The following is a 72,089-nucleotide window of genomic DNA, read 5'->3' on the forward strand; positions in this document are numbered from 1 at the left end:
AAATGCCCAGCTGAACTAGTGCTGGATCCTGGAAGAATGGACCAGACACTACCCAAGAGGAAGAGCAGTAGGGGTAAGGCTGAGCCTTCCCCCCTGCCTCAGGTTGAGGATCAGCCCTCACAGGAGGCTGACCCCAAGACCCCAGAAGTAACTGTCCTAGAAGAGCAAGACTACCCGACGGACCTATGACGCCGCCACTCTCAACGCACTTAATGCCGGCCGGAACCCTGCCTGCTACCGAGCCACCCCGAGACGCACCCACGGACCCTTCGCCTGCCAAGCCTGCCGATTCACCTACTACCGAACCTGCACCACTAAGTCGAGCACCAGCAACAACCACTTGAAGTGCATCCTGCTCAACACCCGCTCCGTCCACAAGCACGCCGTGGAACTCTGGGACCTGCTCGACGCAACAGCACCTGACGTCGCCTTCCTCACCGAAACCTGGATGAACGCTTCCTCAGCGCCCGACATCGCCACAGCCATCCCGGACGGATACAAGATCACTCGGAAGGACCGCGTCAACCAGACGGGAGGAGGCATCGCCATCGTACACAAGAACACCATCCGCATCTCCACTAACTCCGACGAAACCTTCACCGCTGCCGAAAACCTGCACTTCCAGATACACACTGACCCCAAGACCACCCTCCGAGGCACCCTCATCTACAGACCCCCGGGACCACGCACACAATTCAGCGAAGACATCGCAGACTTCATCAGCCCGCACGCCCTTCCCTCCGCCGACTACATCCTCCTAGGGGACCTCAACTTCCCCCTGGAGAACAACAATGACAGAAACACCACCGCCCTGCTGGACAACCTCGCCAACCTTGGACTCAAGCAACTGGTGAACACCCCCACCCACTATGCCGGCCACACACTTGACCCCGTCTTCTGATCCAGCAAGCACATCTCCTTCATCCACGCCACCGGACTCCACTGGACCGACCACAGCTGCGTCCACTTCAGCTTCAGAAGAACTACAACCCTCCACCACCCGCAACAGGCCCCCCGCCGGAGCTGGAGCAAGATCACCGCCGAGCAGCTCACCGCCTCCCTCAGCCAGAACACTCCCACCAGCACAATGGACCCCAACGAAGCAGCCAGCAACCTCACCAAGTGGCTGACCACCTGCGCCGATGACCTCACACCACTAAAGAACCCTCCCAGCAGACTCGGCAGCAAGAAAACCCCCTGGTTTACCGACGAACTCAAGGAATCCAAGAAGAACTGCCGCACCCTTGAGAAAGCCTGGCGGCTCGACCAGACCACAGACAACAGGACCGCCCTCAAGCACGCCACCCGCAAACACCATCAGCTGATCCGCGCCACCAAGAAGGCGGCACTCAAAGAACATCTGGACAACAATGCCCACGACAGCAAGGAACTCTTCAGCATCGTCAAAGAGTTCTCCAACCCCAGCGCCGGAAACAACAACATCACCCCCTCGCAAGACCTCTGCAACTCACTCACCTCGTTCTTCCACCGCAAGATCTCCGACATACACAACAGCTTAGACGCACAGACAACGCACCCTACCACCGAACCAACGCCCGCCACCACCACCCTTTGCAACTGGACCCCGATCAGCACCGAAGACACCACCCGCATGATGAACTCCATCCACTCCCGATCTCCAACCGACCCCTGCCCACACCACGTCTTCAACAAAGCCAAGGCCATCATCGCACCCCATCTCCGAGACATCATCAACTCCTCCTTCCACACCGCCACCTTCCCGGAAAGCTGGAAGCATGCCGAGCTGACCGCCCTCCTGAAGAAACCAACGGCGGACCCCACCGACCTCAAGAACTACCGTCCCATCTCGCTCCTTCCTTTTCCGGCCAAAGTCATCAAGAAGACCGTCAACAGACAGCTTCCCGCCGTCCTCGAGACAAACGGATCCCTCGACCCCTCGCAGTCCGGGTTTCGGGCCAACCACAGCACCGAGACCGCCCTAATCGCAGCCACCGACGACATCAGAACCATGATCAACAACGGGGAAACAGCGGCCCTCATCCTCCTGGACCTCTCCGCGGCGTTCGACACTGTCTGCCACCGCACCCTAGTGAAGCGCCTCAGCAACATCGGAGTCCGAGAGAAAGCACTGGAGTGGATCATCTCGTTCCTCGCCGGAAGAACCCAGAGAGTCCGCCTCCCCCCGTTCAGATCCGAGGCCACCGAAGTCATCTGCGGCGTACCACAAGGATCTTCACTCAGTCCAACCCTCTTCAACATCTACATGAGCCCCCTCGCAGCCATCGCACGCCAACATAACCTCAACATCATCTCCTACGCCGACGACACCCAGCTAATCCTCTCCCTCACCAACGACCCCACCACCGCCAGAGCCAACCTACACGAAGGGATGAAAGACGTCGCCGACTGGATGAGGAACAGCCGCCTTAAACTGAACTCAGACAAGACGGAAGTCATCATCCTGGGATCATCACCCTCCGCCTGGGACGACTCCTGGTGGCCCCCGGCCCTGGGCACCGCCCCCAAACCAACGGACCACGCACGCAACCTGGGCTTCATCCTGGACTCCTCCCTGTCAATGACCAGACAAGTCAACGCCGTCTCATCTTCGTGCTTCAACACCCTGCGCATGCTCCGCAAGATCTTCAGATGGATCCCCACTGAAACAAGGAAGACCGTCACCCAAGCACTCGTCACCAGCCGACTGAACTACGGGAACACCCTCTACGCCGGAACCACAGCCAAACTTCAAAAAAGACTCCAACGCATCCAGAACGCCTCCGCACGACTCATCCTGGACATCCCCCGACACAGCCACATCTCTGCCCACCTGAAAGACCTGCACTGGCTCCCCGTCAGCAAGAGAATCACGTTGAGACTCCTTACCCACGCACACAAGGCTCTCCACGACCTGGGACCCAAGTACCTCAACGACCGCATGACCTTCTACACGCCCACCCGCCAGCTACGATCGACCAACCACGCCCTCGCCACCGTACCACACATCCGCAGAGCCACCGTCGGAGGAAGATCCTTCTCCTACCTGGCATCCAAGACTTGGAACTCCGTCCCCACCCACCTTTGGCGAACCCAAGACCATCTCTCCTTCAGGAAGCAGCTCAAGACCTGGCTGTTCGAGCAGTAACATACCCCTCTATCCCAGCGCCTTGAGACCCACCGGGGTGAGTAGCGCGCTTTACAAATGCCATGATTGATTGATTGATCGATCAAAAGGGTTGTAGTTAGTTCAGACCTCCCAGTAGATTGTCTTTTGGGCAATGATTTGGAATCCTCACTGTGGTCAGATGTGGAGTACAGGACTCATGTAGAAATGCTAGGTCTCTCCTCACATGTCCTTGCTGTGACCAGGTCACAGGCCAAGAAATGCCCAGCTGAACTAGTGCTGGATCCTGGAAGAATGGACCAGACACTACCCAAGAGGAAGAGCAGTAGGGGTAAGGCTGAGCCTTCCCCCCTGCCTCAGGTTGAGGATCAGCCCTCACAGGAGACTTACCCCAAGACCCCAGAAGGAACTGTCCTAGAAGAGCTTGAACCTGAACAGGTTGAGTTTCTTGGGCCAGGGGGACCTTCCAGGGCAGACTTGAGGCAGGCACAGTTAGACTGTTCCTCCCTTGAACCCCTCAGACAGCAGGCTGCTGCTGAGGCTGCAGGGAATGCTACAGGTACCCATAAGGTATATTGGGATGAAGGACTCCTATACTCTGAGGCAAGAGACCCCAAGCCTGGTGCTACCAGGAGGCTGATCATCCCCTTGTCTCTTAGAGGTTTCCTTCTCACCTTAGCCCATGAGATTCCCCTTGCAGGTCACTTAGGCCAGAACAAGACTTGGGACAGGCTTGCCCCACACTTTCACTGGCCTCATATGTCTGAGGACACTAAAGAGTTTTGACGCTCATGTGTCACCTGACAAGCCAGTGGCAAATCAGGTGGCACAACAAAGGCCCCCTTCATACCACTACCTGTGGTGGGGGTGCCCTTTGAGAGAGTGGGGATAGACATTGTTGGACCAATGGACCTGTAGAATGGTAGGGCCGAATTCGACCAAGAACCCTTCAGTATTTGCCCGGCGTTAGCCTCTCATACCATTCGAGATTACCAAACAAAGAGGCAGGCGCTGGAGACAGAAGGCAGGAAACTGGAGTTTATTCCGACGGACCAGAACACGTCAAATCAGACAACAGGGTATCTTCTCGAGGTGCTCTAAACGCATCCTTGAGGCCTGGCCTCTTATACACAGGTTTATTGCTTTATTACATAGAACACATTCTTGTTAATACTTTGATGTACGGAAAGGCATCCTCGGAATCTCAGCTCCAAACCCGTTCCCACACATATTTACAGTAAAAGTCCCCACCCCGATCTCAGTAGGTGATGACTATCGCGCAGCTGGATATCCCGCCGGCTCCCGGAATGTGTGCAGCTGATCGGATCTCATGGGGTGGGGGCTTTTATTAGTCATAGATTCTTTGAAGAGGGACAGCTTCCTACTGTAGGGGGCAATAAACTGTATCCGCAGGGCTAGTTGATGGCCTGGGATCGGGCGGGACAATCGGGCACAGAGGAAGGGGGTTCATCAAAGGATGCATGATCATTAAAGGGACGGAGGGAGGTGTTAGTCGGGTACGGGATGTGGCTCCGAGGCAGGGCCGCGCTGAAGGGGTGGTTTATGGCCCAAGCATGTGAGAACGTGGGCTGTCAGCGCGCGGGGGATGCTGGCGGGGTCAGAGAGGGAGAGAGAGAGACTCGCTGGCTATCGGCAGTGGGCAGAGAGGCCATGGCGTTCAAAATGGCTGCTACTTACGTGCACATTTGAGCTAAAAAGGGACAAGATGGCGCCGATAATGTTTACGTCGCAATCTAGATTTTAACAGTCCTCCCTTTTCAACATATCTAGCCAGCTTGTCAATTTATGTCGATCCCCATCATATTACGGATTTCTACATCATACAAAGCTTTCATGCGTTCAGCTTCAAAGTTCGGAGTCTTAGGGCAAACACAGTCAGCAAATAGTGAACACAGAGGTGGCAAGCATTGAATACCCAGGCAGAGTCCGCATATTACGACGATTGGTATCAGTACAATCATGAGCAACCTCCATCCCCAGTCCTTTATAGTACTCCAGAACCAACTCCCGAGCGACCATCCTTCTTGTTCCAGATGAACTTCTGAGGAGAGTCTGTGGAGGTGTTCGATGGCCTTGTAAACGGAGGGTGAATTGTCTGGTATGTAGGTACAACAGCTGGACCCGATGATACGACATGCTCCTCCACGGTCCGCCAGAACCACATCCAGAACAAGGCGGTTTTGAAGAGCCACCAGACGGACCGCCTGAAGCTCGGCTGTATTTTTTGTGAGGATACCAGCTGTAATGTTCATCGTTGTCTCGACTGCCTGGGATAAATGTCGAATGGCACGACTGTTCGCCATCGGACCCCAAAGTGGAACAAGTCCTTTCATTGCATCCAAGAATTGTGCTTCAGTGGAGTCGGCCCGCTCGATGTCCTTTGCTCGTCTCTGTCGGTGATGGTTTGCCGGAGCCACATAGGTTGGAGGAAGGATGAAGGCTTTGTAGCAGGTACCTCCCCAGCCCTTTGGGAGCCAGGTGTAGGCTTTTGTACCACAGACGAATTACATGTTTGGAGAGGTGACAAAAGAGGGTGGGTCGGTTGAGTACAAAGTTCTGGTGATGCGGCAAGTGCTGTGGCCCACCATTTTTGTCCCATGGCCTGTGATGCATACGAGGCCCGAGACATTGACGACAGATAGGGCCACAGTCAGGGTGGCAGCTGTTCGTTTCCGGAGGTAGGAGAAGGTGGGTCTGGCTAGATTGTTGAATATTTGCATCTCCACCATTTCTTTAGCGGGGATGTCCATGTGAACAGAGGCATTGGAGGATAGAGGGCAAAAAGGAGCAGCAGCTCTCCGGGTTTTGTTCAGCCAGACTCCATGATAAAAGTGTGACATAGTGGCGTTGTCTCTGTAGCTCTCTTGCAAGAGGATCAGCCAGGCAAGGCAGGAGCCATGAACAGAGAAAGGTGAAGGGATGAAGGGGATGGAATGTCCGGTGGCATGTGGTATCAACCCACAGATCCAGCAATTCGTGGCATTTGCAGCAAGGTTGTGTTGGTGCAGCAACTGTACGAAGGAGTTGTTCCAGAACTCCTTACGCCTTTCTTGGATTTGAGGTGAAAGAGAGACCAGGTAGTGTTCTTTCATGGTGGTAGGCTGTGCAGTCGTTAAAAATGTCTTATGAGCCGGTGCGTTCTCTTCCACGATCCAGAAGGTAGTCATGAGGAGGAGTCAAAAGAGTAGAGTGATAAGAAGAGCAATAGTCTTTGAGCTGTGCAAACTGTCAGTTTTTGGGTTCCTGTAGCGGGTCTTCGGATGTCCGGTTGCTTCCACCATCTTCGTATCGGGCGCTTCCATCATCTTCAAGGTGCTCGGTAGTGGGCAGAACCACAGACTTCGTTTGGTTTCTCTCCTGGCAGCCTTTGTAGTGTTAGGCCGCTGCTCTGAGAATGATAACTTAGTCAGTGGTCTACTTAGCCGAAGCTCCCCCCTTTCGTCGCAGGTTATACCCTTCTCTGGATGGCACAGTGGGATCAGGGAATTTCGCCAATTCGAGTGTCTCTGTTTCAGGGTAGCAGCTCAGGGGCTCTTCCTGGGTGCTCACGTCTTCGGTCGACGTCAGGGCCGGAGAGATTTTCTTGCAATGATGTGCATGCAGCCAATTTCGCTTCCCCTCCACTCCAAGAGCTGTTCGGGTGGTGATCAAGACTTGCCAGGGGCCCGTCCAGCGGGGTTCCAGACTCTTCTCCCGCTGGAAGTTCCGAATCAGGACGAAATCTCCAGGCTGGATGGTATGTCCGGGGCCCCTGGAAGCATCGGGGATGGCCTGCAGCACCTGATGATGAATAACAGACAGTGTTTTAGTTAGGTTATACAGGTAGTCAGACATTAGGACGTCCGGGACGTCGTGAATAGATGTCGGTTTGGGTGCGGACCAGATGCTCATGGGCCGGCCGAAAACGACCTCGTAAGGGGTCAAGTGGTGTTTGGTGGGGGTGGAACGCATTGACAGCAATGCTAGGGGGAGAGCGTCTGGCCATTTTAGTCCTGTGGTAGCCACTATTTTCGCCAGTTTTAGTTTCAATGTGGCATTGTGCCGCTCGACCAGTCCAGCAGATTGGGGGTGGAAAACTGCGTGGAATTTCTGTCGTACCCCCAGTCCTTTCAGGATGAGCTGGATAACCTCGGCTACAAAATGGGGGCCATTGTCACTCCATAAAATACGGCAAAGGCCGTAGCGAGGGAAGAACTCTTTCAGTAGTACTTTTGCAGTGGCAATAGCAGTGTTGTCACGCGTCGGGTAGGCTTCCACCCATTTGCTAAAAGCGCACACAACAACAAGTACATACTTCAGTCCTTGACATCTCTCTAACTGGATATAGTCCATCTGTAGGACTACAAATGGATGGTTGGGAACCCCAAACCCTCCCCGGGGTACGACAGTTCCTTTCCCAGGGTTGTGTTGCAGGCAGACTAGACATTGTTGGACTAATCGTTTGGCTGAGTCTGTAATTCTATCGTTATGCCAAACTCGGGAGACAAGATCGGCCATAGGGGCAGATCCTATGTGTGCAGGGGAATGGGCCATCGTCAGTATGGGGATCAGGTACGAGTTGGGTAGCAACCATTTGTTCGTGTCTTTTGTCCGCCAGCAGCCTTCATCATCCTTTAATCCCACCCGTGCCTATCCAGTCAATTCTTGTGGTGAGCTGGCCATTTGGATGTCCCTAATAGTTTCCCTAGCGTCTGTCCATTTTTCTGCTTGTGACCTAGTCACGTACATGCGAGTCGTCGTCCTGTTCTCAGCTGTGGTTCGGGCAGTGATGTCGGCCAGTGCATTTCCCTGTCCAATGATGTCTGTCACCTTTTTGTGTGCTTGGCATTTGATTACGGCAAGTTGTTTGGGGAGGAGAACCGCTTCAGTCAGAGCGGAGACTAGATCTCCGTGCAGGATGGGCGTGCCATGAGATGTCAGAAATCCCCTCTCCTTCCATAAGAGCCCAAAATGATGAACCACCCCGAAGGCATACTGGCTGTCCGTGTAAATGTTTGCTGTCGTCCCCTTTGCTAGGATACATGCTCGTGTGAGGGCAATCAGTTCTGCTGCCTGGGCGGATCGTTGCGCGATGCGGGCGGTTTCAATTACAGTTCGGGCTGTGGTAACTGCATAGGCAGCTGAGGTGGTGCCGTCGGGGAGTTTAATGCAAGAGCCGTCTACCCATAGCTCTCTGTCAGGGTTTGGGAAGGCAGTGTCTCGGAGGTCAACTCTACTCCTAGTCTGTTCGTCCGTGAGGGTCACACAGTCATGTATTGGGGGCACATCGGGATCGTTTTCAGGCAGAGGCAGCAAGGTGGCTGGGTTCAGTGTGGTGCATCGTTTCAGCGTGATGTGAGGTGCGAGCAGTGACAGTTCGTACCCAGTCAGTCGTGCGCTGGTCAGGTGTTGTGTCTTGGTCTGGTTTAGGAGGGTGTCAACAGCATGAGGCACTAGTACCGTGGGGGAATTCGAGAGTTAGATTCCCTCACTTTGTCGGATAGAGACAGCAGCAGCGGCTACTGCTCGAAGGCAGGCAGGCAAAGCTCTTGCTACAGGGTCAAGAGTGGCAGAGAAATAGGCACATGGTCGTTGTTTGGGGCCAATGGACTGAGTCAGGACAGACAAAGCGCATCCCTCCCTTTCGTGAGTGTAGAGAGAGAAGGGCTTTGTATAATCAGGGGTTCCTAGGACGGGCGCTGAACAAAGGGCGTCTCGTAGTTCCTTGAAGGAGGATTGACATTCAGGGGTCCAAGGGAGCGGGAAGGGGACATCTTTAGCCAGTAGGGAAAGTAGTGGTTTCACAATGAGGCTGAAATTCGGCAACCATTGTCGGCAGAAGGAGGTGAGGCCTACCAAAGAGCGGACTTGCTTCGGGGTTTTAGGGATAGGGGTCTCTAGAATAGCCTGTATTCGATCTGGTGTGAGCAATCTCCCGTCTTTGGACAAGAGGTGGCCTAGGTAAGTGACTTGAGGTTGGCAGAATTGCAACTTCTTCTTGGAGAACTTGTGGCCATTTTCCGCGAGGAAGTGCAGGAGTTGGATGGTGGCCTCTGGTTTCAGTTCTGTGAGGTGGCGGAAAACTTCAAGCGTACGCATGAAGAGGTTCGTCACATCACACCCGTCTCCATCTCCGATATCAATTTTCCTATACAGAGTCGTTAGGTTCTCAGGGCCTTTTCCTTGGTATCGGTCCTCGTAGGCTTTAAGGGTGTGGTAACAAAGGCGTACAACAAAGTGTCGTCTGTGGTAAGCATGGGCGGATTTTACGAATTGGCAATCCGCGAACCTGCGTATTTACGGATTCGCAATCCGCAAAATCCGCGAACTCTCGCGAATTTGCGGATATTTTTTTTTTTTATGTTCGCAAGGATTTCTGCCAGTTCGCGAGGGTTCTGTACCAGTTCGCAATTGCGAACTTATTTGTCGGCTCGCAACAGCCGCGACTATGTTGTTTCTACATCTGGTTCATCATCACAGGTTCACAGCACCCTCTGTTTCACCACTGCTACCCTCTGGTACACCCATGCCACCCTCTGGTACATCACTGCCACCCTCTGGTTGGTTTATCACTGTAGATTATGGGGGTGAAAAAAAGCAAGCACACCTGCCCTGCTTCAACTGACATGAATTAATTTGGGGTTGATTAATGTGTCACTGAATTTAAACTTCCAGTCTGGCTGGCACCTGCTTCCTTATCTGTAATTTGCTGAACTCTGAAGGGGCCCCTCAGGAAGCACTACAGGGAATGGTTACTAATGATAATATTGAACTTTTGTACCTGCTGAGTGCTTTCAGTTTTGTCTGTAATTGCTTTCTGTTGCAGTGTAATTTTTTTAACAGGACCTTTGTTGTATACTTGTAGCTATTCTCTGAGCCTGCTGTGAGGGTCAGAGCAGGGTCATAGAATAATTGCAAGTAGGCAAATGAACTCTGAAGCGGCCCCTCAGGAAGCACTACAGGGAATGGTTACTAATGATAAGATTGAACTTTTGCACCTGCTGAGTGCTTTCAGTATTGCAAAAATCCAAATATCCAGCAGCATCCACAAAAGTAATCCTTCCAGGTCAAGATCCAAATCAAAGTGACCAGCACATGAAGAAAGCACTGGGAGGTGCCTGGTGGACAGGAACAGGAAGTTGGAGACTGTGGGGCACTTCCTTCCTCCCACCCCCACCCCCCAAAATGGACTCCTTGCAAAGAAAAAGTGCAGGCAAATGTCAACCTGAGGAGGTATTCTGATAAAAATCATAATTTTCAAGGTTTATGCTGCCTGCTGGTGGATTTCTTGTGCGAAATTGCAAATTTTGCAATCTCGCAATTGCGAGATTGTCGCTGCCCGCCGCATCTACGTGTTCGCAGGTATTTACTCCCGCGAAATTGTATAGTATTCTAGTTGGCAAGCAAAAAATCCGCTTCGCATGGATTTTACGAATTTTCGGCAAGTTCGCTAGAGTTCGCGGATTGCGAATTTACCGAAAATACGCAAAATCCGCGAGCGGAACGGATTTTACGCCCATGCTTAGTCTGTGGCTATTGGCATATGTATTGTACATATCCGTTACATAATCCTCACTTTCCTTTCGCACCACCAGTGTCTTTACAATCTTATCGATCCCAGCTCGTTCGTCCTTGCTTAATCTATTCGATCTCGCGGGGTCTTTCCTCCCCGCTTCGGGATCACCTGAAGTTGCTGCTTGTGCTGCGCTGAGTGCAGGGGATTCAGTCGGCGCAGAGGCCATGAGGACCGAGGCTCCGGCACTACTCTCGCCTGTCGTTGGGGGTTGCGGGTGCTGCGCTAAGGGTTGGGAAGGGGCGTATGGAGGGGGCATGTAGATGATCGGGGGACCTAATAGTAAATCATCGTTCGTTCGCTGTTTCGAAGGTAGCTCGGGGTAAAGTGTAGAGGGTGTCCTGACGGGACACTGGCCTGATGATTCGGAATCTTGTTTTAGCTTGGTTTCCTCTCTTTCTTTTATTTCTTCCTTTAATTTGTTAGCGGCCAGGTGAGCTGCCTTGCGTAATTCCTTTTCTAACCTGACCTAATTTCTCTTCTTTCGCTGTTCTGTTTCTTTGCGCCACTTGCCGAAGCTATCGAGCATAGTGGGTGTTGTCTTATTGTTATAAAGGGCTGTTTCCAGCGCGTTTATTTTGTCGTTATCAAAGGATCCTATCAGTGGCCACTGACTTCCCCGATCCTTTCTCGTGTATTTATGCCACAGCTTACTATAAGCCACTGTGACTAGTCCATATTTAGTAAACATGTCCTTATTAGGGGTGCCCTCCAGTGGAGCCGGATGGTTCACCTCTAATAAGCGGTCCGGGCTGAACCAACTACCAACAAACGGGGCAAAGACAGGCATGACGGGTTACAAAGGGGACAAAAGTCTGCACTACCTATCCTTCACTATCCGCAAAGACTAAACAGAGTATTGCGACCCTGTGCTTATTTGTGAATAGAGAATAACCCAAAGAGAACCAATTCCGAACGATCAATGTTCGGTCAAACAATCAATCAAATGAGGGATAAAAATAGGCACGACGGATTACAACGGGGGCAAAAGCCTGCGTTACCTATCCTTCACTATTCACAAGGACTAGACAGAGTATTGCGACTCTGTGCTTTTTTGTAAATAGAGAATGATCCAAAGAGAACCAATTCCAAAACAGTAAATGCTTGGATAACAATCAAGCAAATGGAGAGGGAAGTAGGCACGAAGGATTACAAAGGGGGCAAAGGCCTGCGTTACCTACCCTTCACTATCTGCAAAGACTAAACAGAGTATGGCGACTCTGTGCTTGTTTGCAAATAGAGAATCTCTCAGAAACAATCAAACGAGTAATACTAGTATTTTCAAACAATCAAACAATCAATTTGCAATTCGTCGTGTTTACACGACCTTACCCGGACCGCATGGACAGTTTCTCGTCTTCCGCTTCCAGCGCCTGATCGTCCTCTATTCTCCGTAATTGCTGTGGCACTCCTGATGGTTCCCAGTCAGGACCGTAGATCACTCGAGAGAGGTCTGCTCGGAACCGGTGAAGTTCGGATGATCGGCTGCCAGACGAGGGTCTATCGGGCAGGTGCACTTCCCGATCGTTGCAGTCATTCACTCTGTCGTTGGGACCTCTCTCACTGGATCCACGCGTCGCTGATGGGCCCCACGTTTGGGACGCCAATTGTAGAATGGTAGGGCCGAATTCGACCAAGAACCCTTCAGTATTTGCCCGGCGTTAGCCGCCTCTCATACCATTCGAGATTACCAAACAAAGAGGCAGGCGCTGGAGACAGAAGGCAGGAAACAGGAGTTTATTCCGACGGAGCAGAACACGTCAAATCAGACAACAGGGTATCTTCTCGAGGTGCTCTAAACGCATCCTTGAGGCCTGGCCTCTTATACACAGGTTTATTGCTTTATTACATAGAACACATTCTTGTTAATACTTTGATGTACGGAAAGGCATCCTCGGAATCTCCGCTCCAAACCCGTTCCCACACATATTTACAAAAAAAGTCCCCACCCCGATCTCAGTAGGTGATGACTATCGCGCAGCTGGATATCCCGCCGGCTCCCGGAATGTGTACGGCTGATCGGATCTCATGGGGTGGGGGCTTTTATCGGTCATAGATTCTTTGAAGAGGGACAGCTTCCTACTGTAGGGGGCAATAAACTGTATCCGCAGGGCTAGGTGATGGCCTGGGATCGGGCGGGACAATCGGGCACAGAGGAAGGGGGTTCATCAAAGGATGCGTGATCATTAAAGGGATGGAGGGAGGTGTTAGTCGGGTACGGGATGTGGCTCCGAGGCAGGGCCGCGCTGAAGGGGTGGTTTGTGGCCCAAGCATGTGAGAACGTGGGCTGTCAGCGCACGGGGGATGCTGGCGGGGTCAGAGAGGGAGAGAGAGAGAGACGCGCTGGCTATCGGCAGTGGGCAGAGAGGCCATGGCGTTCAAAATGGCAGCTACTTACGCGCACTTTTGAGCTAAAAAGGGACAAGATGGCGCCGATAATGTTTACGTCGCAATCTAGATTTTAACAGACCCCCCAACAGCATCTGGGCACAGATTTATACTGGTGGTAGTGGATCATGCCACCAGGTATCCAGAAGCTATTCCCCTTAGGACCACTACAGCTCCTGTTGTGGCCAGGGCCCTACTTGGAGTTTTCTCCAGAGTGGGGTTTCCTAAGGAGGTTGTCTCTGACAGAGGTGCAAACTTCATGTCAGGATACTTGACTGCCATGTGGAAGGAGTGTGGAGTAAATTACAAATTTACCACACCCTATCACCCACAGTGCAATGGGCTTGTTGAGAGATTCAACAAGACCCTCAAAGGGATGATAAAAGGGTTACCTGAAAAGCTCAGGCGAAGATGGAACATCCTTTTACCCTGCCTCCTGTTTGCTTACAGAGAGGTCCCACAGAAGGGGGTTGGTTACAGCCCATTTGAGCTTCTGTTTGGGCATCCTGTAAGAGGACCCCTATGTCTTGTGAAGGAAGGATGGGAGTTACCTCTCAAAAAGCCTAAGCTTGACATAGTGGACTATGTACTTGGTCTCCGCTCCAGGATGGCAGAGTACATGGAGAAGGCATCCAAAAACCTTGAGGCCAGCCAAGAACTTCAAAAAGCTTGGCATGACCAAAAGGCTGTCCTAACTGTTTACCATGCAGGACAGAAGGTGTGGGTGTTGGAGCCAGTGGCCCCAGCAGCTCTCCAAGACAAATGGTCTGGACTCCATACCATCATTGAGCAAAAGGGAGAAGTCACCTACCTGGTGGACATGGGAACTCCCAGGAGCCCCCACAGGGTGCTTCATGTGAACAGGCTCAAGGCATTTGTCAACAGGGAGGACATGGGCTTGCTCATGGCCACAGATGAGGGGCAGGAGGAAGAGAGTGACCCTCTCCCAGACCTGCTCACTCAGAACCCTGATGATGGGTCAGTAGATGGTGTAGTCTTTTCTGACAGCCTCTCTGAACATCAACAAGAGGATTATAAACAGGTTCTTCAATCCTTTAGATAAATGTTCTCACTGACCCCCAGTCAGACAAACTGGTGCACCCATGAGGTGGACACTGGTGACAGTCTGCCTGTCAAGAGTAAAATCTACAGGCAACCTGACCACGTCAGGGACTGCATTAAGAAAGAAGTCCAAAATATGTTGGAATTGGGAGTCATTGAACCCTCAGAAAGCCCTTGGGCTAGTCCTGTAGTTCTAGTGCCAAAACCTCACACCCAGGATGGTAAGAGAGAGATGAGGTTTTGTGTAGACTACAGGGGTCTCAATGCTGTCACTAAGACAGATGCCCATCCAATACTTAGGGCAGATGCACTGATAGACAAGTTGGCTTCTGCAACTTTCTTAAGTACATTTGACCTAACAGCTGGTTATTGGCAGATCAGGTTAGCTGAGGATGCCAAGGCCAAAACAGCATTTTCTACCCCAGGAGGTCATTACCAATTTGTGGTGATGCCCTTTGGTTTGAAAAATGCACCTGCCACTTTTCAAAGGTTGGTGAACCAAGTCCTCACTGGGTTGGATGACTTCTGTGCAGCATATCTAGATGATATTGCTGTCTTTAGCTCCACCTGGGAGGATCACCTGATCCACCTGAGAAAAGTTTTGGAGGCCCTGCAAAAGGCAGGCCTCACTATCAAGGCCACTAAGTGCCAGATAGGGCAGAGTCAGGTTGTGTACCTGGGCCACCTTGTGGGTGGAGGCCAGGTTCAACCATTGGAGAGCAAGAAACAGGCCATTAAGGACTGGGCTCCTCCAACCACCCAGACACAGGTCAGAGCTTTCTTGGGCCTGTCTGGTTACTATAGGAAGTTTTTTCAAGAATTATGGGTCCATTGTGACACCACTTAATGACCTGACAAGCATGAAAATGCCAAAGAAAGTTCAGTGGACAGTTAGCTGTCAGAAGGCATTTGATGACCTAAAGCAGGCCATGTGTACTGCACCTATTCTCAAGAGTCCTGATTACTCCAAAACCTTCATTGTCCAAACAGATGCATCTGAGTTGGGTGTGGGAGCTGTTCTATCTCAACTGAATATTGATGGTCATGACCAGCCCATTGCTTTTATAAGCAGAAGGCTGACCCCTAGAGAGAAACGTTGGTCAGCTATAGAGAGGGAGCCCTTTGCTGTGGTTTGGGCCCTGAAGAAGTTGAGGCCATACTTGTTAGGAACTCACTTCAAGATTCAGACCGACCATAAGCCCCTCCTATGGCTAAATCAGATGAAGGGTGAAAACCCCAAACTTCTTAGGTGGTCCATTTCCCTACAGGGGATGGACTTTACAGTGGAGCACAGACCAGGGACTGACCATGGCAATGCAGATGGTCTCTCCAGGTATTTCCACTTAGAACAGGAAGACTCACCTGGTCAAGGTTAGTTTAATGTCCCTAAGTTTGGGGGGCGGGTGTTATGTAGGAGAGTGGGGTCTGCAATCCTATGGTCACCCAGATTTTTGCTTTTTGCTTCACTGGTTTACGACTTTCCCTGTCTGTGGGCCTGCTAATCAAACCCACAGCCTAGCTGTTCTCTCTCTAAATTGACAACCATGTACTTTAGGTGCATTTACCAATTGGTACTGGGCCACCTTATCAGTCCCTGTACAGTGTACCTTAGGTATCCAGGGGATAGGTGTACCCAGGGCCTACCAGTGGCTGAAGCATGTATTATGCCACCCCTGGCTGGCCATCTAAAAGTGACACAACTGGCTGCAAGACAGCTGGGGCAAGGTGGTGTACACACCCTTTGCTGTAGATATAGTATACCTATATCTAACCCCAAAATGGACACATATACTCCTATCAGTCACTCCTATGGCAGGCCTTATCAATCCTGAAGGCAGAGTGCTTGGAATTATGTGAGATGGTGCTCTGGCATGAGCTGAGCCCGTCTGCAGCTTGCGGAACCAAGTCCTAATAGCTGTTCCATGATAACGCTATACCATATACTCTTAAGTGCATTATCAACCTCGCGGTTAAATGCTAACTCTGGTATAACATTATCAAAACATGTCGAGTGGGGCGTGGCTACGATGGCGGCCTGAACGGACGTGCTTCGTGTGGCTCCCCGGCCCTGTACCCCATAGCACATCCCCCCAAAGATTGCTCGAACTTGAATTGCTGGGTTGTACCCCATTGCGACACACTCCTGGCCGCGTCTCAGCTAAGCGGCGAATACCTACACCCCACTGCGACCACCGCCTGCGAGATCAGCGCAATGGCGGCGCGGAGCTGAAGCTGCCCGGCGGAGCCTGCGGCGAAGGAGCAAACCGCGGACTTGCGACACTGACCTGCCGGAGGCGGTGAGAGGTGGCCGAACCCCTGCGGTGGTGGCGCAATCGGCGCTGAGCAATCTGTGAATCCAGGGACCGCGTGTGGCTCAAGCGGGTCCCCGCTACTTTATGCCCCGGCTTCGGGCCTGGACTGAGCGCGGACGGGACCCCTTCCCTCGGAGGCGGGTCTGAGCGGAGCTGCCACACCTCACCTCTCGAGCGCCCACAATCCGCACACTGCTCCGACCCTTCCACCTGTGGCCGTGCACCAACGGAGGAGTCTGTTCCGGGGCCGGAACGCCGCCCACCGCTGCCGGCTCTCCCGCTGGGTCGGCGCCATAATTGAGGCCCCGGCGCCGGGCCTGCTTCTGCGGCGGCGGGCCACAGCAGACCGAGAGGTTCCGGACGACTTCTGCAGGCACTGACAGGCCTGCCTGAGCGGCGTTTTCACCCGAGGTCTCCCACACCACCTCGCAAGCCCACAACTTCCAGCTTGCCTCGAACTCGGAGCCACGTGTGCCCGTTGCTGGGGTTCGAGCCTAATGTAATCCTGCTCTGCAATTGATGCCCCTCAGCTCCGATCAGCGAGAATACACCCATGTGTGCCCCAGCGCTGCCCTGCCCAGCCGCGACGCACACGGTAAGAGCGCCTACCCTCGGAGGCTTTGGATGGCCCGACTGTGACCCTGAGAGCGGTGCGCGGTGAGCGGCCGACCTGCTACCCGACTCCCTGGCTTTGGGCCTGCTTGTAAGCAACTGGGGGGGACTGGCATCCTTGGCGCCCGTGAATGCTGCATTGCGCTGAGCATCCCCACTGGCGGTGCCCCCCGCCTCCGGACAGACATATGCGCCCCACTATTCGAGGACTGGCACTACCCACTCCGGTCCTGCTGTGCTAGCGGCGGGGGTCTGGCCCTGACGCCCGAGGAAGCCTGCACGTCTCCTCCAGTATGCCAACCCCGGGTGCCCAGCAAGAACCCCCCCACGGACATCACACTAGGCCTCGACCTACTACCTAAAAACTTCTAGGCACCCCGATAACGGAGAGCCGAATTCCGCCCCCGGCGCTTTCCATACAACGGCACAAGAGGACCCGCCAGATCCGACGGACTCTGCACCTCATATCGACGGAACGCCATCTGCATCCCTATTGCTCTCTCGAACCGGATCTGTGGGGGCCCCTGCTTCGACGATATGGCTCACTCCAGTCGCAAAGGGACTCGGAATATCGTGGATCTTCTACACAAAAATGCACCGAAAGGGGAGAAGGCCCTTCACAGTGGTATCCCCGAAGCCTCCGGCAAGCCCCCAGGGACAAGAGGATGAAACCGCCCCCATCACCAAGGCCTTCCTGGCCTCCCTCTTCAACACCCTGAGGGAGGACTTTCAAACCCTGAAACAGGAACTGGCGGGGGAACAGCGGGAACTACGCCGAGACCTGGACAGCCTGGGCGAGCGAGTGGCGTCTGTGGAGGAGGCAGACCAATCCCGCAGCATGGAGGTGGAGAGGCTGCAGCAAGAGATTCTTCGGCTTCATGACCAACAAGTGGACTTACAATCGCACTCAGAAGACCTTGAGAACCGTTCCCGGCGGAACAACATACGGGTCCGAGGAGTCCCGTTGAAATCTGGTCGAGTATTTGCAAGATCTATTCCGGGAAATCCTAGGTGAGCCTAAGGAATTTGTGATACGAATCGACAGAGCACATAGAGTTGGCTTGGCACGAAGAGCGCCAGCTCCACCACCGGCCATATTGGCCTTCCTCCCGGACTTTCCCCTAAAAGAACGCATTTTACGAGAGGCCCGAAGGAAACAGCCTATCCTTTTCCGGGACGAACCCGTAGCTCTCTTCCAAGACCTCTCTGCCATCACTCTGCAGAAACGTAAATCCTTCCGGATAGCAACAAACTTTTTGAGAGACAATGGTATACCCTACTCCTGGGGTCACCCGTTCCGCTTGATCTTTAAATGGAAAAGCTCGCTTCATCAACTCAAGTCCCTCCGTGACGCTTGTGCTCTACTGAACATTGAAATGCCGGAAGGGCCCGGATCTAGAGAAACATCCCCAAACAGATCGCAAGATGACCCCTCACGGCGAACAGGGGATGGCTGGCAGACAGTGCGACGGAGGCAATCCCCGAGATCCATCCCGAAACCGGATCCGGCCACAGTCGCCCAAGAACGAGAGGCAGCTGTGCAAGAAGTGGCGGACAACACTGCAACCGATCTGTAAGGCAATGTTACCCTGGGGGTTTTCTTTCACACTGTAATTACCTGGGGCAACGGGTCGGGGGGCCGCCGATTCGGCCGCTACCATGGTACCCTTTCCACTGACTTTCTACGGACCTGTGTCATACACGAATAGGCCCGAGACTATGTATAGTTCTAATGTTGGGGTTTGTTCTGGGGAGGTTGGGGGGTGGACGAGGGGGTGGAGGGGGCCATGTTGGGACCGGGGAGGTTCACTCTGTTGGGGTTGGGGAGGTTCCTCGGGGATGGTTGGGAAGGGGGGACGGGGGGGAACAGTGTTACAGGCAGGGCGGGGTGGGGAACGAGGGCGGGGACCAGTATGCCGTGGGACTTCTACAGGTTTCAGATGTTACCTATTGCTTACTATACGCAACAGCGACCTACGCTGCTGCACTCAGATATCTTCGTATTCTCCCATGCTGACTGATACACTCAAGATATTGTCTCTCAATGTAAATGGCCTCAACAATCCGATTAAAAGAAGAGCTGTCATCTCCTTTCTGGAGCACTCAGAGGCTGACATCTGCTTATTGCAGGAAACCCACCTCCTAACTAAAGATTGGCACAGGATGCGCTCCCGGGCGTTTCCTCAGCAATACTTCTCTTCTCTTCCATCTAAGAAAGCAGGGGTGGCCGTTCTCCGGGGCCTGGTGGGGCCAGAGTAGGTGAAATTAAAGGACGCCTCCTGGCCTACACCTTCCTTGTAGGGCATAGAACACTGACGATCGGCTCCATCTACACTCCCAACACAGGTCAGGAACCATTCCTGAAAACTGCACTCTCCGAAACACTACAGTCACCTCACTCTCAGCTGCTCATTGGGGGGACCTCAATTTAGTCATGGACACGAATAAGGATAGGTGTGGGCACCGCTATGGCGACACCGGCGCGCTATCGGAGGCAGGCGGGTCCTGGCTGCAGGAGAAGGGTCTTCTAGATCTCTGGAGGACGGCGCACCCCAACACAGCGCGCTTCACCTTTTATTCCCATGTACACCACACATACGCGCGCCTAGATCACTTCTTGGGCTCTTCAGAACTGGTCCCCCACGTCACTGAGGTTTCCATTGTCCCAGCGGCCCTCTCAGACCATGATGCGGTTGAACTGACGCTCAGCATGCCCAAGACACCAAGCACCCCTGGTTCGTGGAGGCTCAACGAACCCCTTTTGCAGCGGCCGGCCGTTATTAAACAAATCCATAAATGCATTTCGGACTACCTCGCCACTAATGATAACTCTGCAGTCTCGGTGTCGACCCTTTGGGGAGCCTTAAAAGCTGTAATCAGGGGGGAACTGACCGCCATCGCGGCTGCTGACGCCAAGATCCGCAAAGACAAGAGGGCCGACCTCACAGCACAAGTAGCTGAACTAGAAAGGGTTCACAGTCGCACCTGCTCTCCGAGAATTTGGCGCCAGCTGAAAGCCGCTAGGGCTCAATTGGCCGGCCTCGATACTGACAGAGCGGAATTTGCCGCCCTTCGTCTCCGCTATACATACAACGTAGGAGGCAACCCCGCACCGGGCGCCTTCTAGCCAGCGCCCTAAAAGCCAAAACTCAACGCTCAAAAATCACCACTCTCCTGGATGACTCCGGTGAGACCCTTACCGATGACGCACAGGTTGCTGCCACCTTCCGCTCCTTTTACGCCTCCCTGTATAGCGAGGATAAAGTATCGCCAGCCGCCGTCGACGCGTATTTGCAATCGGCGGAAATCACACCGCTGTGTCCGGCGAAAGTAGAGGCCTTAGACGCTCCTATCCGCCCTGACGAAGTCCTAGCCGCCATCTCACGCCTCCGCCCGCTCAAATCGCCAGGACCTGATGGCTTTTCATCAGGCTTCTACAAACTCTTCGGCCAGGTGCTAGCTCCAATACTCGCGAGGTTGTTTAATTCTTTCGAGGGCCCGAGCCCCATACCACGGGACATGCTGGCGGCTGACATAGTGGTGCTGCCCAACCCGGGCAAACCCCCGACACATTGTTCCGCATTCCGCCCCATCTCCTTACTTAATTTCGATTTGAAACTATTCACGGGGGTATTAGCGGCCCGTTTGGGCCCTTGCCTACCGGGTATCCTCGAACCGGATCAATCGGGCTTTGTCCCAAACCGCCAATGCAGCGATAATACTAAACGGCTAATGCACCTCGTGGATAAAACTCACTTTCAAAACTCAGACTCGGTGCTGCTTGCTATCGATGCGGAAAAGGCATTCGACCGAGTCGATTGGACCTATTTGCAGAAGGTCCTGCAACGATACCAGCTGGGCGACCGCTTTCAAGCCTGGATCGTAAGCTGCTACCACCACCCTATGGCCCGGGTCAGATTGGGCGGCCTTAAATCGGACCCCTTCGAGATACAACGAGGCACGCGCCAGGGGTGCCCTCTTTCGCCCCTTCTGTTCACCTTGTACGTGGAACCCCTGGCGCAGAAAATCCGAGACAACCCTCGCATTAGCGGAGTCTCCTTCGGCCATGAGCCTCACGTAGTGGGGCTTTATGCCGATGATATCATCGCTGCGCTAGACCGACCGTCCTGCTCTATACCTGCTTTCCTGGAGGAACTGGAGAGCTTTGGAGCGGTGTCTGGCTTCAAAATCAACCGGGGGAAATCCCTGATTTTACCCCTGGGCAGCAATTCCCACCCTCACACCCCAACGCCTGACTTTGGTTGCGACCTACAAACTTCTTCGCAGCTCCCATACCTGGGGATCACTCTTACTTCCTCTACAGACTCGACGGTAACCCTTAACTATAAAACACTTGCTTCCCAAATCCGAGCCGACCTCACGCGATGGTCGAAACAACCCCTCTCCTTGCTAGGCCGCATAGCAGCAGTAAAAATATCAGCCTTACCTAAGATCTTATATATCTTCCAGACCCTCCCAGTATTGCCACCGCCGGGCGCGCTTGCTGATCTACAAACCGCTCTCCATCAGTTCATCTGGGAAAAGAAACGTGCAAGGCTGCATAAGCAAGCGGCGCACAGAGGTGTTGATGAGGGGGGCCTCGGAATCCCTAATCTCCTGCAATATTTTCAAGCCTCACAACTCCGCTACTTGGTGGAGTGGTACAGACCTGAGTCCGAAAAAAGGTGGCTATTTCAGGACAGGGCGATGGCTCAGACGTCACTGTGGAAGGTCCCATTCCTTGCCCGCCAGCATAGACCACGATATCTCCTCCGCTCCCCCATCACACGCACCATCATGAAGACCTGGGACATGGTGGCGGTCAAGAGAGGCCTGATGACTTTTCCCTCCCCGCTCACTCCGCTCTTCGACAATCCAGAATTTCCGCCAGGCACTGACCCTCGTGCCTTTCCACAATGGCGTGGTACGGACTGCCGTTCAGCTGGCCATCTCTTTGACTTGGAGGGTTTTCTCCCCCTCGCCGACATCACGCGAGGCTACGGAGTGACCAAACCCCACATGTTCCAATACTTCCAACTCCGCCACTGGCTCTTGAACCCGGAGTGCGCTCCCCTAGTTGCTCGGCACATGACAACATTCGAGAAGTGGCTGGTGACGAGGGACTCGGATAGGCACCTTATTTCAGATCTTTACAAGATGTTATCCCCCGTGGCCGGCCCAGGTAAGACAGCGGGACAGAAACGCTGGGAATCAGAACTCGGCAGGACATTATCACCCAAGGAGTGGGGATTTATACACTACAGAGCTGCACACACCACTCGTAATACTAGTGCCAGGGAATCGGCGGTGAAACTGGCCATCTACTGGCATCTTACCCCGGCAAGACTCAATCAAAGCAATCCTCTTCGAAGCGCGCTGTGTTGGAGGGGCTGCGGTGAAAAGGGCACTCTGACCCACCTTCTGTGGGACTGCCGCGCTCTGCAAGGGTACTGGAAAGCGGTTTTAGGTGATATCGACTCCACATTTGAAACTGAAATCCCGCGCTTTCCTGCATGCACAATCCTAGGGCTGCCCAACGCACTCACATTTCCCTTGAGGTCTCCTCGTGGCAAACAGATGGGCATTGCCGTGCAGGCAGCGTCACAACATATTCTGTCACTCTGGGGATCCACCACCATACCCACCCACAATGGCTGGCTGCATAAACTGTGGTTCACGTTGGGCATGGAACGTATCCAGGCCACACTCACACACACGGCTGACTCATTTCAGAAGGTCTGGCAACCGCTCCTGTCCCTCTTATCCAGAGAATTTCACGAAATCACATGCCCGAAATACCTCCGCATTCTGCGGCTCACGGAACCACCACGCGATCCCCACAAACTTGAACACCTTGAAACACACCACTCTGAACGTGCTATGACAAAGGCTCCAGACGAATGGCATATTGGTCGGGGCGGGGGGAGGGGGGAAATGTTGGGTAAAGGGTGGGGGGCTAGGTTCTTCTTATCGTGTTGTTCGGTTGACTCTCTTACATGGCGCTTTCACCAAAGTGTCGGCAGAGCATTCCTACGTGGGCATGGTTTGTCTGCTTCCTTGAAGACTCTTAGAGAAGACGTGCCTGTCTGTCTCGCTCGCTATATATGCCTACAGCATACCTATTGCTTTGCATTGCCTGTCATTCTTGCCCTTAAAACCAATAAAACGAATTTGAAATTAAAACATGTCGAGTAAGGTGTCATACGAATTGGAATACTACCCCCTCGCCAATTCTGGCGACGGGGGTAGCATTCCACCCTTCTAGAGGGACACGACATGTATGTAACTGTGAACCCCGGTTAAAGTTAACTCGAGCCTTGGCATCACAAAATGGATGCTGCCACCACAGACACAAGTCTGACCTCCTGCTGCTAGGAGTCCTTCCAGCGAGGGAGGCTTGGACAAAGGGTTTCCTGCCTTGGTAGGTGCTAGCACCACCCCAGACAGGATTTTGTGTATTGGGTAGGACAGGCCTGAAAGGAATGAGACATGCCTGGGGCACACAAGGTGCCCTGTGCATACACCGGTTCAAACCAGTTACTGGGGCACTCCAGCCCCAGCTCTGGTGGGAAACCGGACAAAGGATAGGGGGTGTAACCACCCCCTTCCTGGTCCCACCCAGGGGAGGGACCTAGTCAGTAGTGCAGCCCCCTTTGTGATGTATTTCCTATGGGTACCCTATCAATCCCCCTATTTCTGACCCTTGTCTGGTTAATAATTAACTAGCAGCCATTCAACTGCACAGAAACCCGTTATCTGATTAGCCAAACAACGGCACAGAAGCCCGTTATCTGATTAGGTCATACTGCATGCCATCTCATTAGGCAAGCACTATTTCTCCAGCCCCCTAATAGACATACAGTGTTCTCAAAACAAATCAAACCTACCACGACCTGGGAAATCCCCACAGCCATTGTTTTGATTTAGCCGAGAACTTCAGTAAAGAATGTGCGAACGACCAGTTCGTATGACATCCTTATTGATGTATTTATGTCCATCCTTACGTCAATCTCGGCACCTTTCAGGTATAAATAATACCGACATTGCCTTAAGCAAACACACGAGGTGGTGACAAGATTGGAGCAGCAAGACTTGCCGAGGAGCCCAGCTGACAGCAAAGCCCACAGACGCTGCCCCTCCTTTCTGACGCGCTGAGAGAGAGACGCTGCCTTTTCTCCTGCCGAGAAATCCAGCTCCGGCGCTTCCAAGCCGCCCTCGCAGGCAGCTGGAATATCAAGCCCTGAGATAGAGATACCAGCCCTCCAGCCTTCTAAATCCCAGGTACTGAACTGAATAACCCTTTGTAGAGAATTCTTGAAGCAGACTCTTGGCAAAGCAAACTTAACTTAAACTGCTACTTATCTACTCCCGCCCACGTATTAGGCTTAGGTCAGGTACATTGGGGTAGGCGTAGTTAGAAGCACCAGTTGAGTACGATTAGTCAATGTATATATGTATGTATCTATTTTATCCATTTTAAGTATCATATGGCTAAGAAACCATATCAATGCTTTTACAGTATTATTTTATAATTCTGTTATTACTGTATGCACTTTACATAACAATAAGTATTGCAATAATAGCGATTCATTTCTCTTGTATGAGAAAAGAGACTGATCAATAAATAACATCTTTTTATTGAACACGCCCGTCTCTTCCTTTTCTCTACAATCTGGTGAAACTAAGAATGCACTGAACTGACTGAGTAAAATAAGTTGTCTTTTGTTTTCACACGACTCTAGAGATATACTCTTGATTAGGGGAGAGCAAAGTTGTCATGTTCTATGGTTGTCAGAAACTAAATCCCTTCTTGTCTATCCAGGGAGGTTAAACTCCTCCTCGTCTATTCGAGAAAGTTTCTAGTGAACTCTGAGCTAGCTGGCAAACACTAAACTTTAAGTCTAATATCGTCAGTAGAAGACCTAGTTAACCTCTGTCCTACGTCTATACTATTGAAGATATTATTCCAATGCGCAGAGCCTATTGGGATAATAGGAACTACACTACATGGCGCCCAACTGTTTGGATAGGCGATAAATCTAACGTAAGACATTAGAGTAACTCAGTCGTGCTTTTTCACACAGACCCCTTTTCCCCATAATACTCCAAAGATGTCTGGAGTGGGTGAAAGGTTAAATCCGCCAAACTTAGTAGGAGGAGACTCCTATGTATGGTTCTTGGTTTATTCAACGTTGAAGGATACACTGTTCCAAAATATTGTACATCTAATCTTTGTTTCCATAGAAACCTGGTCTGCAAATAAATAAAATAACTTTCTTGACATTAGAATGTCACAAGCTGAAGAAGAAAGGGAGACAGCTAGAATAGCAGCTCAACTCCTAGCGGCTGACAATAGTCTCCTACAGCAAGACCCGGAGGTAATACTCATCCCGGTCAACATAAGGAAATCTATAACTTTAAAACTTATAGAAAATGGGCTGACACCGAGAGGTGGTACAGTCATATTCGTAATTGAGGCACACGAATATCGGCAGACAGAGGTATTCTATTCATGGATAAACTTTCCAGCAGCAAACGCTGTAACAAAGGACTTCCACTATTACAAAATAGAGGAACCTCCTAATGAGTACACTCCTTTCGAGGAAGTGGAAATACCACTCAAATACCAAGAGCACCTGCTCTGGTTTAGTGGCGCCCTAAAACATAATAATCACATCACCAGGCTCGGTCCACTAGGTAGACCAGGAGCAACGTGGCCGGTCCTAGCCGGATACACACCACATCCAGACATTGAAGAAATGTCTGCACCAGAACTTTTAGCACAGCTAAAACAATTAATTAAAATACATAGACAATTAGTCCAATATGTAATGCGGACTTCAACAGTCCAACCAGCTATTAAAATTCCACAGCTGATCCCTCACCAGGGGAACACAAATAAAATTACACCACAGAACATACAGTCCTGTCTAGGTAAAGTACCCGCAAAACGGGAACAAATTCCATTCTGGTTAGCACAAAAAATCACTCAAATAGAGGTGGTATTTCCAGATACCACCCCGATTGAGAAACACAGGATTCTGACTATCTGTCTTCAAATGGGAATCGCACCACATGTGGAGGACTGTGACACTTGGGGTACAGTCTTTGCTTCAATTTACACAAAAACACATGGTGTTCCATCCATGTCAGTAATACCAGATGTGCTAAAACAAATTCAAGATGAATACGGTCCAGAACCTGCTTTAACTCTTGGTATGAAACTACTAAAAGACTTCAAACAGGTCTCGGCAATATTATTAGCCAATATAAAGGGAGAAGCAGCAAATGTGGCGATCCGCCAGAGGTTGAAAGAGACAGATATAGCAGACCAACCATTTGAAATTGCCAGAATCATAGAAAAATCCTATGAAGAACTAGGAAGAGATAGTTTGGGTGGAAAACCGGTGAAACCCCAACTTATTGAAAAACCTGAAAAAGTATTTATTAAAAATAATCTAAACACTCAAAAAAAGAGCTGGGATGGAAATAAACAATCCACTCCTAAAGAAAAAAGATTCCAGTCCAGAGGAAGGTCTCCTCGGCGGAGAGAAAGATCTCCGGACCAAGAACACAAGTCTCCCCAGAGGCAGCCCTCTGAGAAAAAATACAACCTTAGAAATAGGGATAATCTGAAGAAACCTGATAGATATCAAGATATTGATACACGTCCCTCTCAATCTTTTCAGACTTCCTTGCAGAAATCGGAAAGAAGAGGACGTTCAGAACACAGGGAAGAGCACGTCAAGTCCAAAGACAAGGAACCTGCTCATTAAAATAAAAAATTACAGTTTCCAAAAAAGAAGGTAGCCAGTATTAAAGTAATCAACCATGCCGAGAATACTGAGGACACAGCTGAAAAACGGAGAATGGGCTCAGACAATGCTAGACAGCGCAGCAGAAGTGAGCATAGCTTGCAAGATCCTTATGAATCATCTGGAGACAGTGGACACGAATGAATACATTCAGGTGGAAACTGCAGATACCAGGGTTAGCAAACCTCATAAAATATATGAAATACCATTGCGTATAGAGGGGGATAAGACTAGGAAAATAAGGGGTCTCTTTTGGGATAATCTCTCCAAGGGCTATGACATCCTTCTAGCTGAAAGAGACTGGCCACCAGAGTTTGTCAGGGAGTGCCCTCATGGCGAAGAAATAATTATGCCTGCCTTCTCAAATCATATTCCAATTCATAAAAAATATACACTTGCAAGAAAGTGGGCAGTAGCCCAAGCTCCTGCATTATATAAAAACCATGTGGAATGGGATGAGGACTCTCCTCCTCACAAAATCCAGTTAAAATCACAACCAACTGCTCAGAGGCAGTACCCAATTAAGCAAGAAGCAAAAAAACGGGTAAAAGAGATCCTAGATCAACTTGAATACCAGGGGGTGATTGAAACTTGCACCTCACAAATGAATAATCCTTTGTTTCCTGTCTCCAAACCAGACAATTCATATCGTCTTGTTTTGGACTACAGACACCTTAACTCATGTTGCAAAACCTTTGCAGTACAAAACTTGCATAGTGCTGCACTAATGAATAACATAGTGCGCAAAAAATACAAAACAACATTAGACATCTCTAATGGATTCTTCTGTCAAAATATAGCACCAGAGAGCAGATATTTGACGGCGTTCTCAATAAATGGCGCGCAAAAAAAATTCTGTTGTTTGCCCCAGGGGTTTAAAAACAGCCCAGGATTATTCTCAGCAAGAGTAACAGAGTTACTACAAATATATGATGATGAGGCATTATCTTATGTCGATGACATCTATCTAACAGATGATGACTTGGATACTCACTTGAAGAGAGTGAACACCATAATACTTGGGTTCGCAGCAGAGGGTTACAAATTTAACTTTAAAAAGTCAAGAATTGCCCATCTAACTGTCCTGTTTTTAGGATATGAACTATCAAGTGAAGGCAAAAGCCTGGCTGACAATTTCCTAGAGAAATGTGCTGTAATCCAAGCACCTAGAACACTAAAAAACTTACAATCAATTCTAGGTTTCCTGAATTTCGGAAGAACATACATTATAAATTATGCAGAGAGAGTAAAACCTCTCTATGATCTTATAAAACCAGATTTTAAAAGAATCAATTGGACTCAAAAACACACAGACATTTTTAGATCTTTACAAACAGATATGTTAGTTAAAACAAAATTACAAACACGTGACAACACACGCAACCTTGTGATACGAGTCATCCCAGGAAGATGCGGATTCACATACCTGACCTCTAATGAGGGAGAGAAGGTACCAATAGCATACAAATCACACTTGTACACAAAAGCTGAAATGAAATTTAGCCCAACGGAAAAAATTCTAACCGCGGTACAGACTGCTGTAGCAAAAGAACGAGCCCTAGCACAAGGTAAACGAATAATCATCGTGACACCGATACCCGCCCTGGAGGTGGTAACAAAGGCAAGCATTCCGAATGCTAAAGCACTCCATCCGAGATGGATACAATGGGCTAATTCTCTTGCTGCAACAGACGTGGCATACGAATTTGATCCCAACTTAAAAACACAAGAGTTTCTCCAATATGAATTCGAATGTCCTCCACCGACCGAAATTCTGCCTCTAGAACATTACGGCTGTATAATATATACAGACGGATCAGCACAACCCGCAGTAGGGGGTAAGCAAGCTTACAGTGCTGTGTGCGCGAATGTTAAAGGTCGCTGGCACGAAGGTAAATTCAGACCTATGGTCACTAAAACGCAATCTCTAGGAGACTGTACAGCTCAAAGAGCAGAACTACTAGCATTTAAGATGGCGCTTGAAAATACCGATCGAGAATTCCCCACACTTATTGTGTGCGATTCATATTACTGCGTCCAATCTTACAATGAATACTTGCAGATCTGGGTTCAGAACGGTTTTAAAGATGCAAAAGGTGGCACAATCAAGCATAAAATGCTTTGGGAACAAGTAGTTCTTTTGCAAAAGGAACTACAAAAGACTCACGTGATACATACACTGAGTCATCAACGTGATGGCGTTCACGTTGAAGGGAATTCATTGGCTGATGAGGCCGCGAAGGCAGCTGTGCAAACGGCTTCCGTAGCTGCCATCACTCGGTCAAATACAAAAATAGACAGCGAAATATTACAGGCTGTCATTGCTACAGTAAAAGATGCGATAGAAACACTCCCGAAAGGCTTTCCAGTAAAGTACTCATACATAACTGATGCAAATAATGTTCCGTTTGCTTGAATCCCTGGAGTGGGGGATAGGGCAATTCCAAACATGGAACATAGGTTAGGACTCATCATAGCGGCACACGAAGGGCTTGCTTCTGTACATGCTGGTGTTTCAGCCACAGTATCATTATTAAAACAGAGATACTGGTGGCCACAAATGCGACGACAAACAAGGAACTATGTTCTAGAATGTGAAATATGTCAAAGAATGATAGTATCAACAGTGAAACGACCAGCACAGACGCCCCTTCTAATCTCAGATAAACCATTAGCCTGTTTTTACCTGGACCACTGTGGTCCCTTACAAAGGGATGGTAATTATAAATATATCTTGGTCGCAGTGGATTCATGCACGAGATTCATATGGATGTGGCCCCAGCGATCGGCTGACGCCAGAACTGTTATAAAAGATTTGCGAGTCTTTATCGGCACATACGCAATTGGCATGCTACATTCTGACCAGGGTCCTGCTTTTAGCTCCCGGGCTTATAAGGAGGCCATGACCAGCATGGGCATTGCATTGCGGTACTCTTGTCCATTTCATCCCGAGGGAAACGGAATTGTAGAAAGAAAAAACCGTGACATAAAGCAATCTATAACAGCAAAGGTATTAGGTTCAGGAGCTGGGTGGGTCAAACATCTAATAAGTGTCCAACGTAGTCTAAATAACCTGCCAAGAAATTCTCTGAAAGGACTCAGTCCGTACGAACTATTGTTTGGGACTAGAATGTTAATCCAGGACTTAGATAGTCAGACTTCAGTGGTTAAAAAAAAATGCTTTGATATCAAAGATCGCTTGGCTATTTTACAGGACTTAAATGAAACAAGAAAAGACCTGAGCAACATAAAGTTGAACCAGCAGCCAGCAACCACTGAAGAAATACCACCTGTCCCAGCAAGGCCTGTCTGGATTCCAAAAGTCGGGGATCTGGTCAGAGAGAAGATCGCGGTAAAGAAGGAATTTGGGCCTTCTTACAGAAAAGCAGTTCCTGTCCTGTCTATCAACGGGACAAGATCAGTAGTACTACCGCCCCTTGCTGGTAAAAAGGAGAACCGAGTCATATCCATCGACCTGGTTAAACCACAATCATGTGGCCGATAACAAATAGTAGGCCAAGTGGACTCCCAAGAAGTAGCAGAACACCAAAGTTTGCTACATCCACAGAGGTTCAAACTGAAAGACTGATCACATTTGGAAAATCTACAGTGAAACAACAAGGACTATGCAATAAAGCAATGGAACTTGAACCTCTTAAAACCCAAATAAAAGCTTTTCATCAAGGAACAACAACCTACGATGATGTAAATACAGACTTTGCTAATGAAATAAAGCAAAATCCAAAACCAATTGACAGAACGGCATCCGGCTACTTCATCAACTTCGATGATGTTTCAGAAGATCCAAGTGAACCAGAAGTACAGCCATCAACAAAAACTTTTAAAGACAAAGCAAAGGAACTTTTTCATCAACTAAAGGGAACCTGTCTGACTTCTCCATGGATTGAAATTTGGGTGACATTAGGTGCATTTATCCTCATACTTTGGCTCATCATGGTACTATGCTTGGGACATTTCATTGAGGGAAAATATGCTAAAATGGACACAGCAAGCCAGAAAATCAACTTGGTCCTTAAACCACACACATCTTCACACGTCAAGAAAAGAGAACTTTCTCCAGTGAACTTCACAGCCAATCCTATACCAGGCGGTGTAGCATGGGACAATACTGATTATGAAATCTATGGCCCGGTTGAAATCCTGAAGTATCCACATCAATTTAAGATCTCGTTAAGTGACTTTGTAAAACCAAGCACATTTGCTGATGATTGGGACTTTGAAAGTATTAATGATATGATGTCTGACCTAGTAATGTCTGCTAAATTTACAGAACATGATTATTTGCAGGGTTCGTCTAATTATGATAAAATGTTCTGCTACAACCACTATGGTAACCATTATCTCCATAAATCTGCACAACCTAGAAATGTTTTAAAGTATAACCAATGGGAACATTGTGCTACTCCACCAAAGGGTAGTTCTAAAACATTTTATGATAAATATTCATATTTTTCAGGGTTTAACACAAGTAATGCAGAAACATTTTATTTCAAATTGTCAAATAAGACAGGTATGAAGACCATGCTTACAAACACGAAATTGATATATTCAGATTCATTTTTTGAGCAAATGAATACATTTGGTTTTGATTTCTGGAACAATAACATTGAAACAAAAACTGTTTGGGGTACAAAAGATTGGCAAGTACAAGGTATAGAATCATTGTTCAGAGCCTGTATGATCCCAGAACAAATTATATTCTTGAATGACACTATTCAACAAACTACCTGTCTTGGCTTAGCCAAAATCAAAGACTTAAACAAACCGTCTATTCCAAAGCCAACAACGAACAGTAATAGCTCTATAGATGTTGAGATAGACGTGAACCATATTCTAAACCAAAACAGAACACATCCTGATTGGAAACAATGGTTGATCTGGCCCACAGACACAAATAACTGTCAAGACAGATTTCTGAACAAAATACAGGGGTTCAAATTGACCAGGCCAGACCCTAGATATTCCCAAAGACAACATCCAGGGATAGTAACTACTTACAGTGTGGGCAAGCTCTGCCTTCAATGGCTACAAACATCCACACTGGCAGAAATTAAGCAACACCTAACTTTACTTCAAGAGGGTGCTGACTTGCGTGATTTCATTATGGGACCACGCAAACAGCGTCAAAAACGTTTCATGGCGGCCTCTATATATGCAGCTTACAATGAAGCCTGGAAAGTAACTCCAATTGAGACAGCAGAAAAAATACGGGGAATTGACCGTATTAATTTGGAAAAATCACTTTCTGTTGTGGACAATGGGTTAATGACTCTGTCCTCCAGAATATATTCACTGGACAGTATTGTGTCTTCAGCAATCGATATAATATCGCAGGACTTACTGATGTTACAACACGGTCAGTCCCAATTGCGTTCTATTGTACAACTTGGCTGGACGTTATAAAATCTGCGTTCAGGCTATGTGCCTTGGCGTTTAATCAACACAACGTCACTGTTTAATATCTTTAACCTTACTGATAAACAAATCAGTTTGGCACAGAAGGGTGCTGACTATACAATTCTGAGCATTGAAAAACTTGAGAGATTACCATTGACAATGTCAGAACGACCTGTCATTGAATGGATAATACATGGGATAATAAATATTCCGATAACAACTTTCCAGTTTCAACACTGCCAAAAATATATACAGGCAGGCCAGTATGAAAGGTTGGGTAAAGGATACATTAAGTCAACATGGAACTTGCCCTATACACACGCATGTGTTAGTAATAAAGGACAAAGTGTGTTCCTTAGTGGCAATAATTGTGAAAGGTCACTATGCGGTACACTTCTGTGTCAGGGTATTAGTTTGCATGGAGCATGTGAAGGGACTTCAAATAACCTTTCATGTCACCAGCTAGGCACACCTGCAACACAAATAGAACCATTCTTTAGGAGACTCTCGAAAGGGAGTTACATTCTAATTGTAGATCGCAGATGTTGCAGTCTGCTGCCCGGAAAACCTTATCTCATAACCGTGACTACGAAGGTCATGTGCTGTGAACGAGTATTGTTCCCAAACGATGCCCGAGACAGGGAGGCAAGGTTATGGCCCAGTTTGAAAATTTCTTCTATTCGAATTGATACTTTAAGCAGAATGAAGACAGTGCTCCTACAGACGCCAACCATGTTAACGTCATCAAAAGAAATGTATGATCTCCAAGTTGCAAGGACAACTGCTGAGATTCATTCACTGTTATCAACCAATTCCCCTATACATTTCGCAGAAATACTGAGCGAAATCTTAAATATTTCTGTTACAAGTGGAATCGCGAGTGTATTTAAGACAGTGTTTTCAGGAGCCGTAACCCATTTCAAAGCCATCCTGGGTATTTTTCCTGATTTTGTCCATTCGATCTTTGGCGGACTTCCTCTCCTTTTGGGACTAGTGGCGGGCATCCTATTTTTGATCCTGTTACTTCGCTATGGCAAACCACGTCACAGACAAGACACCAGCGACAATGGAAGAAACAATCCGAGCTATTGGCTACCGGGACCGCATAACTAAAGTCCTTGGACTAGCACGGCTGCGAGATTTAAACATGACTTGGTTTCTTTCATTTAGACCGATGTGGCAAAGTTGTGTTATGCCTGTATTAAGGTGCTTGCTATGCGGCGAAGAATGCGTGTTGGACACCTGTCTGACACTACAATCGGATGTGCCAATGGACGCAGAGACTTTGTTGGGTCCGGTAACGGCTCATGCATTGTGCTGTCCCCAGCGGCTACCAATCCTGATGACGGCATTCGTGGAGACTTCACCACTACGATTGAAGAGTTGTGAAGTACAAGATGAAAGCAGCATCGATCAGGTACGACCTTCTGTCAGCTATGCTGATCGAAACATCAATGAAGGCAATCATGCTCATGAATGCATGTTACAAAATTTTTCCGAGTTAGTGGAACTTTCGCAAGAAGCAGTTGACAGTTTTTTCGAAAGCCTCGAGATTATGATGTTTTCACCAGAGCAGAAAGAATGACTTTGAGCAAACTAGCACACGGCGTTCCCTACACCCTGAATTTGGCCTTCAACTTTGAAAATAAAGCAATAAGAAATGTTCTCACCAGTTTTTACAGAAAGCGAGACTTTTTTTTCCCCATCCATTTCCAAAAATATTTATGATTTTTTGGGACACTTATCTTCTGCTTAAAGTAAAACTATTCCTAGAGAACAAAATTTCTATTTTTAGCTACTCTAGAGACATTAGCTACCCTCTAGCATGTTCGCAAGTATTATGATTTTGTGATGAGATGGTCTCGACCTTTTCTTCTGTATTAAGAGCCATTTCATGTGTAATTTCCGCATTTCGTTCATGCTGATTTCAAAATATGCGTATTAGATTTAGCATTATTATACTGCTTGCAGTGCATATAGTATCTATACTCATCTTTTCGTGTATTTCGCATTTCCAATTCAGAATGCATTTGATTGTATTTAGGGGTGGTTCGGTATACACATGCACTACTACTTTTGTTTACTATGCCTAGATTTGTAAATATGGACATAGATTACGTGGAGTGGGTGTGATGTATTTCCTATGGGTACTGTATCGATCCCCCTATTTCTGACCCTTGTCTGGTTAATAATTAACTAGCAGCCATTCAACTGCACAGAAACCCGTTATCTGATTAGCCCAACAACGGCACAGAAGCCCGTTATCTGATTAGGTCATACTGCATGCCATCTCATTAGGCAAGCACTATTTCTCCAGCCCCCTAATAGGCATATGGTGTTCTCAAAACAAATCAAACCTACCACGACCTGGGAAATCCCCACAGCCATTGTTTTGATTTAGCCGAGAACTTCAGTAAAGAATGTGCGAACGACCAGTTCATATGACATCCTTATTGACGTATTTATGTCCATCCTTACGTCAATCTCGGCACCTTTCAGGTATAAATAATACAGACATTGCCTTAAGCAAACACACGAGGTGGTGACAAGATTGGAGCAGCGAGACTTGCCGAGGAGCCCAGCTGACAGCGAAGCCCACAGACGCTGCCCCTCCTTTCTGACGCGCTGAGAGAGAGACGCTGCCTTTTCTCCTGCCGAGAAATCCAGCTCCGGCGCTTCCAAGCCGCCCTCGCAGGCAGCTGGAATATCAAGCCCTGAGATAGAGATACCAGCCCTCCAGCCTTCTAAATCCCAGGTACTGAACTGAATAACCCTTTGTAGAGAATTCTTGAAGCAGACTCTTGGCAAAGCAAACTTAACTTAAACTGCTACTTATCTACTCCCGCCCACGTATTAGGCTTAGGTCAGGTACATTGGGGTAGGCGTAGTTAGAAGCACCAGTTGAGTACGATTAGTCAATGTATATATGTATGTATCTATTTTATCCATTTTAAGTATCATATGGCTAAGAAACCATATCGATGCTTTTACAGTATTATTTTATAATTCTGTTATTACTGTATGCACTTTACATAACAATAAGTATTGCAATATTAGCGATTCATTTCTCTTGTATGAGAAAAGAGACTGATCAATAAATAACATCTTTTTATTGAACACGCCCGTCTCTTCCTTTTCTCTACAATCTGGTGAAACTAAGAATGCACTGAACTGACTGAGTAAAATAAGTTGTCTTTTGTTTTCACACGACTCTAGAGATATACTTTTGATTAGGGGAGAGCAAAGTTGTCATGTTCTATGGTTGTCAGAAACTAAATCCCTTCTTGTCTATCCAGGGAGGTTAAACTCCTCCTCGTCTATTCGAGAAAGTTTCTAGTGAACTCTGAGCTAGCTGGCAAACACTAAACTTTAAGTCTAATATCGTCAGTAGAAGACCTAGTTAACCTCTGTCCTACGTCTATACTATTGAAGATATTATTCCAATGCGCAGAGCCTATTGGGATAATAGGAACTACACTACACCTTTAGCAGGATAAAGGTAGGAGCTGGTCCCATTCCAAATTAGATTATCCTGAACAACTTTACAAGAAGAAACTCTGGACTTTGACGTTCTGCTCCACAGAAGACTGGAGAATCTCCCTTGTGGACAAGGAGTGTCCACCCTGCAACTGCAGGCACCATCAAGCGTCCAGCAGCTTCACTTTGTCGTCTTCCCTCGAGGATCCAGACTTCAGAGCCCGACGAGACCTGGATTCCCAGACCTCTCCAACCTCAACTCACATCTGCACCAAAGCTGAGACCCGTGGGTGCGACAAGACACGTGGGACCAGCCATCTTGAAAGAAACTGCACTTCGCTTCCAGCACAACTCCCGAGGTAAACTCAACCAAGTGCTTTCGGGATTGAGAAGCCCCAGCCCAGAGCAGCGCCTGCACCGAAGATCAGCCGTCCAGCCTCCACGAGATCTGCGTGGGGCCCTTCTGCTTGTTTGCCGCTCGACGTGTTGGCTGGTCACTTGCCGGCTGGCTAGTGACCTCCTAGATGACGAACCTTGAAATCTTCACTGCTGGTCTGGTTGCTCCAGGCTGGCCCTTGCTCCCTTCCAAAAGAGGGGCACCCCGGACTCTCTTAGTCCGCACCAGATGCCTTTTCTACTCACCGTGTGGGTTGCCTTTGCCAAGGCCTGTTGAATCCAATCCCGGAACCGACACCGCCGACAGCGAGACCCTGCGTGGGACAGCTTGTGCCTCCATCCTGGTCATCGAAGACATCTCCTGGTCCACGTGGCTGCAGAGTCAAGCGTCCACTCTTCACCTGATTGCGACAACAGCATCTGGTTCCTTCCTGGTTCCACACCGGTCACTGGCTAGTGACTTTGAACACTTTCCCCTCTGCTTTCAGGTCCTCTTCTTCACCGATCCACCCTTGGATCGCACCGGACATCTTCCTCCTGGTCACCTGCAGCATCTTTTCTTCCAGGCTCCATAGACTTCAACGCGAGAACCCGACACACTTTGACACCTATGCACCCGCAGCCCGTGGGTGAGGTAACAAGAGCATTTCGGTGCTCAAGGGTAGTTTAACTGTCCTAGTGTCCAGTTCCACAGTCGGTTTAGTCCTACCTAGTCAGGATTGTCCGTACTCACCTTTAACTTCAACTGCACTGTCCATAGACGTTGTTACGCATCTCTTGTGTGAGTTCACACTCTGCACACGTGTCCCGTGGGCCTCCTATTACTTACCTAAGGTGAAGATAGCGCAGCCCTAGTGAACCTCCAGCCTCTGGACAGCTCTATTCCTTCTATAGACTTTCACATTCCACTTACTTAGTATATGGTTTGTCGTGCCCCTAGGGCACCATTGTAATTTCGTGCAACTTATCGTATTTTTCCTAAGAGATTGTCATGTGCTTAGCCCTCTGACCTCATAAAGAGTTCAGAGGTGTTTGTTATTAATAAATATACTGTTTATTTTCATAACAACCTGTGTGGTGTCCTTTCATCTGGTATTCAAGGGGTTATATTGTGGTAAAACAGCTGGCTTCACATGCCAAAAGAGTTTAGCCTAAGACTGCTTTGTCCATGCTACCATTAGGATAGCTGGTCTATAAGGTTGACTTACAACCAATCACCATAAGGGTTGTTTGGACTGATACAAGGTGATCACTAGAACTAGTGAGCATCATATATCAGGCCAACTTCTCACAATGGTGTGTGTGTGTGTGTGTGAAAGAGAGTGAGAGTGATTCTGAGTGAAATTGTCTGCAGGGTTGGTGAAAGTAAAGCCAGTGATTGAGGTATGCGGGTCGTTTGTTGTAAAGTGACTTGAATGTATGTTTGAGAAGTTTGAACTGGCAGCGCTTCTGGATGGTGAGCTAGGGAAGCTTTCTTAGAAGTGGTGTGTGTTTAGTGGATGAGATCAAGGACAAGTCTGAGAGGAGTGTTTTGGATGGTTTAAAGTCTGTGAAGGAGATCCACTGGGATGGTGGCATAGAGTGCATAGCCATAGTCCAATCTACTTGGGATTAGGGCCTGCATGATGGTACATCTGGTGTCCAGTGGGAGCCACTTGAAGATTTTATGTAACATGTGAAGGATGTGGAAGCATGAGGAAGTAATGCCAATGATCTGGGATTCACTGTGAGTGTTGTATCTGGCTATTTTTGCAGGTGTATCCCAAGACCTTTTGCCTTTTGCCTCCTGCTTTTCTGATGCTCTTTTTGTTGGCTCTGGACCCTGGGCACTGTACCACTGCTAACCAGTGGTAAAGTGCATCTGATCTCTGTGTAAATTATGATGGTGATTGGTGTATCATGATTGGCATATTTGATTTACTGATAAGTGCCTAGTAAGGTGTACAGTAGGTGCCCAAGGCATGTAAATCAAATGAATGCTACTAGTGTGCCTGAAGCACTGATTGTGCTACCCAAAGAGGAGCTCTGTAAACATGCCTCAGGACTTCCACTGCAATGTCTGCTTGTGCAGTTTTAAACTGCTATGTTAACCTGGCAAGTGCATCCACCTGCCATGTCTAAACCTTCCCTTTTGGTACATGTAAGGCCCCCTTAAGGTAGGCCCAAGGTAACCCTATGGTCAGGGTACAGTGCATGTGAAAGGTAGGACATGTCCTGCTGTATTTCACATGTCCTGCTAGTTAAATACTGCCAATTTCGTTTTTCACTATTGCAAGGACTACCTCTCCCATAGGGTATCATTAGAGCTGTCTTGTAACTGTACTAAATAAAAGATAGTCCAGTTCCAAGTAGTTTCTTCGGGCCCGATTCACAGAATGAACTTAAGACTAAATCCTAAACTTACTACTATTTGGTATTCACAGAATACACTTACTACTTTCGGGATTCACAGAGTGAACTTACTACTTTCGGGATTCAGAGAATAAACTTACTACTGTCGGTATTCACAGAATTGATTTAAGACTACTAACTCTAAGTCCGAACTCGGGCCGGAAAATTCGGCCCAGAGGTGGAGCTTCCAGCTTGGGGGCGGAGCTTCCGGGCCGGAGGCGGAGCTTCCAGGCCAGAGGCGTAGCTTCCGGCCCAGAGTCGGAGCTTGCGGCCCAGAGGTGGAGATTTCAGCCATTGCTTAAATCCCCACCTCCGAGCCGGAAGCTCCGCCTCCAAGCCACAAGCTCCGCCTCCGGGCTGGAAGCTCCGCCTCCGGGCCAGAAGCTCCGCCCCCAAGCCGGAAGCTCCGCCTCCGGCCCGGAATTTCCGGCCGAGTTCGGACTTAGAGTTAGTAGTCTTAAATCAATTCTGTGAATACCGAAAGTAGTACGTTTATTCTGTGAATCCCGAAAGTAGTAAGTGCATTCTGTGAATACCAAATAGTAGTAAGTTTAGGATTTAATCTTAAGTTCATTCTGTGAATCGGGCCCTCCATGTAGATTTATTTGAGAACGATGTTACTGCATAGAGCCCCAGCAGGAGCACCTTCCAGTTGTTAACTGTAAAATGTACCTTGACCTACAGCCAAAGGTTGTCTCCAGTGGCAGATCCAACAATCTGTTTGAAATCGTGACACTGAAACAGTCTGATTCGGCTTGAATGCTGGCAGGATCAAAATGGTGGCATGCAGAAGAACGTAGAACCACGTGGCTCCAGGCACAACTTTGCAGCAATGCGTGAACGCTGCAGAACATGCAGCGAGAAGACAGAACTTGCGCTGATACAAAGATCCGTGAGCACAAGCAGAATCCGTTGAGGTGAGTGCCTAACTGTTGTTTCTTTAAAAAAATAAAAATAAGATGCAATTTCACAAACGATCAGCAAAGTAATTAAAAAGCAGCCACTGCCTTCATGATTTGAATAAAATGGACGTCACCTGAATGCTATCATTGTTCACATTCACAACCCTTTGAGAATGAGTGGTCCGATGGTAAAAGGCTGATTTTAAGAAAAAAACGTGTGCAACAGAAGAAAGTTCAGTCAGGGTTTCTCACACATAAAACGTGATGAATAAAGGAACCCAAACAACGGCACCACTTTACAACTCTTCCTCCTCGTCGAAGCTGTCACATATCTCTTCAGCACAATTCTCTTCCTTTCCACATTAAATAAAAGAGAGAACAAAACTCCTTTACACAGTTGCAGTTTAGGAACAAAGACTCTGGGAACTCTACTTATGCAACACTGTTCATGTGACAGATTCTGGGTTTCTCTTGCCAGTTGTACCTCTGAATCTTGCGGCAGATGGCAAAACTCACAGAGTGACTGTAGCAGATTGGTAAAAGGTCCACAATGAGCACAGCTCCATTTCAAAGGAGAGCAGAAAGACACAGTAGGAACTGGCACACTTGGGTTGGGGTGACCGATCTCAAGGTCACTGGTGGGGCTTAAGGGTGCCAGTTTGCTTTAAATAGGCAGCTGTTAATTTCAAAAGAAGTTCCTTTAACTTGAAGTTTCTTCAGGCTTCAAATTTCAGTAGAAAATGTTTCCAATTGTCATAGCTTCCACCATCCAGATGTCTTACGCAGGTTCTTTTCAAAATTGTCGCCAAAATGTAGTAAATAAAAGATAGTCCAGTTCCAAGTAGTTTCTTCATGTAGATTTATTTAAGATAGATGTTACAGCATAGAGCCCCACCAGGAGCATCCTTCCTGCTGCTCAGCCCATCCTCCAACTGACATCCTCACTCATCCAACATTCCACTGCCACCTCTCACACCAACATTCCATCAACACAATCACACTGGCTGAACAGCAGGTATAACAATAACCCTTTACAAGTACAACTTTTAATTGGGAACAGATAGAGATTTGTAGAGTGGGTTACCTGAACCTAGGGTTCAAAATTACACCTTGCTGTAAAGATAGCCTTTAAATTGTATATTTTGAAATGCAACTTTTAGAAAATTATCTTGCTTTGCCATCCTGTTCCTCTGCCTGCCTGTGGAATCACTGTCTGGTTTAGACTGACAGCTAGTTTGTTTGTTCATTCACTCTAGGCAGTCACGCAAAGGGAGCTGAGATGTGCCCTGCATATCCTGATGGCCATCATCAGGCTGATGGGCCTTCCTGAGATAGAGTGGTGGGAGAAGTTGTCACTGACACTTGAATAATACTGTGCTTGTCCTCTCACAATGCTGTCTCTGCCCCTGTATTGGATCTGGATCCAAGGTAGGGCAAGGTCGAATCTTGTGGATAATAATGCTTTTCCTTTGAAGTATGCCTAATTCAAAGGTGAAAAGAGGTATAACTATTGGGCCTGTCACCCCACATTTCTTAGAACACTTCTGGATCAAGAGGAGACTCTGCTAAGAGGAAGAGCTGGAGTGTTGTCAGGAGGAGTACTGCCCCTTTGTTTTGTTTCTTTGCTGGGTTGGCCTGCAGTGGCTGCTTCTGTTTTGGAGAGGAAAAAGACTGGTCTTTGCTTTTTTGATCCTGTTTGAGAAGATTCTCCAAGGGCTTGTGTGTGATTGCTTCCTTTTAAGGAGTCTCAGGGCCATCGAAGACTTCACCTGCAGCATCCCTGAACACCACTCCTGGGAGCTCTGACCTGCCAAGTGGTGTCAATTCCAGCTCTGGGGCCTTGGAGGTGGTTCCTGCTGCAAAAGACTCAAAATTCAGTGCATCTCCATTGCAGTGACTGTTTTTCCGATGCAGCACGGCAGTGCAGGAGAAATATCCATTCACCACTGCGGTGTGGCTGAAGATACTGACACTGTGCCTGTCCGTGGTTGATGAAACCGCCAAAGACCGAGTCTAGAGCTCTGACTTTCCGACGTCCGAGACCCCGCTCCTGACTTCAGCATATCACACGTCTGTGGCTGGAAGAATCAACGCTGCGCTGTTTCGCTGCCGCCACATTGACTTCAGCGCACCCGGATTTCCATTTATCGCACCTGTGTGCCTAGTTTTCCATCACCTCACCCATAGAACCGAACCGCCTATGGATTTCGACGCATCGCTTCTCCTCACAGTCTGGAACTGACACAACACTCTCCTGCATGCAGCAGAACTGACTCATCGATTCCCCAGGGACTAGAGTACCAATGCATCACTGTGTTTTCCAGTGCTTCTCTCCTGATTTTCCTTGGGGATTTTGATGAATAAAAAGTACTTTGTGCTAAAATCACTGCATCCATAATGTTCTAAGGACAGAATAGCGTAAACCTATAAAAAGTGATATTATTTGGAGTTTTGTATTTTGGATGTTTGTTGTTTTGGCTAGGTTGCTTTAGCTAAAGATGATTTATTTTTCTAAACTGGCGTGGTGTCCATTCACAGTGTTTTCACTAGCGATACTGTTTGTGTTTTGTACAAATGCTTTACAAATTGCCTCTGAGATAAGCCTGAATGCTTGTGCCAAGCTACCACGGTGGTGAGCAGTGGTTACTTTGGGTGCATACCTCCCTTACCGTGACTAGAAGGAAGGGTCCCTACTTGGATAGTGTGCATACAACTGCCAACTCTAGACACCCATTTCTAACAGTGAGGTTTTGGCTCATTGTGTTATTCTGGAGAGAAAGGAAGCTATCCATTTGAGTGCTGGTCCTTGTATTCCTAGTGTGTGCAGTCTGGTGATGAGTGTGTGGTGGGCAACAGTGTCAAAAGCCCTAGAGAAGTCCAAGAGTATGAGGACGGCAGTCTGTTCAATGTCGAGGATGGTATGTATGGCATCAGCAGCTGCGACGAGGACAATTTTGGTGCTATGGTTGTTTCAGAATCCTGATTGTGAGTCATCTAGGAGTATGTTTCATGCTAGGTGGTCAGAGAGTTGTCTGTTGATGGTCTTCTCTATGACTTTGGGGGGAATGTGAGCAGTGAGCTGGGTTGGTAATTGTGGAGTACTTCAGGGTTGGCTTTGTGTTTTTTGAGGCAGGTGGTGACTTACCAGCTATCTGGGATGGTGGCTGTCTTGACAGATATGTTAATGATGAACATGAATGTAGTGCTGATTTTGGCTCTTCCCAGGTTGTAGATATGGCAGGGGTCTCTGTGAACCCAATAGTGGACTGTCTTCCTTGTTGCTGCAGTGTCCTTGGTGGATAGAAGTTTCCAAGCTGTTGGTTGGTAGTCTTGCGTTGATGAGGTGAGCAGGCTGGGAAGGTTGATGGGGGGTGGCTGGGTTTCAAGTTTGCTGTAAATTGTGGTGAGTATGTCGCGGAAGAAGTTGGAGAGGTTGTTGCAGAGTTCTTGTGTAGGTGATGGTTTGGGTTGCGTCTGTTGTTTTGGATAATATGTTGCAGGGATTCTGCTCAGGAATAGAACTATGTTTGGGACCATAGAGCATTATCATGTAGTGACTGAGTCACCATGCTACCTCAGCATCCATGAGCCTAAGTCCAACTAGCTATAGTGCCTTACTACCTTCCTAACATTTTCAGAGAAACAAGTGAGTTAAAACCACAGTAAACAACACTTATGATCCTCCCAGGTATCGCTGTAACCGGACACTCCTATTTTCTCTTTCACTCGCACTTGTCCACAATAAGTTAAACAAGAGACATAAAGGAAGTTTTGAATGTTTATTTAAACTATAATGCTCTAAGATGCAGTATTTGCACCAAAATTCGAAAACAAATTGATAGCAAAAATATCGCTAGCATAGTTAGCAAACCATATACCATAAAAAGTCTTCTCATTTTATTATACTGATTAGCCTAAACCCCTCTTCCTACTAAAGCTAATGATTATATATCAAAGATCCCTAGGATTAGTGCTGGACCCCGTAACTTAGCCTAGATAGATGGATGTTCTACATCTGAGATGAATTGGTCATCTTGCCTCAGGACCTTCACTCAGTGTCTGTTTTTCACAACTCAGTTTTAGGACAGGACATATGCTCACAAACATCAGCTGCATTCTCATGTTATGTCTTGGTGGCAGTGGCAGATCAGAGAGAATAACAAGGGGCATTGTTGTTAGACTTTGTCTGTTGTGTTTAGACTAAATCAGAGGAAAAGAACAGAACACGAAAACATGCAGGTTGTGTGTGAATATACAATGTGGCACAAAAGTGCCTATGTTGTAATGTGTGCAATAGAAAAATGACCCACAATGTGTACAACTAGGCTAGCATTAGGAAAATGACAATGGGCCATGCAGGAAACACACAACACCTGCACTTTGGTCAGGATAATAGAATGAAATAAAATACTAAATATAATTAATGTAATTAAAAGGTAAACAAACTCTGAGCACAGTTTGAAAATAAGACATACTGAAAATGATAAAGTAATTACAATTTTGAAACATAGTCAAATCGTGGTGTTTCAGAGAAATCCACTGCGTCACTCGCCAACTCACAGGCTAAGGACTCCATAAAGGAGGCTAACCCTGTATCTGATTACTGCTCAACAGCCCAAGTCACGAGCTCCATAAAACAAACATGATCCTCGGTCTTGGCAGATACTGAGATAGTCACTGGGCAATCTGCAACCGGTTAGTAGATGCTGTTCCCTGTGACACATGTGCCGATGCACGTGGCTCCTTGAAGGTTAGTGACTCAAACTTCGTGCTGTGTAGAAGTCTCAAACTTAAAGGACAGTCCTGAAAATGGATAGCTAAGAGACTCATCAGCAGATCAATGTTTAAGTCATTGGGTATCTGTGAAGCCTGGCAAATATCTAGTGCCCATTTAAAGGAAAGTAGAACATGTGTTGCACGCAGGTAAACCAGGAAGGCCAGAATGTTAAGGACAAATCAAGATCCAGTTCTTGCAGTAGAAATATTTCAAAGATTGGAAGCATATGCTCACTGTACTTTTAGGAGGGTACTAATTCCAGAAGGCCCTCAATGAGAACATCCATTATGGGATGAGAATGCCACAAAAGAACAGGAGTAACACCAACAGAAATACTCTGAATTCACTGGACAAATGAAGTGGATAAAATCTGGGTTTGCTCCCAAGATAGTTTTGAAAGAACTAACAAGGCTGGACCCTACAGCCCTAAAAAAGTGTTCCTTCATTTTTGCCAATCCCAGACGTGCAGTCTGTTGGATTGTTTCATTCAAGAATATCAGTTGGGTGGGGATTAAACAGGATCGAAATAATGTTTCCATTCCCTGAACCTGCCACGATTTAGCCCCCCAAATCGACTTTAAATCTATGGTGTCCTCCTAGTAATCATAGTCTTTAAGGTAAGGAGTTGACAAATGCAGCTCTATATATGAGCTTAGTCTGAGTGAGCATATATTTTTTGACGGGTTAGGAACACATTTGAAATAATATGAAGCAGGATCTGAAGCTTCATATCCTGTAAAATATGTTTTATTGTCTTTTTGAACTCCCTTGTGGAGTTCGACAATGTTCCCATTGTGTGGATGCTGACCACTAGCTCTATGCAGAAAATGATTGCCATAATGATGATAACAGAAAATTTCAACATTTATTTCTTTGTTATTTATTTGACAGGTTTTGGACCGCGAGAGCCAGATCCATTAGGGTATCAGAGTGCTGTACATTGGTGCTGAAAAGTAGTGCTGATAAACGAGACAAGTAAGCGTTATATCAAATGCTCATTGCAGAAAACAATAGATGTAAATGCAGTTACATCAGATGCACAATGCATGGTAGGCAAGTACAGTCAATGATGTGAAACGGTTAAAGATAGTTTGTATGGTTTAAGGGCTATTGTTGCAGGTGGTTATTCAGGACCAATCATTTGACTTCTTATTTAAATGCAAAGATCGAGGTCTTTGTTCTTGTTTGAGCATGGAGAGCATTCCATATTCTAAGACCTGTTCTCAGGACACCCCCGCGCCGCACGGCCGCCAGCTGTGTGTGTGCCCCCTCATGTGCCCTAGCTGCTGCTCGCATCCTCGTTGTGAGGTTCTGCCTGCCTCCCTAGCTGCCGCCTCACTGCACTGTCCCCCAGCTGTGTCTTTTAGAATCTGTGTTAAAACTTGTAATATTTGTGCTTATTCCTGTTTGTAATTGATGTAGTTGTGCCTGTGCCCGTTCTGCCGCCTGCCCCGCTCTCCGTTTCCCGCCGCCGTCCTCGCGGCCACGCCCCCTTTTTTCATCTCCTCCCCGCTCCCGCCTCCCAGCTGCTCCTCCCTCCCACTTGGCCTTAAATGGCGACCGCACGGACGTGCAGCGGTCACGCACAGCGGGCGCTCCGATTGTGCGCCAAAGGCGCGCCAAAGGCAAGCCCGTCTGTGCCCGTCCGCGCCTGAACCGCGCCCAGCACCAGGACCCCTGGCCCCCGCCGATGCAAGACGACCCGACAGACCTACAACGCCGCCGCTCTCAACGCACTCAATGCCTGCCGGAACCCCGCCTGCTGCCGGGCCACCCCGAAACGCACCCACGGACCCTTCACCTGCAAGACCTGCAAGTTCACCTGCCTCCGAACCTGCACCGCACCCGCCAAGCCAAGCACCAGCAGCAACCACCTCAAGTGCATCCTGCTCAACACCCGCTCCGTCCACAGACACGCCGTGGAACTCTGGAACCTCCTCGACACAACATCACCAGACATCGCCTTCCTCAAGGAAACCTGGATGAACGTCTCCTCAGCCCCCGATATCGAAATCGCCATCCCTGATGGGTACAAGATCATCAGGAGGGACCGCGTCAACCAGACCGGAGGAGGCATCGCCATCGTCCACAAGAACACCATCCGCATCACGACCGACTCCGACGACACCTTCGCCGCCGCCGAGCACCTCCACTTCCAGATACACACCGACCCAAAGACGACCCTCAGAGGCACCCTCGTCTACAGACCCCCGTGCCCACGCACACAATTCAGTGAAGACATCACGGACTTCATCAGCCCGCACGCCCTCCCCTCCGCTGACTACATCCTCCTAGGGGACCTCAACTTCCACCTGGAGAACAACAAGGACCGCAACACCGCCGCCCTGCTGGACAACCTCCCCAACCTCGGACTCAAGCAACTGGTCAACACCCCCACCCACTACGCAGGCCACACACTTGATCCCGTCTTCTCATCCTGCAAGCACATCACCTTCAGCCACTCCACCGGACTCCACTGGACCGACCACAGCTGCGTCCAGTTCAGCTTCAGAAGAACCACGACCCACCACCACCCGCAACAGGTTCCTCACAGGAGCTGGAGCAAGATCACCGCCGACCAGCTCACCACTTCCCTCAGCCAGAACCCACCCGCCAACACAACGGACCCCAACGAAGCAGCCCGCAACTTCACGCAGTGGCTGACCGCCTGCGCCGACGACCTCGCACCACTGAAGAACCCTCCCAGCAGACCCAGAAGCAAGAAGGCCTCCTGGTTCACCGACGAACTCAAGGACTCCAAGAAGACCTGCCGCACCCTCGAGAAAGCCTGGCTCCTCGACAAGACCACTGACAACATGACCGCCCTCAAGCATGCCACCCGCAAGCACCACCAGCTTATCTGCACCACCAAGAAGAAATCACTGAAGGAACGACTGGACAACAACGCCCATGACAGCAAGGAACTCTTCAGCATCGTCAAGGATTTCTCCAACCCCGGCACCGGCAACAACGATATCACTCCTTCACAAGATCTCTGCGACTCTCTTGCCTCGTTCTTCCACCGCAAGATCGCCGACATCCACAACAGCTTCGGCGCACCATCCACGCACCCAACCGTCGAACCAACGCCCCCTACCACCAGCCTCCCACCTGGACCACGGTGACCACCGAAGACACAGCCCGCACGATGAACACCATCCACTCCGGATCTCCAACCGACCCCTGCCCCCACCATGTCTTCAACAAGGCCGACTCCACCATCGCACCCCAACTCAGAAACATCATCAACACCTCCTTCAACACCGCCACCTTCCCGGAGAGCTGGAAGCATGCCGAGCTCAGCGCCCTACTGAAGAAACCAACAGCTGCCCCCACCGACCTCAAGAACTTCCGCCCATCTTGCTCCTCCCTTTTCCTGCCAAAGTCATCGAGAAGATCGTCAACAGACAGCTTGCCGCCTTCCTCGAGACGAACGGATCCCTCGACCCCTCACAGTCCGGTTTCAGAGCCAACCACAGCACCGAGACCGCCCTCATCGCAGCCACCGACGACATCCGAGCCCTGCTCGACAATGGGGAAACAGCGGCACTCATCCTCCTGGACCTCTCTGCAGCGTTCGACACTGTCTGCCACCGCACCCTAGTTCAACGCCTCAGCAACATTGGCATCCAAGAGAAGGCACTGGAGTGGATCATCTCGCTCCTCGCCGGAAGAACACAGAGAGTCCGCCTCCCCCCGTTTAGATCCGAGGCCACCAAAGTCATCTGCGGCATACCGCAAGGATCATCACTCAGCCCCACCCTCTTCAACGTCTACATGAGACCACTTGCAGCCATCGCACGCCAACACAACCTCAACATCATCTCCTATGCCGACGACACCCAGCTGATCCTCCCCCTCACCAGAGACCCCGACACCGCCAGAACCAGCCTACACGAAGGGATGAAAGACGTCGCCGAGTGGATGAAGAACAGCCGCCTGAAACTGTACTCAGACAAGACAGAAGTCCTCATCCTGGGACCATCGCCCTCCGCCTGGGATGACTCCTGGTGGCCCCCCGCCCTGGGCACCGCTCCCAAGCCAACAGACCACGCACGCAACCTGGGCTTCATCCTGGACTCCTCCCTCTCGATGACCAGACAAGTCAACGCTGTCTCCTCATCATGCTTTCACACCCTTCGCATGCTCCGCAAGATCTTCCGATGGATCCCGACCAAAACCAGGAAGACGGTCACCCAGGCACTCGTCACCAGCCGACTGGACTTCGGAAACACCCTCTACGCCGGAACCACAGCCAAGCTACAGAAAAGACTCCAACGCATCCAGAACGCCTCCTCCCGACTCATCCTGGGCATCCCCCGACGCAGCCACATCTCCGGCCACCTGAGGGACCTGCACTGGCTCCCCGTCAACAAGAGGATCGCATTCAGGCTCCTCACCCACGCACACAAGTCTCTCCACGACCTGGGCCCCAAGTACCTCAACGACCGCCTGACCTTCTACACGCCCACCCGCCAGCTACGATCTACTAGCCTCGCCCTCGCTGCCGTACCACGCATCCGAAGAGCCACCGCCGGAGTCAGATCCTTCTCCTACCTGGCGGCCAAGACATGGAACTCCCTCCCCATCCTCCTTCGGCTGACCCAGGACCATCTCGCCTTCAGAAGACAACTCAAGACCTGGCTGTTCGAGCAGTAGCGGACCCCTTCCCCCACGCGCCTTGAGACCCTTCCGGGTGAGTAGCGCGCTATACAAGTGTTATGATTGATTGATTGATTGATTAAGAACAAGACCGGAGAATGCATGGTTGTAGGTTCTCTTCATTTTTTTTTACTTGTGTTGTTTTATCAAAAGGGTGATTGATCTTCTTAGGGCTCTATTACCACAAGATAGATTAAGTTTTTTTGGCCAATTAAGTAGGAGTGTTCTGATGCAGCGCTTTTTGCATAAAGCAGGCTAACATGTACCTGATCCTTGCATCGAGAGAAAGCCAGTTGGGTTGGATTAGATCTGGCGTGGTGTGCTCCCATTTTCTTGATCCTGTGATGAGCCTGGCAGCAGAGTACAGAGTGGCTCTTAAAGGGGCCTATCTAGCTTTGGGTAGACTGGCTAGGGTCGGGATTCCGTAGTTTAAATGAGAGATAACTAGGGATTGGACTGCAAGTTGCATGTCCGCAGGTGGCAGGAACGTTTTGATTTTCCCTAAGTGCAGAGTTGGTGATTGGCTCCTCTAGTTGTAGCACTGATGTGGGCTTGCATATTCAGGAGTTTGTCCAATGTTATGCCTAATGGTCTAGTTGACTTAACACTATTTGGGGTGCAATTGAAAGCTGTTAGCTGTTTGAGCCAATCTTGGATGAGGGCAGGATGATTGTGGGGTGAAGGCAGGAGGAATTACATCTTGAGAGAATTAGCATAAGGTGGTTGTGAGATAGTCACTTTTGAGTTTTCAGAAGAGCAGAGTTGAGTATTGATGTCGTCTGGTGAAGAAATATTCATGTACCATTGGGTATCAACAGCGTGTATGTGATATTGTATATTTGCGCTTTTCAGAATTTCGGTATGAGGTTCCTTGTACAAGTTGAATAGTGTGGGTGGAAGAGCGGATCCTTGTGGAACTCCAATTGAGACCGGCTTACTGTTAGAAAGGTTGTGGTTGACTTTAATTCTTTGCATTCTATTTTGAAGGAATGCAGCAAAGCAATTTAAGACTGGACCCTATAAGCCCATCCTTTTTTTAAGAATACACACACTTGAAGAGCAGATGAATTTAAACGAAACTGTCATTTTCATTCACATGCATTTATTTGCCTACGCATTTCAAAGCATTCAGCTTCTTGATCACTGGCATGATGATAATTAGGCCTGGGCGTCAAATTCCGTCCCGCTCGTGAAAATTGCAATAATTTGACATTTTCGCGTTCTGCGGAGAGTGCTAAAATGTCCAAATTTCCGCAATCCGCATTGTCCCGGAATTTTTTTTCTTGCTCGCGCTGTAAAAATATGTTCTTCGCACGCACGATCGCCTTACCTGAATCCCTGCGTTCGCCGACAAGTTTTCGCGATCCGGTTGCGTTCTCCACGAGATGTTGAATTGTTGTTAGCCATTTAGCTATCTCGCGAGAGTTTGCACCCACGATCAAATCATTCGTCTCGCGATCACGTCAGTCGTCTCGGGATCATGCACCGCGCTAGTATGAAATCTCGAGCACATCATTCTCCACCGCGAGCGAGAGCGTGAGGACGCAGACATGTCATATCGAACGCGACAAGGATCGAGAGAACCCGAACACGTCATTCTCCACCGCGAGAGCGTGAGGACGCGAGCACGTCATACCAATCAATCAATCAATCAATCAATACATTTTCAAAGCACGCTACTCACCCGTGAGGGTATCAAGGCGCTGAAGGGGGGGGTGCTGCTACTGCTCGAATAACCAGGTCTTGAGGTGTCTCCTGAAGGTGAGATGGTACTGGGTCAGTCGTAGGTGTGCGGGGAGGGAGTTCCATGTCTTGGCTGCCAGGTAGGAGAACGATCTTCCTCCGGTGGTGGCTCCGCGATTCTGTGGGACGGTGGTGAGGGCGAGGCTGGTGGAGCGGAGCTGGTGGGTGGGGGTGTAGAACGAGAGGCAGTTGTTGAGGTATTCGGGTCCCATGTAGTGAAGCGCTTTTGTGCGAGGGTGAGCAGCCTGAACGTGATCCTCTTGCTGATGGGGAGCCAGTGCAGGTTTCTCAGGTGGGCGGATATGTGGTTGTGGCGAGGGATGTTGAGGATGAGTGTTGCGGAGGTGTTCTGTATGCGCTGAAGGCGTTTCTGAAGTTTGGCTGTGGTTCCTGCATATAGGGCGTTCCCGTAGTCCAGTTGGCTAATGACGAGGGCCTGGGTGACCATCTTTCTGGTTTCGGTGGGGATCCACCGGAAGATCTTTCAGAGCATGCGCAGGGTGTTGAAGCATGAGGACGAGACTGCGTTGACTTGCTTGGTCATCGTGAGGGAGGAGTCCAGGATGAATCCCATGTTGCGTGCGTGGTCCGTGGGTGTCGGTGCGGTGCCCAGCGTCGTGGGCCACCAGGAGTCGTCCCAGGCGGATGGGGATTGTCCGAGGATGAGGACCTTCATCTTGTCCGAGTTGAGCTTCAGACGGCTGTGCTTCCTCCATTCTGCGACATCTTTCGTTCCGTCCTGGAAGTTGGTTTTGGCAGTTAGAGAGTCTTTGGTGAGGGAGAGTATCAGTTGGGTGTCGTCGGCGTAGGAGATGATGTTGATGTTGTGTTTGCGTGCGATGGTGGTGAGGGGGCTCATGTAGATATTGAAGAGGGTTGGGCTGAGTGAGGAGCCCTGGGGTACGCCGCAGATGATCTTGGTGGCCTCGGAGCGGAAGGGAGCGAGGCGAACACTCTGCGTTCTGTCGGAGAGGAACCATGTGATCCAGTCCAGGGCCTTTCCTTGGATCCCAGTGTTGTGGAGGCGGTTTATTAGGGTGCGGTGGCAGATGGTATCAAAGGCTGCTGAGAGGTCCAGTAGGATGAGAGCGGCTGTCTCTCCGTTGTCCATCAGGGTCCTGATGTCATCGGTGGCTGCGATTAGGGCGGTCTCAGTGCTGTGGTTGGCTCGAAATCCGGACTGGGACGGGTCGAGCGAGTTGTTTGCTTCGAGGAATGCAGTCAGCTGTTTATTGACGATCTTCTTGATGACTTTAGCCGGGAAGGGGAGAAGAGATATGGGGCGGAAGTTCTTGAGGTCTTTGGGGTCCGCTGTTGGTTTCTTCAGAAGGGCGTTGATTTCTGCATGTTTCCAGCTTCCAGGGAAGGTGGCTGACGTGAAGGAGCTGTTAATGATGTTCCGGAGGTGGGGTACGATGATGGTGTCGGCTTTGTTGATGATATGATGAGGGCATGGGTCGGAGGGGGAGCCGGAGTGGATGGTGTTCAAGACGCAGGTGGTGTCTTCAGTGCTGATGGGCATCCATGCGCTGAGGCTGGTGGTGGGGGTCGTTGGTTTGATGGCTGGAAGCGGAGTCTGGGGTCCGAAGCTGTCATGTATATCTGCGAATTTGCGGTGGAAGAATGTGGCTAGGGAGTTGCTGAGGTCTTGCGACGGTGTGCTGGGGTTGGAGAGTTATTTGACGATGCTGAAGAGTTCCTTGCTGTTGTGTGAGTTGTTGTCCAGCCGCGCTTTGAACGATGTCCTTTTGGTGGTGCGGATCATCTGGTGATATTTGCGGGTGGCGCTCTTGAGGGCTGTCATGTTTTCTGATGTCCGTTTGTGGCGCCAAGTTTTTTCGAGGGTTCGGCATGATTTCTTTGCAATTTTGAGGGCGTCTGTGAACCATGAGGTTTTTCTGTTGCTGGCTTTGCCTGGGGGTTTCTTCAGTGGAGCGAGGTCGTCGGCGCAGTTGGTGATCCACTGTGCGAGGTTGTCTGCTGCGTTGTTGGTGTCAGGGGTGTCGACAGGTGGGTTCTGGCTCAGCGATATGGTCAGCTGGTCTGTGGTGACTTTGCTCCAGCATCTGCGGGGGATCTGTAGCGTGTGGTGGTGGGATGTCGTCTTCTTGAAGGTGAAGTGGATGCAGCTGTGGTCGGTTCAGTGTAGTCTGGTGGAGTGGCTGAAGGAGACGTGGTTACTGGCGGAGAAGATGGGGTGGAGCGTGTGGCCAGCGAGGTGGGTGGGTGTGTCCACTAGTTGCTTGAGTCCGAGGTTGGCGATGTTGTCGAGCAGGGTGGTGGTGTTGTTGTCGTTGTTTTTCTCCAGGTGGAAGTTCATGTCCCCTAGGAGGATGTACTCTGGTGAGGCTAGGGCGTGCGGGCTGATGAAGTCGGTGATGGTTTAGCTGAATTGTGTCCGTGGGCCCGGGGGCCTGTAGATGAGCGTTCCTCTGAGGGTGGTCTGGGGGTCGGTGTGGACCTGGAAGTGTAGGTGTTCGGCGGCGGTGAGTGTGTCATCGGCATTGGTCGTGACGCTGATGGTGTTCCTGTAGATGATGGTGATTCCTCCTCCGGTTTTGTTGACGCGGTCCTTCCGGGTGATTTTGCAGCCGTCCGGGACGGCTATGGCGATGTCGGGGGCCGATGAGGCGTTCATTCAGGTTTCCGCGAGGAAGGCGACGTCTGGTGCTGCTGTATCAAGGACATCCCAGAGTTCGACGGCGTGTTTGCGGACGGAGCGGGTGTTGAGGAGGGTGCACTTGAGGTGGTTGTTGTCGTTGCTGCGTTCGGTGGGTGGGGTATAGATTCGGAGGCAGGTGAATATGCATGCTAGGCAGGTGAAGGGTCCGTGGGTACGCATCGGGGTGGCTCTGTGGTAGGCGGCAGGTCGTCCTGTGTTGAGTGCGGTGAGGGTGGCAGTGTCGTATCTCAGTTGGGTGCCCTGGTGACAGCTGGGGCCAGGGGTTCTGGTGCTGGGCGCGGTCCAGGCGCGGACAGGCACAGGCGGGCGAAGACCTCCATAAGAGGTGAAGTGGGAGGGAGGAGCAGCTGGGAGGCGGGAGCGGGGGGGCCAATGGGCGAGGGCACGGGCGACAGAAGGCAAAAAGGGGGTGGGTCCGTGGGGGAGCAGCGGCGGGAAGCGGGGGCAGGGGGGGCATAAAGGTCAGTGGTGTGGAAGGAGCACCTAGCAGGCAAAAGGGGAGACAAAGTACAATGTACAAAAATACAAACAGCAGGTTACAGAAGGCAATGGGAGAAAAGCAGGTTACAGAAGGCAATGGGAGAAAAAAAGAAGAGTTTTGCATTCCAAGCAGCAGTTAACCAGGGGAGGCGAACCCTCGGCGGCAGCGGGAGTGAGGCACGGACAGCAGGAGGAGCCGTGCGGCATGGGGAGTGACCCGAAGTCAGGTCGTATCCAATGTGACAGGGAGCGAGAGAACGCAATCACGTCATTTTGGACGCGCCATCGACATCCGGCGGAAGTAATGTGAAGCTCGAGAACTCGAACATGTAACATTTTCAATTTGGAGAAGAATATCAGCTCTAGCAGCATGAAACCTTCTGCAAATGATGATTTGGATGAAAAAAACTCCTCAGATTGACATTTGGCTGTTATTTATTATGCAAGGAGTCCTTTTTTAAAAAGGTGGGGAGAGGGAGGAAGTGCCACAGAATTTCCAACTTCCTGTTCCTGTCCAGCAGGCTCCTCCCAGTGATTTTTGTCCATCTCCTGCTCATTCTGCCTTTGGATTTTGAGCTAGAAATATCACTCTTTTTGTCTGCTGCATCATTGCAATTGGATTTGAGGTTTTTTTTATTGGATATTTTACAAGTAAGTGGTTGTTGTGTCTGTTTGATTGGGGGCATTGCACTTGTTGCAACTACAATTTAATTTTGGTAACTATCATTCCTTTTTTAAAATATGTTGTGGGTAGTAGATAGTAGCCATTAGTAGGCCCGAGCTAGTCATGTCCTCATGGGTGTGTGCATGATGGAGCAACTGTTCCTTTGGTGTTTTTAGAATGTATTTAAGTTTCAAGCATCATTTAGGGCCTGGATGGCATTGGATTGAGTTGGGAAATGTGTTTTTTTGGGGTGGGCTTTCTGATGTTGTTGGGCTTGGCCATGTGGCTGAGGGCCATTTTGAAGCCTAGGCCTGCAAGCTTCTCTGGCCTTGTCTGCCAAGAAGCCTGCTTTGATCCAGTAGGCTCAGAGCAGGTAGCCACAGCTTTAATAATCAAGTGTTTCAGTATGGTCTGTTGAATCTAGACATCATTTAGGGCATGGATGGCATTGGATTGAGTTGGGAAGTGTGTTTTTTTGGGGTGGGCTTTCTGGTGTTGGGCGTCTTAAAGACATGCCTTTGTTGTGTGTGTCTGGTGTGTGTTGGTGTGCAATGCATTCACCCTGCAGACCTTTTTGGGGCCTGTGAATTTTCGTATTTGCATTTTGTTGCATTAAAAAGGCAGAGCGCTTTAGCATGCATCCTTTGCCTGGCTTTTATAGGCCTTGTCAGCTCCCAGTGTTTCCCAGGCCCCCTGCTTGTTGTTAGTGATTTGTGAGTGTCCCTGTGGCTGGTGTCCTTTTTTTGTGTTGGGAGTTATTAGTGTTCTGCTTTTGGCATATAGGCATGCATGGATTTCCTATTGGCTTACTGCTTCCATCCATCCACCCCCTTTGCCAGCAGCGGCTCCATGAATGATGTGATGCTCAAATAAGGTAATGGCAAATAGGGTCCACCCCACTTCCATTACATTTTTATTTTGGTTATTCTTATTCTCTTTCCTATCCTTCCTGAGAGTGTAGTGCGTGTACACAGTAGTTTAACATAGCCCTTGTTGACAAAGCCTCAGAAATGGCTAGACTATATCTTTTGTTTGCACTAGTACAGTAAGTAACTGAACCACAACAACAAATGCAACATTTCACTGATGTTCTTCTCCTGGCTTATTTGCTTTTCACCCCTTGTACTGCCAGCCACACAGAAGCCTTGCTACGCATCATGTCCACGTGTGACCACAACTTGTTGTGCATCTGCGTCCTGCCTGACATCTGAAGAAGATGGCCCCAAAGAAAGGTACCAGGTCCAGGACCAAGAAAGTTGCTGGTGAGAAGAAGGAACAAAAAAAGGAAGTGCCATTAAGCACGACTGGTGTGCCGGCCAATGATTTTTTTGGGTCCAAAAAAGTTACGCCTGCAGCGTTGTCCAGGAACCAAGTTGGGAGCAGCACCTGCGCACCAGCGGTCCAACCCCACCAACCTAGGCCCAAGCCCTTGAGTGTCGTAGAGGTAGCCAGTCTACAAACGAGCAGCGATGTTGAAATGTCATTATTGCAAAGTAGTACACAATCAACGCAGGTGGAAACTGAGCGGGATGTAGCACGGATACCACCAACACAGGTTACACCACCACGACCTCCAGCTGCCATATTTTCCTAGGCCCGGCAGGGACCTACATACAGCTCAACCATCTCAGTAGGTAGTGGTAGTAAGAGTCACAGTGTAGCTGCACAGAGTCACATTCCAAGCACACCCTCCAGTTCATCTGGTATTGAAAGTGACACATCCAGCAGTGCCAGAAAGTTCTCCTCCCCAATTTGGGACTTCTTTTCTGTTAGCACCAAGGAGGAGAACGTTGCTATATGCTCAATTTGACGAGAAGGTGTATGGCGGGGTAAGCTTGGTACAAACTATGGTACCGGAGGCCAAACAAGTCATCTCAGAATACATATGGGAGAATTACCTACTTCACTTAAAACAAAGTAGAACAACTCAACCCATTGAAGTTGGTCAGAAAGAATCAGGGGATGATATTATTGCGGTGGAAGGTGAAAGAGAGGGAGGCATTTCTAGCCCTGTCCCCAGTAGTTTAGTGGTACCACCCACATCCTCCTCAGTAACATCTGAGTGGCACCGCAGTAAGAGCCATAATCAGACTCAGGCTGGGACACCAAGGCGACCGAGTACCGCAATGAGACAAACTGCGTCATTGAGCCTAAGTGGGTTAATGAAAACAACAGCACCTCAAAGGAAAGTAATCCAGCCTACCATTGAGAGCATGCTTAGTTTGGAGGGGCAGTTCTAAAGCAACCACCCAACAGCATGGTTGTACAATGCAAATCTGGCTAAAATGTTAGAACTGGACCTTCTACCTTTTTCATTTGTGGAAGGGGTGGGTTTCCTTGAATTTATGTCAGCCATTTGCCCTAAATGGAAGGTCCCAGCCATTCCTATTTCCCAAGAATTGCTGTTCCGGCACTATATCATGATGTGCAGGAATTGGTTGGACATGCTTTGTAGCAGAGTGATGTTCAAGACATGTGGACCAGTTGCCAAGCCACAGATTACATGTGCATCACTGCACACTGGGTCTCTTTTGTGGGAGTTAGAGATAAGCTATCTGAACAAGGTGCTGTTGACACAGCTGAGATTTTTAAAGCTACTCGGAAGCATGCAACTGTAGCCATGTTCGCCATGGAGAAATCTCATACGGCTGTAAACATTTTTCAAAAGTTTCGCAGCAAGATTTTTGAATGGCTGCGCCCAAGAGGGCTTAGTATTGGTTTGTTGCCACAGATAACGGCAGTAATGTACTTAAGGCCATGGACCTTGGTTCCTATTTCAGGGTTCCGTGTTTGGCGCACTGCATAAGCATAGTTCAAGACTTTCTGAAAAAAGAACCGATAGTCAGCAACTTACTGACCATCTGCTGAAAAATATGCTCTCATTTCAGCCATTCTTTTAAAGCTCGGAAGCAGCTAAGGATCATTCAACTTGAATGTAAGATGCCAGTCAAAGCACCCATCCTGTAGGTGGCAACACGTTGGAACTCAGCGTATTACATGCTTGATCATCTGTTTGAGCAGTACAGGCCACTCAATGAATATGTCATGCAAAGACTGGATGCTACTGCGAAAGGCATGACCCTTCAGATGGACCAATGGTGCCTAGTTGAATGCCTGATTGAGATGCTTCGTCCTTTTGAGGTCTTCATACGTGAAGTCAGCAAGGAGGACTGTACAATGGGCCAAGCTATCCCATTATTGCAAATGCTAGAGAATCAGCTGAAGAAGGTGTCTGAATAATACAAAGGTGTAGAAGACAAAAAGGAAGCCTATGACTTGGTGGAGAGCTTAGCCCATCGCTTAGCTGAAAATACAAGGATGCAAAATAAGATTTTGTCACAAGAACATTACATTTCTGCCACAATTCTGGATTTACGGGCGAAATTGGGACTGAAGACATTCATTCCTTTTTCAGAGATGAATGTTGCCCGCTACAAAACTTGGATAGCTGAGGCAGCGAGTACGTTGGGAAATGAACGGCTGCTAATTAAAAGCCCGCAAGATCAACCCACAAGTAGTACTGCAGCAGGGCATGTGGCAGCAAGTGCAACTTCGGGGGCTGAGGGCAGCGCGTGTGGCTCACAAAACTCACCATCACTATCGACAACTGCAACAATAACTGGATCATTAGGCCCAGTAGAATCGTTACACGATTGGTATTTACAGTTAGGCATTAATAAGCACAGTGCTGATGCACAGAGAAAAGAGCCCGAAAGGTTAGCAGCAGCATCCCAAAACATTGAGCGGATGGTCCAGGCCTAAATGGACGACCCAACAGAGGTGTACATTGATCAAAACCCATTGCAGTATTGGTATAGGAAAAGGGCTGAATGGCCACTGCTCATCAGGCTGGCGATAAGCTATCTGGCTTGCCCTGTCACGTGTCTCTTCCGAACGTGTTTTCAGTGCTGCAGGTTCCATTGTAACAGTGAGAAGGACCAGTCTCTCGCCCAAAAATGTGGAGAGGTTAACAATGATCAAAATGAATCAGCACTTCATACCACTGAATTGCACAATACATGAAGCAAGCGAGGAAGATGAGGATAGCGGCTCAGGTGACGGAAGTAGTGTGTCACATCATGATTACCTACTACTGGCTGAACCCCCAGAGTTTGAGGACGAGCTATACTTCCCTGGTAATTAGGCTTGCACTTAATGTCTTCCTCCCTTTTTTTACTTTATTTGTGTGTCTGTCGTTCCAGTTACAAACTTTGAATCACAACAAATCAATTACCACCATCTTCTACTCTTCTTATTTCAATATACAAGTTTCAGGTGTCTGCATTTGACAGTACAGTCCTCCGAATCCAGCTGCTCCGCTCCATCATACTGAATCTCCCGCCTAAATCCATTGCCCTCACGATGATTGGATGATGAAAATAGAAGAAAAAATAAAAACATTCCTAGTTCCGCCAAAAGAAGTGGAACATGATGACTACTATAGCTATCCTCCTTTCAGAGCCGAGAGAGACTGCCCATGCATTAACTGAAAATTAGATGGAACAGGTAATGATTGATGCTATGCATTGGATGCAGAGACGCAGACTGAGTGATTCTGTTGTTGTTTGTTGTGCATGAAGTTATGTCATTGTGCACTAATCATCTTTCTACAGTACACACTAAACATAAATCAAGACAATTTTCCCCTTCTTGCAAATAAGAAATGTGTATTTCTACTGCAGCTTGATACATTTCTTTTGATTGAATACAGGAAGGGGACTCAATTTGCACACTAAGTATAACAACAGCACCATCCATGATGATGATGGCGAAAAAGACGGCCCGTTAACTTAAGATGAGAAGGAACAGGCAATGAAAATGAATGGCATGCATTGGACACCTGACTCTGATCGATTGGTGTTTGTGTTTTTGTTGTTTATTTGGTGTGCACAAAGTGAAGTCAAAGTGTACTAGTAGTCTTACTGTACACACTAAAGAGTGACTCAAGTGAATAATATTTCTACTCTTGTTGTGTAATAACAAAATTTTACTTCTACTGCAGGACGATCTTCACAGTCAGTTAGTAGAAGTATCAGAGATGATTGAATAATCAGGAGGACGTTTCATGAGTGGCAAAAAAAGCCTAAAGGTAAACACGTCAACAACAACCACAGCAGACCCAAATGTCTGTAGAAGTGGAGTCGAGTGTAGTGGTGGGATGAATGCGGGGCATTGATTTACTAACTCAAATTGTAAAATGCTATGTTTGGAATGGATATGTGCCTTGTCCAACTCTTTTAAAAAAAAAGTACTCTAAACGGAGGATGTGCTAAGCAACGTGCCGTCACTGTGGGCCTGCTCTGTCCTGTTGTTGTTGAAGGTCAATGCTGGAAACAGACTAGAGTAGAGATGATGCATACATGAAGCCTCGGAAAGTGTTCTTGTTGCACTACACCATAATTTGTGCATTTGTTTCAACTTTGTTTCTCAATATCCACTTTGTTTTTCGATCTACATTGACAGGCCGGGCCTTGCCCTATACTTGGGAAAACATTACAATGCACACTTACTTTACAAATAAATCAACATTTTTTTTCAGGCGGGCAGTGGTGACTGGTGAGTGGCAACAGCCGCGACACCCAAGATTGATGGAAGAGAGGACCAAGAGGAATGCTGAGATGCAAATCCAGTCCACATTTTTGACAAGGATAACACAGTAACAGTATCAACTTTCATCTTCTTTTAAATAATTTGATTAATTTTTTGTCTACAATCTTTACAACAGTGTGTTCTTCTTGTTGTTATTATCATTAGGTTTGCTCTCTGTTTATGATTCATCCCTACCAATATTTAAAAATTGTATTTGCTATCTGTAAAAGTATTAAGCCCGGAACAACTGAACAAGAAGTGTGGGTAATCCGGGTCTCCTTATCAATCATCATCATGCATGCATTTCCTTTTTCTCCCTTAACATATTGATATGTTGTGAGGTTGTTGTACTACTTTATTCGATATTTACATATCATAAAAGTACAAACAATACAAACATAAATACACATATTTAAAACTCTACTTATTCATACATTTCAAACCATAAAAAGATAAAAATCAGAGTATTTACATTCAAAACAAGGGGTTTCAGTAGTACATTAGCAGGAGTCGGTATATACATTAGTTTTACAGCTCATACTTTCTCCTGTCTTAAGCCAATAACCTGGCACGGATGAACCACGCGCTGGCTAAATATTTAGCGACCCAGAATACAACTAACATAGATGTAACATCTGGCAAGAGCATACGCAAGGCGGTTCTGGCCTCTCTCACACCCAGCTCTCTGCATACCGGTTTTAACCATTTTGTTCTGGGTCTTTTGTAAGCCCTACAAGCGAATAGAAAGTGTGGAAGTGATTCGCTTGTACATGGGCATCCGGGGCAGCTTGGAGAGTGGGCGTTTCCGCCCCTTCCTTTCCAACCCTCAGTGAAGTTTTTCAGGGGTAGGATCCCGTATCTCATTTTCAAGAAAAGAGACCTGTCCCTAGGGTCTAGGAAGGGCTCGAGTTTTTTACTGGGTTTGAATTCCATGAAGGCAGTTGTTAATGCCCCCCACTTAGCATGTTTTATTTCCTCCTCCTGGACCCATTCCCAATATATTTTTTTAATGATATGCTTGTGGGGAGGGGCCTGGGTGGACCAGAATTCTCCCAAACCTAGCTTCAAAACCAGCTGCTTGAGTTTGGTCAAACATGGTATCTTGTTCGCACTGTTCAGTATGATCAGCTCGTCCAAGACCAACGCATATTTTGCCAATTCTGCCGTCCTTCGCAGGCGTACCCAGAATAGCAAAGGGGGAAGGCGCAGCACATCAGCAATGGCATGTTTTCCCATATCTAAATAGAGAGGTTTTAGAGGAGTGGAGAGGGGGAGAGCAACCAGGTCCCTCACAAACTTGTTTCCTGCCCTTACCAGGTCAGTGGTGTTCTCACCTCCCCACAGCTCTGAACCATAGATGGCAGAGGCAACAGCCTTTCCCTCATATGCTACCAGAGCTGGGGCCACAGGTCTGCTGGTAGATTGGCGCTGGTTTCTTAGTATCGCTCCTGAAGCTCTTTTGAGGTTTAGGAGCATCTTGGCCACATGGGCGTCCCATTTCATTTGGTTGTTGATCCTAACGCCCAAGTAGTCAAACTCCTCCACCACCTCAAGTGGGTACCCATTTAGTGTTATGTGCACTTTCCTTGCCTTCGTTTGGGTTGACAACACCATCAGTTTCGTTTTAGATGTGTTGACCGTGAGCACCCTCTCTTCACAAAACAGGGTAAATCTATCCAGTAACTTCTGCAATCCCAAGGGGGTTTTAAACAGGAGGAGGGTGTCATCTGCAAAAAGTAGGGTTGGTGTTTTTTCCCCCGCCAGAACTGGGGCATCCGCAGAGTCCTCCCTCAAGTGGTCCACCACTCCATTAATAAAGAGGGAGAACAATGTCGGATCCATCACACAGCCCTGGCGGACCCCCCTCTGCACAGGCACCCTCCCTGTTAATTGCCCTTGGTCCCCCCATCTAATCCTGGCATAATTTCCCTGGTGCATCCTTACAATCAGCTCCAGAAGGTAAGTGAACCCCATGTCAACAAGCACCTTCCACAGCTTTTCATGTGGAACCAGGTCAAATGCTGTTTTTAAATCAATGAAAGCCAGGTATAGGCTGCCCTTGGCAACAGACACCGTCTTCCAGTATACAGCACAAAACCTAAAGACCTGGTCAATTGTTCCCATGTTCTGTCTAAAACCGGCCTGAAAATGGGAAAGTATTCTACCTTCCTCGGCCCAGGCTCCTATTCTTGTGACGATGACCCTGCCAACTACTTTCTGAATTACATCGATTAGACTTATTGGTCTATAGTTGGCAGGGTCCTCCCTGTTGCCCTTCTTGAATATGGTCACTACCTCCGCACCCTTCCACGACTCCGGGATAGGGTGTCCCTGGAGTAGCAAGTTCATGAGGAGGGCGATGATATGGATATGGTAGTCTACAAAGATTGTAGTTTGTTGTTTGTCCATGCATACTATTTTTCACTGTCAAACCTTTCCCCAAAACCCCTTCCCATCCATTCAAAAAACCCTAACTCTCTTCCCCCGGGCTGTGTGACTTATTGAGGTGTGACTAAATTAAATGTGCACCAATAATTAATCACACGCTTGCTGGGACGCATGCGGCGAAAGCAACAGTACTTCAGTTTAAAGGCAGAGCGATGATCTTCTTCTGCTTTCCCACCCATGAGCAGTATATTTTAGAGGTGATTTTTAACAAAGCAACATATACCTCAGCATTAATTGCCGGCATTTATTGGATTTGTTGTCATCCGCATACACAGCACTAACTGTTACGCTGTAGGCCTAGTCAAGTGACTCGACACAACTATAGGTTGTAACTCTGTCTAGTAGGCTATCCCCACCACCATTATGTTTTGTTGTAAAATATTTTTGCATATTATTGTTGCTCGTTAAGTTCTGTACTGTACTTCATTCTACTACTCCTCGATCAGTCTCTCAAAGGCAACTGACTTTCTCATTTTCTTTTTTTGCAAATGCTGCTGCCCTGCCAGTGTCTACTACTACTACTACTACTACTACTATTACTACTACTACCACCACCACCCCAATCATGGCATGTTACAAAAATGTAACCATCATCACCATGCAGCCATCGCTGTGCCTAAGTTAAACATCAAGCAAAGGTAAAGAAGTTTGGGGGAGGCATAATTAATAATGGACGTTTTCAATGTATTCACACACCCTTTTGAGTCCAGATAAAGAATGCATAGACTAGAAGAGAGAGACTGAAAGTACTAGTAGGACAACTCAATCAGTGAGGGGTGTTGCATCTATCTGTTTGTGTCTTACACAGTCAGCCAATTATTTAAATCAAATACTGGCTATGGGCGGACCTGCACCAGCAAGGAAACAGTGTGATGTAAAATAGTAACCCCACCTACAAAACATTAACAACATTGCATGTAAAGTAGAAATATAGATTTAATACCCTAACAAAAATAAACTATGTAAAAAAAAACACAAAAGCTGAACCACCCCCCTCTCTAACCCAAACCAATCTCCGTAATGAGAAAGTCCAAATGTCCATAACCCCAACGCCCAATTCCCATCCACCAAAACAAGAATTACAAAAGGGGCAATCGACAGGGACTTATGTGTGGCGGGATTCTAGGACACACACTTGCTCCTCTAGTCGAGTGATACAGCGCTTTAGAGCGCGGCAGTTGCAGCCACAGTAGGGGACACCAGAGATGGCAATGTGGTGGTACTGGCCGCCAGACGGTGGTGCCGTCCTGCTGGAGGGCGGTGGCTGGGGCCCGGGGTACTGGAGGAGGCTTGAAGTGCTACAGTCTCCTCCTCCTCCTCTTCCAAGACCACCAGCCGCCAATATTCTTGCTGGATTGCCTCCAGCTTGCGGCGCCGTGCCTTGGCGGCCAACTCCTTCCGGTCAGGTTTGGAAGGAGTAGCTGTATATCAAAAAGAAAAAAGAAGACAATTGTAAAATATACTCTTATAAAAACAGTAAGACAAGTTTATTATACACATAGGGGCATGGTAGCACTATGAAGCACAGTACATAACATTTGTGGTATGTATCTATCCTCCCACTTGCTTGGGCTTTAACATTTGCAGGATTTTTTTCAGGCATTCAACCAACCATGCATCAGATTCTTTACTATCAGCCACCTTTGCAATTTGCATGCTTGCATCACAGGTATCCTTCTCTCTGTCAGTCATAATAAATATTAAATCTCGCCCGTGCTTCTTCCTTCCAGCTGTCTTTGACTGTTTAGTTCAACCCCAGGTGATCTGATCTGACTTTTAGTCTTCTCCATAAAACTTTCAAAGCGGAGTTGAAATCACAGATAGATGAGGCCATTGGTTACTCAATACTCCCACCCCTAATGCCAATTAAAGTGTGTCTTTCTTCACTCTTCAAACGTTCACAACAACTCTTACTTACTTAGGGCATCATTAGGATGGCGGGCGGACTTTGTCCACCCGCCATCCTCACGCTAAAAGGGACAACCCACCATGAGAGCGGGGGTCCCGTGCTGGAAATTAGGATGCGCTCACCACAGTGGCGGGCGCATCCCATATTTTTAACATTGTGCCGCAATGCTAAAAATATATGTTGTGCTTTTCCAAGCACAATGTGATAGGCCCCGAATGTGATAGGCCCCGCGCGTAGCCTGCCACATTGTGCTTTGAAAGGCAGGGGGGTACCATAGGTACCCTCCATGGGGGCCAGCAACAGGCCCCCCTAAGCATACTCCGCATTCCTTTCCGTGGCGGCAATGCCGCCATGGAATGGGATTCCAAAATGCAGATTATATGGCTGGCGGTGTGTTTCAGACACCGCCACCATATTGAACTCTTTTCTGCCCGGTCGACATGTCGACTGTGCAGAAAATCGGCAGACGGTTTCTATCCGCCGCGGACCCCCCAGCCAGTAATATGGTGGGGTCTTTTCTACAGGGATGGCGGGAGGTTTGCCCCTGCCGGGCCGGCGGTGACTGCCGCCGGCCTGGCGGGGACAATCCGCCCGCCATCCTAATGGGGCCCTACGTCTCAACAGTACAGTATACATAGAGTACACCCTTGCAGTGAGTGTATTGTCAATAGGTAAGGATTATGAATCTAACTTACCACCGCCCACCACTGGTGCTGGCACTCCCCCTACCGCTCCGTCGGTATCGGCAACTGCTGCATCCTCTCCCTCTGCGTCGCCTTCACCGCTGGCCCCGGCAATGGTGGTCTGTAGTGCGCCTAGAAAACATTACACATTTTTTAGGCATCATATACACCTCCCCCTATTGGTCAGTAGCAAGATTGAAAAATGAGCTAATAGTATACAACATACATCACTAGTACAAATCAGGTAATAGTAGAGTAGACACTAGTAGTTATATTTGGTCCCTATGGTCATTCTAGCCTTTGCTTAGTTAGCCCCAGCCATGCAACCATTTTACCTTTGTGTCTTTTATTTTTGCACATGTGACGTTGCCTTGCAGCTTGTTGTATGAGACACCTTTGAGCCCACATGACCTCATACCGCTACTGTCTAAACGCTGCGTACAAGCGGTCAACCAAAACATTTACAAGCCACTTTTTTATGAAGTTCTGGTGTACTGTTAGTCCATATTGCTTATCCATAAATGCTAGACTTTTTGGTACGGCTGAGAAATGCTTGCAACATACTAACGCGCACCATTTCATTTTTCGCATTACAGACGGAAGATTCCCTTCTACGAATCCGAGCTTTGCAGAGTTTATGATGCAACAACTACCAGTACTACGTTCTTCTAAGGTGAGGGGTCCCCAGAATTCACTCAGAGATCTTCATTTATAAATTTATATAAACGATATTCCTACCTAGGGGATGGTGGTGCTTCCACCACTGTTCAGTTATCATGATTTATTTCCAACTGTAAGTAAATGTAACAATGTTTATTTTTTTAAGGTTATTGAATTTCCTGTTGGTGCTACATTATAGAACAACGTACAGAGCTTGTCAATTCAAAATAAAAATTATGAACTTACATAGACTTGGTGGTAATTGGTGTGGACTTACACGAGTGATCGAGCGAAAGGAAGGGTGTGCATGTGCATTGCTTCCATGACTGAGACGTTGGGTGTGTTATGTTCTGGGTTGTCTACTTGTTGGGTTTCTTGGCGGGAGGGTTCAGAGAACTAATAGTTATGATAAGACCCTACTATATCTAGTCGGGCAGCGGGATTGTGTTGGAATCTGAACTTCTGATTGAGGTGTGTGATTAAGGTCCAACCTCCCATCACCAACATCCTATTTTCTTGTGCAAAGATCTGTATGTGCAAAATCCCTACAACAGTAGTAGTATGTCCTATCATTTCAAAATAGTAAACCTGGTTGGGCATTTGTTGGTGTGAATTGTCAAAGCCTCAAGATTAACAAAGACTCAAGATCAATAAGACTAGAACAAGAGGACGACCCAAATGACTGGACTCAATGGCTAGAGCTACTGGTGAAACTGAGTTTTATTTAAAACCTTTTAAATAAAGAATGGTCAACTGGACAAGCTTAGCTACTACAGTACAGACAGACTAATAGTAGAAGTAGTACAGAAAGTCATCATAGCAGAGGAAGGGATAACAAGATTTTTGAAACAGTACAGATCGAAGGAATATTGTTGGTAAAAAATAGCATTAGGAAACGGAAACAATAGTTCGGGAAAAATATGGTGCAGTAAAAGTTATGGAATAAGATTATTATTAAAAACAAGAAGACTTACTAGGGCCAGCAGTAGAGCCCTCATTGGTGTCCTCCTCTTGCTGTTCTTGTTGTCCTGCCGACTGTGGCCCTGTCTGCCTGCCCCTGGGTGCTGAACAGGAAAGATATAAGAAAGAGACAAACATTGATGGAACAGTTAAAAAACACATTTATGTAAACAATTGCAATAACTAAATTGACCGATCTGATCTCATCTGATCAACAAGTGGTATCGGGGGATTCGCCGATCGACTACTTACTATTTATCAACACTAATCCAGTCTTCCATTCTGATTCCAGAATACTAACTAAGCCTAAGTACGACGTGCAACCTGACCTAGCCCACCTATTCTAGGCATGCCAATTGTACATTAAGTATGCATTTCCACTTCTTTTACTCCTCAACAATGCATATGGTCAAATAAATGGTGGACACATGTCTACATTTTTGTATACACCAAGTTTTTGGTTGATTGATTGATGCTGATGTTCTGCTAGTGCTAAGCCTATTACCACTCATTGAACAAACTAGAAAAGGTTCTAATAAAGACTAGGGTACCAGCAGCATGTGACGTAACAGAGGGGGCATCACGCATACCACTAAAAAATTACAAACTTTTACAAAGTAACTAAACCTAAGTATCAATCCGCCCCTATTTCTTAGCGACTGGGCAAAGTAAGTACTAGAGTCACTATAGCATTACATAACTTAATTTCCTACAATAAACTCTTACATAATCACGCTAAGCGAGTGCAAATGCAAAGTTGCAAACAAGTAAGATTAGTAGTAGCGAAGAAGAGCACCTGTGTCATAACAATCACAGATGACTTTTAAACGTAATTAACCTGTAATGTAAGCAGCAGCATTCTAGCTGGTTGAAAAAAAAAGAAGATATTCGCAATATAATTATATAACACAGAGCAGAAGAACAGACACAAAGTAGTAATAATTGAATAGTTACTCACCAAGACCCGGGACCTTCACTCCTAGCAGGTCCAGCAGGTCCTGCTCCTGGTCCAGGATGTCGGACCACCGGTGCGAAAACTGGGCCTGGCTGCGCCGGACCCCAGAGCAGCGGAACACTGCCAAGTGCAACTTCCCCCACCTCTGCCAACACTCCCGGAGCCCCTACCCAGACCCAGGCCTGCCACCTGCTGCCAGGGTTGAGGAGAGGTGGCGCTGCACAAAGAAAATGAGTGCAGCCAACTCCACCTCCCCAAATTAGGCCCGTGTCTGCACCCCTTGTGGACGCCGCCTTCCGCAAGGAAGGCGGTCGCTGCTCTGGCTGCGGCAAGCCCTACCCTTCGACATGGTTCTAGGGAGAGTGAGATGGGGCGGGAAAGAAAAGGTAATAAAATTAAAAAAGTAAGTAAAGAAAATGAAAATAGCAGGCAATAGAAAAAGAGTGAAAAAGCCGCTAAAAAACACACAAAAAGTAGACAAAAACCAAAAATATAGAAGAAGAAAAATATTAAGAGAGATTATAAATAAAAAAGATTTTAAAAAAGTGTCTAGAAACAAAGGATTGGAAAGAGGATTGAAAATCAGGCCCCAGAACCATATCAATAGAGTGAAAAACAGGATGACCGTGCCCATTGCGACCACGTGCGCAAGTTTGCGCGATATTTTCTCCCCGAGCACAAAAAACTGCCGTGAACACGTAAAAGCGTTCCTGAACAGGAAATACATACCGCGAGCATGCATTGCGCGACCCGGAACAGGAAGTAAGCATCGCAAGCAGGCGGTCAAGTGAAAACAAGATGGCCGCGCCCATGAGCGACTGCATGGGTAAGTTGGCGCAACGCGATCAGGCAGAAAATAACGCGAACGGGCGGGAAAAAAAACTTCTGCATCTTCGCGATATTTCCGCGTGTTCGCGGGGATTTTTTTACATTTTTGCGATAGTTTGCGAAAGTGAATTTCGCAAATTCAGCCCACCCCTAATGATAATGCACAGAAATGGCGAAAAGGCACTCCCCTCTGCATGTCCATTTAATTGGCCCTCAGTGGGCCTCACAGGTGAAATCAACTAAGTGTTGCATGCCGGGATCAGTAGTGTACTTTCAAAATTCCTTTACCTTTAGTAGGCTTCTGTGCTGTGCCAAAGTGTTCATTACATCAAAGAGCCCTCCAATGGGCTTCTGAGATGAAAATGTTCAGTTTGTTTATCTTTTTTCCTGCTGTTCCACTCAGGAAGACTCAGAGTAGTTCCATGTCCTTGTGGCCCCCTCACCTTGACCTTCAAGGGTGGGGCAGTCTTCCCGGCTGGACTGCCAGGCATAAATCATCAAACAAAACTTCCTCAGTTTGAAGATGTACTCAAGAGCAGATGAATTTAAAGGAAACTGGCATTTTCATTCAGATGCATTTATTTGCCTTATGCTTTTCAAAGCACTCAACTCTTGATCACAGGGATGATGATACTGCACAAAAATGGCGAAAAGGCACTCCCCTCTGCATGTCCATTTAATTGGCCCTCAGTGGGCCTCACAGATAAAATCAACTAAGTGTTGCATGCTGGGATCAGTAGCGCACTTTCAAGTTTCCTTTACCTTTAGTAGGCTGCTGTGCTGTGTCAAAGTGTTCATTTCATTAAAGAGCCCTCCAGTGGGCCTTCAAGATGAAAATGTTCAGTTTGTTTTTATTTTTTTCTGCTGTTCCAGTCAGGAAGACTCAGAGTAGTTCCATGTCCTTGTGGCCCCCTCACCTTGACCTTCAGGGGAGGTGCAGGCTTCCCGGCTGGACTGCTGGCTATAAATGTCAAAAAACATCCAAATGCGCTCTGGGTGTGCGAATCTGGATGAAAACCTTTTCTAAAAAATGAAGCAGGGGCTCCCCCACTTCATTTAAATGAGGCCCCGGGTGGGCCAGGTTCCGGGGGCAATCCTATAATTATATTGCCGGGCCTCTGCAGCCCGTGGACTGCCACCTCCCTGGGGTTTGTTTTGCAATTAATGGGGGCATCTGAGGCCCCCCCAAGCCCTGGGGATCACCATCCCCGGGACTTTAATTAAATATGCAGGGCCCTGGGGACAGCCGCCCCCCAGGACCGGCTCCTGCAATGTCCCGGGGAGCCCACCCCTGGGACATTGCTGTTTCCTATGACAGGGCGGGAGCATGGCACCTGCCTTGTCATAGCAAACTCTGCTTTGCTACGTTGAAGTGAGATAAGGTAAACCTGCTCTCGCTTCAATGAAGCAAAGCAGGATTGCTTTTGGGCAAGATGAGCTGTATGTTAGCAACTCCCCTTGCCCAAAAGCAATGCTGGTTCCCACAGGAGGCAGGGAGCCGGGGGGACAGTGGGGGCATTGGGGCTCCCCCCGCGGTCAACAACTAAAAGGCCAGGCCCCGGGGGATGGGGTCCCTGAGGCCACAAGTGGACAAGGGAAGGGGACCACACAGCCCCCCTTCCTAATGATTAAAAAAAAACATTCAAGAATTGGGCATGCCCCCGGGGGTTGGGTTCTCTGGACGAATATAAATTAATTGAAGTCGACTGCTTTTTTTTAGAAAAGTTTGGAGTGGCGATCCTAATGCGGCACTCAGCATGGTCCCCTAGTGTGAAAGCGATGGGTGCGCGGCTCTCAGTGCAGCCCCCTAATGTGTGAACACGCTGGGTGCGCCGCTCTCAGCACGGCACCAGAGTAATTCACAGGTCTTTAAAAGACCATTTACCTGTAAATGAGGATTTGCTGTGTTTTCACCCCTTCTTAGAGCCCCTGCATCTCCACTCTGCCTATGACTGGAAGAATTAGCTCCCCCAAAAAACTTTATCAGCCTCACCCGAAATTTGGCTCTAGTTGCGCCCCTGACTGGTGTACGTCAGCTCTGCCCACTCTGCTTATGCTTACAGAATTCAGTAGATTCTGTCCGCCATATGTCAATGATCCAACTGTGGGGTTGGGAATATATTGCAGGAAGGATTCTGGGCCTTTTATTACCAGTGCTCCATGGACCCAGCAGCTCACTTTAGGGGATCCAGTGGAAGGGACTCAGGGGAGCCAACAGTCAGAATTCCTTGATATGGAGATTAACAACCTGGAAGGGTATCCACTGAATGAGAATGCAGTATACCACAATGAGAATTCTGAGCTCCTGGACTCAGGATCTGTGCTGTTTTCCCGCTAGCCAGTGGCCCAGATTTTAGTGGGTGGGAACCCAGGGTACTAGAGCAAATGCTGTGGGGATCCCGTAGCGGAACTGGTGCGGTGCCTACTCAAGCTCCGTGCATTGTGTTGGCTCTCCCGAGGATTGGTTTGCAATGCTGACGCTCTGCCGGTATTGCCACTGGTTGGCAGCCAATTAAAGCCAAACTTGTGCTCGGGGGTTAGGCTCCACCAACATATGTACTTATCCAATCACTCCGCCAATGCCCAAGCACTTATAAATTCACCATACACTCTCCTTGCAGTACTCTAATCATCCAGTCTCTACCCATTTACTCACAGAATGATCCAGAAAAAGTTACATACCAAAGGTATTCCCCACTGCCAGAGGTAACATGGTTGTGTGCACAGTCAATAGCACAATGTAATGTGGTAGGGCTCAGGGCCATCAGGCATCCAAAATGAACACACTCATACACAGTTAGATAGATAGTGGAACTGGCTACGGGCACATGCGCTCGGCCCCTTTTTATTACCAGGGTCACATGTCCAGTGACGTCTGTGCTGGATGCGTGTGGGGTGAGTGTAAGCCAGCACTCAGGGAATGGTTGGTGTGGGCAACAACTACAACAGCGATCATCGGATCACCCACAGAGATTCAATCATTAAGGGTCCATGACTTGTGGCGCACTAAGATAGGTGCACCAGATCTTAATTCACACACAAAAGATTGTATCGTAAGGGGTCCATGACTTGTGATGCACTGAGGTAGGGGCACCAGAGATGAGCGTGCTCATGTGAAGAAATTGTTAATGTCCCTTCAGGAAATTCCTGCTGCCTGAGGTGACATTATTGCGTCTGGTGTCTACAGCACGAAAGTCGATCATAAAGGGTCCATAAGTTGTGATGCACAGAGTTAGTGGCACCTGAAGAGCTCAGCATGTGCGCTGCCAGTGATGATGGTGTGTCCTTGCAGGACAGGATTGGATATGTGTGAGACCTGTTGACCGCAGTGTAGGCCGGAGGCAGCATTAAGCAAGGGCCCACGACCATGTGGGGTTGACTTGTGGTGCACTGAGTTAGTGGCAACCGTGGCACTCAGCATGTGCACAGCCAGTGATGATACGTTGTTCGGGCAGACCACACTGGGAGTAATGTCTTTTTCCTAATGAATTCTGCCTCAATAAGGCCACATGGTGGTGACTTGTGGTGCACTGAGTTAGTGGCATCAGAAGCGTTCAGCTTGTGCGCAGCCAGCGATTATGTGTGGTGCAATGGGC

Source organism: Lissotriton helveticus, chromosome 3_1 (assembly GCF_964261635.1).
Source record: "Lissotriton helveticus chromosome 3_1, aLisHel1.1, whole genome shotgun sequence".
Classification (NCBI taxonomy): domain Eukaryota; kingdom Metazoa; phylum Chordata; class Amphibia; order Caudata; family Salamandridae; genus Lissotriton; species Lissotriton helveticus.